The following is a 72,089-nucleotide window of genomic DNA, read 5'->3' as shown; positions in this document are numbered from 1 at the left end:
CTTTTTAAACATATTTTGGAGAATTGCTTATCCTGTAGAAACAATACTAAACTTCCTTGTTTAACAATGTCTTGTAAGAGACCAGCTTTTCTAACAGTGTGAATATCCTGTAACAGTGTCCTGATGTCCATGTAGAAAAACATATTTTTGAGGAAACACATTGCCCTGTATTCTATTTGAATCTGTGTATAGAAACATGTGTTCTTATGTCAATGCTGATAAGCATATCCTGTTTTTTATGAAGAAAAACATATTTTTGAGAAAACACATTGTCAGAGATCAGCTTTTCTGACAGTGTGAATATCCTGTATTTTATCTGGATCTTTGTATAAAAACATCTGTTATCCTGTTTTTCCATGCAGGTTAACATGTCATTGTTCTTTAAAAGCAGATTTTGCATTTTTGTTCTTGCATACATACATCATGCTTTGAGTCTGTAAGGGAAAAATGTCCATTCAGCAGATTCCTTTTCCAAGCCATGGTCATTTAGTATGACTGCTGATCACATTTTACTTAAACTTTGTTTCTGCATTTAAGCAAGCCTTTTCTTTCAGCATATTTACAACATAATTAATTTCAGATTTATATTCATAAAATCTAACAGTTGAATGCCTTGGTGAGATCAAGGTAGGCTGTGTGAACCACCTTTTCCTCATCTATGGCCTTGGTGACTGTCTCAAAGAAACCAACCAGGTTTAGTAGTCATGATCTGCCCTTAACAAAGCTGAACTGGGTCAGGTCAAGTGTTTGGAGGTTCCCAATCTCTTTGTTAACGAGTTCCATGATGATGCGCTCCACAGCCTTGCAGACCAGGCTAGTCAGGCTTATGGGGCGATAGTTACCAGGGTCAGCTGTGGCCCCTCCTTTGTGGAGCGGAATAACAGTTGCTGTGTGCCATTCTATGGGCACGTAGCCTGTGGAGAGGCTGAGGTTGAACAGCGTGTTTAGGTGGGGTGGTTGGTTAGTTCTGTAGTTGATACAAAACGCAGCCTGGGACACCATCTGGTCCCATTGATGCTGTGGTTTTGGCTTTTGAAAGGGCTGTTTTCACCTGTGCTTCTGTGATTTCCAGGACACTACACTTTTTCGGTATTGTGGGCCCTTTTGAAGGTGAGAGCGAGGTGAAGATTGCACTGAATCTGCCAGGATGTTGGCAATATCAGTAGGTTCAGTATATTTTGTGCTATTTTGCACCAACTCAGAGCATATCTGGAAGTTGTCACTTAGATTCTTGACATAGCCAAAGAAGGCTTTGTGGTTATCTTTCGAATCCTTGGCTATTTTTCTTTCAAAGTTAGCCTTGGATGATTTTATGAGGAACCTTAGTTACTTACTGATACTGATCAGGGATGTCTTTCCTTCTAGGGATTTGCTTTTTTTCTGAACTAGTTTCCTCCTCCTGTTGTATAACCTGTTTATGGCAGGGGTCCACCAGACTGGTTTCCTTCTCTTAGGGGAGTGAGTCTTCGTCTTGCTAGGGATAGCACGATCCATGCATCCTTGTAGGTGCTCATAGAGTGCAACTGTAAAGGATTCTGCATCTTGGGCAGTGTTATCCTTTAGCGTGGAGGCTGTGAAACTTACCACCTCTGCCTTAAGTAAGGTGAAGTTTGCTTTAGAAAAGTTTTTCACTGTGGTTTCCTTGGTTGGGGGTGGTGGGGGGTGTGGACATCCAGGGTGATTAGTTTATGGTCTGATCTAACCAGTGACGAGTTGACCTCCGGTACGGAACACCTGTCGCCCATGTTGGTGATTACCAGGTCCAACATGTTGTGGCCTCTGGTAGGGGAGTTTACCAGTTGATCCAGGGCATTTGAGTTGATAAATTCCAGGAAGCACTGAGCCTGGGAGTTTGTACTCAAGTAGTTTTCCCAGTTATTGGTAGGGTAATTGAAATCGCCCAATATCAGGGTGTTCGGTAGGACCTTCATGTTTTCCAGTGTCTCCAGAAAGGCGGAGTGGTGGTCCTGGGTCATGGAGGGTGATCTGTAGCAGGCCACAATTTGCATTGCAGATTTGCCCGATGTTAGTTGCACATGGATGATCTCAGAGGTATCATGCTGCGCCACTAACCTGGAGGTGTAAGTATCCTTGATGAATATGGATACACCCCCTCCTCTTGTGTTTCGGTCCATGTTCTGTGGCCGGAATGTGTGGTATGAGTTGTAGCCCAGTAGTGCTGGAGTGCTCTCTGGAGCCTTGAACCAGGTTTCAGTTACTGCACAGATGTCGACGTTCTCCATACTTATGAGTGCTTCGAACGCATGCATTTTGAGATTTAAACTCCTGGCGTTGAGTAGCATAACCCTAATTTTTTTACTTGTGCTGTTTACGGTGGTGGGTTTGAATTTTGAGCTTTGCCTAAAAAAAAGCACTATGGGGGCAAGGAGTGCCTTGACCAGTATTCGAAAGCCAAGGGGTGACAGGTGCAAGCCGTCTCTTGCGAAGCAACGCGGCCTGTCAAGCATGTCATCCCAGGCTGACAGACACTGGATCCCCTTTGAATGACACCAGAAGCTTAGCCAATTGTTAAAATTGATCATTTTTTCTTTATACTGAGCTATCATTCTTGGTGAGGGCAGGTTGCTACTCAGGGTCAGGGTCATACCCACCAGGACTACATGAACAGAGAGCTCTTCCATGTCTCTTTACATGTAGTCCAGGGAGGTACATTTCAGGTCATTCACACCAACATGAACAATGACAGTCATATTTGTACTTGTTCTGGAGTGATCTGAGTGCTTGTGTTATGTAGCGGATTCTGGCTCCCGATAGGCAGCTAACAGTAACCTTCTCCTTGTCCAGCCTAGTGAGTGGGGCATCAGTGTGCCTGACTATTGAGTCACCTATTACTAGTGTGTTAGGTATATTATTTTGCCTTAAGGGCTGTGATTGTGCAGCACATTGATTTTGTGTTTTATGTGTTGTCTGGCTTGTGACGGGAGGTGCAGGTTTTGTGGTTGTCTGCTTTGGAGACAGTTTACCATAGGGAGGAGTCTTACTACTCCATGCTTTGGAAGTGGGAGCCCCCCCACTCCTTAGTCCTGTAAGTACCTTGGGACTTAAGTCCGGGTGTTCTGCTGGTTCTGGGTTTGGACTGAAGGCCTGGAAGAGGCAGGAAAGGACAAATTCTTAGAGGGCCAATGCCTACTAAATCTGAGAGGCTGTAGGTGCAGGAAATCTAACAGTCTGCATAGATTTAGCTTTTTCCTCTTATCTTTTTAAGCAGTACTTCTGCTTTGTTGCCAAATGACAGTCTAGGTTTAAGGGAGCATCCAGCAATTTAGCTTTAACATGATCTGGCAAAGACTGCTCCTTAAGCCAAGCATGTCTTCTAAGTACAGACCCAGTGACAGCAGCCCTGCAAGATGCCTCTAATGAATCAAAACCACATTGCAAAGTAGGTTTTCCAACTTGTTCAGCAGAATGCATTAAATCCTGTAAATATTTATTTTCAGCACAGTCAGGAATCAACATAATTTTCTGTTTAAGCAATCCAATAATATGCTGCTGATACTTCAACATATGAAGCTGGCAGTTTAATGCCCTAATGTCCAAGGTTGCACAAGTGTATACCTTCTTGACCCCATCTATCCAGTGCCCTGGAATCTATCAGAGTGGGTAGGATCTTTGACAGTAGTAGCCTTAATGCTCTTGGGTCCCTGTTAAATGGTGTGAGGATCCGCAGTAGGATTTTTAAAAAGGAACTTGAGAGAGTCAAGAACCCTGTAACATCTAGCAGGTTTTCTGGGAGCAGGAGGCAAAGAGTCAGGGGCCAAGCTAAATTCCAAGAAGGCATCAACAATGTCCAGTACAGGGGTGATAGCTAAAGGCCTATGTTGGGGCAGGAGTAATAACCCTAGGCCTCTTTTTAGAGTCAGAGTAATCCTGGCTTTCCTAGCAAAAATGCTCTCTAAGAGTATGCAAGGTTTCACCAAAAGAGAAATCCTCTGGAGGGGAAGCAGAGGGAATGGAGTCCTCTGCATCAGAATCCTCATAGATAGATAAGGGTAAATCCTGGTCAGCAGAGGAAACAGAAATTTCAGAGTCTTGGTCGGAAAAATCATAAGGAAACTCAGTCCTAGGTCTCAAAGGGGGAAGGGTGGCTTCCCCTGATTAGAGTAATAAGGTCTTCAGCCATTCTTATTTGTTTTTTAGGCATAGAGGCCTGACCATGCAGTCTGGGCATCAGTTTTCTAGGCATGGATCGAGTTTTAGGCCTTGAAGAAGATGGCATTGGTTTAATAATGCAAGTCAATAGGCCTGAATACACTCTCAAAAGCTGTTGCCTGTACAGCGGCTCCGGACCCATCCAAGGTAGAGACATCCACAGGTTCCACAGTTGAAGAAGCATCTCGAGGCACACTGGACTCTGAATGGGTCTCAGTAGTGGCCTGCGAATCTGAAGTAGCGGGTACCTGGGGCTGCGAAACCGCCTCACTGAGCACCAGCGAACTGGCGACTAGCTTAGGAGAAGCGTCGTCGGCAGTTTTGTACCTATGCAGTCTATCTTTGCATTTTTTTGGAATGTCAGTAGTCGGGTGGCTTACTGAAGCCATTTCTGGATAATTGAACAGAGTACCAAAATATTTAGAAGTGTAAATAAACCGACGAATAGTTCATTGTTTAAATAAGGCACAAAACTGGCAGCGAAGTACGCTGTGGCCTGGGCCTACGCAAGGAATGCAGTACGAATGAAAATCTTTAGGAGGTATTTGCTTTCAACAAGAAATACAATTATTAACTTTTACTGACATCGGTTTACAGCAAGAAAAAGTTTCCCCAACGGGGTACTTAGCTTAGTTGAAGACTTCGGTTCTGAAACTCAAAAATGAAAATTTCAGGAGTCTGACGACCGGCACTTGTGAACTGCTTCTGCTTCGGGCACCACACGGCAAGAAAGACTGATGTAATGGCATCGGCTGCATGCTTTATACCCCTGACTACCTGACATCATGGAAGATGAGACAGCAACCGACGCAGGACCCAAAACTTTGATAATCAGGCCGAATGAGGGCTACTGCAAGCAGATAACTCAAATGTGATGACTGCAGCAGTGGAACACGAAGTACAGTTGTGTACACTTACCATAAATGTAGATCTTATTCACTGTTGCAGTCATTACATTTGGGTTATCTGCTTGCAGGTAGCCCTCAGTCGGCCTGATTAACAAAGTCTTGCGTCCTGCATCTGTTACTGTCCCTTCTTCCATGTCAGGCCGTCAGGGGTATAAAACATGCAGCCGGCGCCATTACATCAGTTTTTCTTGCCCCAGATGTCAGGTGCCCCCCCTAATGGGAAGCAATTACATATAAAAGCACAAAGATATACCTCCAACAAAAAAGCAAATACCCCCAAAAGGCTTTTAAGCATAGTAAAGGAAAGTAGAGATATAGCCAAAAGAAGTTAGGGGGCTGGTGGGCGGGTAACCAAGCCTGCAACAGTGAATACACTCGAACATCTACATTTATGGTAAGTGTACACAACTGTACTATGTTCTTCATGCTTCACTGTTGCAGTCATTACATTTGGGTAGATTCCCAAAGCTATGGTTGGGAGGAGGAATTTAGATAGCATTAGGGCCAGCTATAAGGCCCTGCAAGACTGCAGTGGCAAAGGCAGTTCTGGATTTAGGGAAAATTGGCAAATGATAATGCTTGGTGAAAGTATGTACAGAACTCCAGGAAGCAGCTTCTAGGATATCCCTGGTAGGGACGCCTCTGAGAAAGGCTGTAGAGATAGATGCAGCCCTGGTGGAGTGAGGTCTGATCCCCTGGGGTATAGGTTTTCCATGGTGCTTATAGCAGAAATGAATGCAATGTCTTATCCATTTAGAAATTGTTTGCTTTGAAATAGCTTTCCCCTCTGCCCTGCAGCAAATGCCACCAGCAGTTGTTCAGATTTCCTTTGAGGTTTAGTCCTGTCCAAGTAGAATCTAAGCGGTCTATGCACATCTAAGGAAGACAGTATCCATTCCCCTTTATTCTGTGGATTGGGAAAGAAGGTTGGCAAATGAATTGACTGATAAGAGCCACACTGGATACCACCTTGGGCATGAAGGATGGATTGGTTCTGAGGGACGCCCTGTCCGCATGAAAGATGATGAAAGGCTCCACTGCCATAAGGGCCTGTAATTCGGATACCCTTCTAGCTGAAGTGATTGCTAAAAGGAAAGTTGTTTTCCAAGAAAGAAATTTTAAGTCTGCAGTAGCAGCTGGCTCGAAAGGCGGTAGAGTGAGTTTCTCCAAGACAAAGTTAAGGTCCCAGGCTGGGGTTGGAGCTCTCCTGGGTGGTCTCAAATTTTTGGCCCCTCTGAGGAACTGCTTGAGCAGTGGATGAGAGAAGAGGGATGGTTGTGTGTTATATTGAGCTGAAATGGCTGAGGCATGGATTTTAATGGAGGAAACAGACAGGCCCCTGTGAAGCATCTCAGTTAAGTATCATAAAATCTGAGAAACTGGGCACTGCTGTGCTCATCCCTTGAGATTGGTTCCAGGCACAGAATCTTTTCCATTTTTCAACATAAGATTATCTAGTACTAGGCCTCCTTGCCTCAAACGATATCCATGACAGGTTTGGTGAAGGAGAGATTAAGTAATTAGCCAGGCTGCAAGATTTAGTGTTTAAAGCTGAGGGTGCAGAATCTGGTTCTCCTGCTGAGACAGCAGGGAAGGAGTCTGAGGCAGGTGCCATGGAGATAACCATGACACACTATGCAGGAGGGGGTACCAGTGTTGGCGTGGCCAGTCTGGAGCAATCAAAATCATCCTTGGTTTGTCCTGTTTGATTTTTAGTAGTACTTTGGAGAGCAGAGGCGGGGGGGGGCATAGACCGATAGGTTTTTCCAGCTGAAGGACAGAGCATCCACTTTCCAGGCTTGTTTGTGGGAGTCCTTGTGCAAAATTTGTCCAATTGGTAGTTCTGGGAGAGGTAAACAGGTCTAGATCTGGGCTCCCCCATTTGCCTGTCAACATGTTGAAAATCCTTGGTTTCAGTTTCCACTCGTGTGGGTCCATGAGGTTTCTGCTTAGTCTGTCTGCCAGTGTATTTAATTTTCCTGGCAGGAACTGAGCTTGTAGGTGCACTTGGTAGCTCAAGGCTGTGTTCCACAGTGTCATGGCTAGTCTGCAGAGGGGGTAAGAATGTGTACCCCCCTGGTTGTTTAGGTATCACATAACAGTGGTGTTGTCAGTCTTTACCATTAGTTGTCCTGGAAGAATGTGGTCCTTGAAGGCTGTCAGAGCATTCTGTACAGCTAACATTTCTTTTTGATTGATATGCAGGTGCATTTGACTTAGGGAAGTGCATTCAAGGCAAATGGAACCAGTCAGGTGAGCCCCCCATGCACAGTCTGATACGTCTGTTAGGGTATGGACAGCAGGGGGGTGGTGTGAAAGGTAGCCCCTTGTTTTGGTGGTAGGCCTCTTCCCATCAAAGGAACTCTAGCGTAGACAAGGTATGATAGGAATCATTGTTTCCAGGTCTTGAGAATGTTGACACCGTAGGCTTTTTAGATACCACTGTAGTTTCCTCAGATGCAGTCTTGCATATGGAATTAGAAGAATGCAGGAGATCATGAACCCAAAGGCTTGCAGTACTTGTCTTGCAGATAGGGTTTTTGTGGCCACTTGTTTGAAGTAGTTTGTCAAATGAACTTGCTTCTCTGGCATGAGGTAAGCCATCTGGGAAGATGTATTCAAGCTTGCTCCCATGAATATAATTTGTTGACAGGGTACCAGGTGTGATTTTTTTTCATTTATGGTGTAACCCAGACAAGTTAGAACCCTTTGTAAAGGCCAGATGATTCAAAAGTATGTCCTGGCTTTCTGCCTGAATTAGACAATCGTCCAGGTATGGGTATATTTGAATATTTCTTTGCCTGCAAAATACAATAACTGGAGCTAGGCACTTTGTGAATACCCTGGGCGCAGTAGATAAGCCAATGGGCAGTGCAGAGAACTGATAGCGTGTGTAGCCTCCTTTGAAGCATAGGTTTCTGCAAGATTCCCCGACTGGGATGTGCAGGTATGCTTTTTTTTAAATCTACTGTTGCCAACCAGGCATCTTTGCCTAGCATAGGAAGTAATTGGTGAAGAGTCAGCATCTTGAATTTTGGAATCTCCAAACAGGTGTTTAGAGTAGACAGGTCCAGGATAGGATGCCATGAATGGTCTTTTCTGGGTACCAGGAAAAGTCTTGAGTAGAAACCTTGTCCCTTTTCCTCTTCTGGTACCAGTTGAATAGCTTCCATGCTTGAGAAAGTACTTGTTTTTGGGCCTCTGCCCACTGATTTGGGGGTAGATCCGGCCACCCGCTTGGTGTTGGCAAAGTGTGGAAATGAAATCTGTATCCCTGGGACACTATATTTAAAACCCATTTGTCCTGGGTAACGAGTTCCCAATTCTTTGCATGAAGAGCAATCTTTCCCCCCAAAGGGGCAGTCAGTTAAGTGCTTGGAAATTTTAAAAGGAAGTCATTGAGACAGTTTACCAGAAGGGGGAGTCTTACTATTCCCAGATTTGGAAGTGGAGGCCCCCCACTGCTTAGTTCTGTGCGTCCCCTGGGACTGAAATCTGGGGGTTTTGCTGTGTCTGGGTTTGGCTTGAGAAGATCTGGAAGGGGCTGGAAAGGATCAATTCTTAGAGGGCCAGTGCCTATTAAATCTAGGAGGCTAAACTTGTAAAAAATATTTAACAGTTTGCATAGATTTAGCTTTATCTTCCATCTTTTTAAGAACTTCCTCAGCCTTGTTGCCAAACAGGCGGTCCTGATTTAAAGGAGCAACCAACAATTTAGCTTTAACATGATCAGGCAAAGATTGTTCTTTGAGCCAAGCATGCCTTCTGAGCACTGACCCAGTAGCAGCAGCCCTGCAAGAGGCCTCTAATGAATCAAAACCACATTGCAAAGTATGTTTTCCAACTTGTTCAGCAGAATGCATTAAATCCTGTAATTATTTTCCACACAGTCAGGAATCAACATAATTTTCTGTTTAAGCAGTCCAACAACATGTTGCTGATGCTTTAGCATATGAAACTGGCAGTTTAAAGCCCTAATGGCCAAGGTTGCAGAAGTGTAAACCTTCTTAACCCATCTAGTCAGCACCCTGGAGTCTGTTATCAGAAGGGGTAGGATTTTTAGCAGTAGAAGCCTTAATGCCATTGGGCCCCTGTGAAATAGTCTGTGGATCTGAAATAGGATTTTTAAAAAATAATTTGTGGTACTCGGGGACCCTGCAGTATCTGTCAGGTTTTCTGGGAGCAGGAAGCAGGGGAATTAGGAGACTAACTAGATTCCGAAAAAGCATCAACAATGTCTAGTACATGAGGAATAGCTAAAGGCCTATGCTGAGGTAGGAGAAGGAAATCCCTAAGCCTCTTTTTTGAATCAGAAAAATCCTGGCTTTCCCAGTGGAAATGCTCCCTTTGAGTATGTAAGGTTTCCCCAAAAGAAAAATCCTCAGGAGGGGAAGCAGACATTATGGAGTCCTCTGCATCAAAATCTTCAACCAGATCATCAGAAGACTCAGAAAAAAGCAGAATCCTGATCAGAAGATTCATAATCAACTTCAGTCCTAGACCTCTTAGAAGGTGGGGGGGGGGGTTGGCTACCCCTGATTAGAGTTATTAGATCTTCAGCCATTCTTATTTGATTTTTAGGCATGGAGGCCTGGGAGTCATTTTTTTAGGCATAGATCGAGATTTTGGCCTGAGAAGGAGGTGTCAGTTTAATATGCAAGTCCATAGGCCTGAATACACACACAGAAGCTGGTGCCTGCACAGCGGCTCCAGACCCATCCAAGGTAGAGACATCCGCGGGTTCCATAGTTGAAGCATCTCGCGGCATACCGGACTCCAAATGGGTCTCAGAAGAGGCCTGCGAATCAGAAGTAGTGGGTATCAGGGGCTGCAAAAGCACCTCATTGAGTAACAGCGAACTGGTGACTGGCTTAGAAGCATAGTCGGCAGTTTCAGACCTTGGCGGCCTGTCATTGTCTTTATCTTTGCTTTTTTTCGCAACCCTGTAGTCGGATGGCTAACAGATGACATTTCTGGATAAGTAAACAGAGAACCAAAATATTTACAGGCGAAAATATACCGACGACGGATGGTGTGCTGATTAAATAAAGCACAAAACTGACAACAAGGTACGTCGTGGTCAGGGCCTAAGCAAGGAATACAGTACGAATGAAAATCTTTATGAGGTATTTGCTTTCCAAAAGAAATGCAATTATTAACTGACATCGGTAAGGAGCAAGAAAAAGTTTCCCCAATGGGGTACTTAGCTTTAGTTGAAGACCTCGGTTCTGAAACTCAAAAATGAAAATTTCGGGAGTAGGCCGACTGGCACTTGCGAACTGCTTCTGCTTTGGGCACACCACACAGCAAGGAAGACTAATGTAATGGTGTCTGCTGCATGTTTTATACCCCTAACGACCTGACGTCATGGAAGAAGGGACAGCAACCGATGCGGGACCCAAGACTTGTTAATCAGGCCGACTGAGGGCTAACTGCAAGCAGATAACCCAAATGTAATGACTACAATAGTGAAACATGAAGATCATCATCCAAGACTTACTTGTAATACTTCTCAATCATGTTACTTTTAGATGGTAGCCCATATTATCTATGACATAACCACAGCAAGAAATACTTGGTAGATAATCAAGAGGAGAGGATTTCTGAAGCTGTGGACATTGGCCAACAAGCACATTAAAACACTAGAAAGGACATAGTTGTTTTTAGACACCGCCACATCATAGGGAAGTATGCTGTGCATAGAGTTCACAAATATAAAGGTTGCCATTTTATGCACAGCAAATTGTAGCTTACGACACTTTGAGCTTGCCATGGGACATATTACTCTTCCCTTGTATAGAAGAAGCAGAAATCATTTTATTACTCTACTTAAGTAATGAAGGGCATTTACCTGGTAGAAGGGACATGCCCCCCTCCCCTCAATCACATACAGAGTTGATGCTTTTAAGGCTCTTACCAATGATCCAAGAAATAGAAAAGTATATTTTGAACAGATGGTCAGCTGAAACAGTGGGAGTACCTGAAGAGAAGTCAGCCTCCACAGCACCAGTAACTGAAGGAGCAGGTTGTCCTATAACAAAGTTTTTAGAAAGTACTGCACTGCTACTATGTTTTGATTTCATTTTCAAAATTTTTACTCAAGAGACATGTACCTATTTTACTGACAAGATTTTTGCCTACCATAACACTGTAGACAGAATTATTATACACATTTAAGTGTGTATGAATCAGGACATGATGCAGTCCGTCAAGAATGGTGTTACTTTGGACCTATAGGTTTGCAAATGTCGGACCTTGATTGTTCCGATAAATGTGACATCATAGTACATTGGTACACAGGTGAGTCACTGTTGGGTTGCAAAAGTCTAACCTGCCAACTGTATTCTGCATAACATGCAGGTCATAGTACATTTCACTCAGGTGATGAAACTCTTGACACCATTTTGCTATAGTGTCAAGAATTGAATATTTAGAAATGTGTATGCCAAGTTGTGAACTGTGCATAAATCTATTCTTGTGTCCATGTTCCCATCAAGTGATGGAAAATAGCTTGAGCCAGATGCCCAATCTGTATCCTTTATACCATTATGAATATATGGTGGTGGTAGACCACTGTTTTTTCAGAGTAGCAGTCATCTGCTGTCCTATTGCACTGTGTACCACACAGTTTTCTTGTTTGCAGATAAGATGGTTTGAAATGTTATCCACAGACATGAAAGCATGCCTCTGAGCTAATGTTAGAGTAACTCTGCTTAATGTTTTGGAAATCTTGATCATTTTAGAAGGGTATTAATTCGATAATATGTTTGCTATCTTAACTACATTTGACTGCTGGTGCTTCTGTCGATATTTTCTGGACATGCATTCATTCATTCATTAATTAATTAATGAATAGACAGAATGAAAAGATGCTACACTCTACTGAATGCTGCTTAAAGATATTGCAGATACCCATGTCTGATTTTCACAATGTTTTGTCGATTTGCGGCACTGCAATATTTCTGCTTCAAACGTGGCAGAACAGATTGCTTCACTCGCCCCAGCCTGGGAAAGCAAAGATTGGCTACCCACTCTCACCTTCCAGGGTCAGTTCCTCCAAAACCCAGTCCACTAATCAAATGCAGGTTACCAGAGTTAGAATTGCGACTTCACTCCTCTATCTTACACAATGAACTTAGTATACCTTTAGAACATGAAATTATAAGAAAACTGCATTTGTAAAACTCTGTCATTACAGACAACAAAATGCTTCAAAACACTGAAATGGTGTGACAACTTCACAAAAGTTACCAAACTACCAACAACCAGAATGATTTCTCCTGTGGAAATACAGCATTTTAGTAAAGATAGCTAGTTCAGCATTCCAAGATCTGGAGGTGCTAGCATAGCTTTCTAAAGCAATGTATTTAAGAGCAATATAAGATTATATATAAACAAAAAAAAAACATGAAATTTCTTGCACCCCAAACATAAGTGCAGATCAGTTTAAACCATTAAGGTTTACAGTGGGATTTTGTAAGAGCTTCTGCGACTAAAAGATGACAATAGTACTACTACCAAAGCAGGACTGCTCTGACATGTTTTAATTCCATAAGAATCCAAAGCTACACGAGAGACAGTCTGATCTTTCTATAACTTAGTGACGCAGTACAGTAGTTTTACAAATGTAAAAGCAAGCCACAGTCCGGTATGACATTGTTCCATATTAAGTCATTTTTGTTGTCCAGCTCATGGGAAACAATGACTAAAGCAACATTAACTTTGAATGTCAAACACTGAACTTTATCTACTGAACCAAAAACAAAAAAATGATGTAAACCACAGAAATATTTCAACCCAATTTAATAAAAAAAGGTAGTGTTAAACGCTTTCATCCCAAAAGGGACTTCAGAACTAACAGCCAATCCACTCACTCAGTTAATATACCATCACAAATTACATGACTCCATTAATCAATTCATTAGTTAACTCAATAAACAATCCTTTAAGAAAAGAAGTTGTGTCTTATCATAACGTTCCATCTGTGTTGTTCTTTCTTTCATTATGTACGGGTTCAGTTCTGAGCCCTCGGAACAGAGTTGGCCTTGTAGCAAGCTCGCTCTAGCCAAAAAACTCAAGCCAAGTGTCTGCCCAGAATGCCCTTCTCCCTGTTACCTCAGATCGAGTTTGCTAGAAAAAAGTAAGTAAAGCACAGGCCACTTCTGCGCAGATACCCTAAGGCACCACATAGACCCAAAGCATCCCTCAGGAGCCTTTGGAGGGAGGAGAAGGGTGGGAAGTGATGAATGAAAGAGGATCAACACAGATGGAATGTTATAGTAAGACATAACTTCTTTATCTGATGCTGTTAATCTTCTTTCCCTTCATCACGTATGGGACAGAATCCCAAGCTACCTTCAGGAATCTGGGTGGCCCTTATGGAACAACATTCCTGAGTACCACTGAGCCAAAGGAAGCTCTCCCTCTGGAGACCAAATCCAATTTGTAATGATTAATAAAGGTATGAGGCTTAGCCCAAATAGCTGCTGTGCAGATGTCATCCATAGAAGCCCTGGAATGGAACACTACATATGTTGCCATAGACCACGTGGAATAAGCTTTAACCCTTGGCATAGGCCTACTGTTCACAGAATAGATGAAACATATGCATTCTCTTAGCCATTTTGACAATGTAACTCTGGAAAGGGCTTCTCCCATTCTAGGCCCAGAAAAGGAGATGAAAAAACTGTTAGACATATGAAAAGGCTTAGCCCTGTCTAGATAAAAACTCAATTGCCTGTGCACATCTAAGGTGTGAAGGCAATACTCTCCTCTACTGGAAAATTTTGGAAAGACCACCAAAAGGTCAATGGTCTGGTTAATGGAAGAAATCAGAAATGACTTTTGGGAAAAAGGATGGATTTGTCCAAAGTAATACTCTGTCTTTATGGAAAACTAAATAGTGATATTTTGCAGCCGGTTCAATAGGTTTTTGTGTCAAGGACTGAAGGACTAAAGTAAGGTTCCAGGGTTCTAGAGGTGGTCTCATAGGAGGTCTGATATGAAAAATTCCTTTAAGGAAGGCTTAACAGAGCCATCTACATCATTGTGGAAATTGGAAATCGCTACTAGATGTACTCATACTGTAGAGGCAGAGGCTCCACTATCAAAGAAATTAGCCAAATATTGGAGTACAACAGAAGCTGGAGCCGAAAAGGGTCTAGCCTGTTCTCTTTAGATTAAATGGAAAGCCTTTTCCATTTGTCCAAATATAGTTTTCTGGTGGATGGTTTATGAGAGGCCAGGATGAGGCCAGGATGGATGTGTAAGTGGAGAGGAGATATTAGCTTGCCTGGCAACTTATGGAAGTGGAGGAACCAAGCTGTCAGCTTGAGTGGACAGATCTGGGGGAGGGTCAGCCCTTGGGGATGAGTTATCAGATCCGGAAGGGGGTCTAGAATAGCTGCTGCACTTGTTTGAAGGAGAGGCAGAGATCACAGCAAGGCTGGCCCCAGTGGCTGAAAATGCCTATCGCCACCTCAGGGTTGAGGGACCACTCATGAGGCAGGCGAAAGCATCTGTTCAGCCTGTCCACAATTACGCTGGAACTCCCTGGGATGTGCATTGATATCCGAAAGAGGTTGGAAGCTATCGCCCATTGCCAGATTATCCTGGCCTCTTGAAACAGAGGATAGGACTTGGTTCCTCCTTGCTTGTTGATGTACGAGACCACTGACATATTGTCTGACTGAATTTCCATTGTCCCGGAAGGGAGAGCGGATGAAAAGTCTGCAACGCTAACAGCACTGCTCTTAGTTCCAAAACATTGATTTGCAGGTGGGCCTCTGTGCCTTGGACTGTCTTTCCCTGAAAATGCCCCCCCCCCACCCGATCAGGGAAGTATCCGTGGTCATAATGGCTGTGGGCTGAGGAGATTGGCAAAGGCGACTCCAAATCGCTGCATCTGGCCTCATCCACCAAAGGTGGTCCACCTTGCAAGAGTTGGTTATCCGAATCCGGTAATAGAGAGGACAATGGTTGGGGAACCATTGGCAAAGGAGCCATTGCAGGATCCGCATGTGTAGCTTTGCTAGAGGCACAATTGGTAATGAAGCTGCCATTGAACCCAGGGCCTGAAGTACTTCTCTGGCTGAGAATGTTGTTTGGCAGAGTATCACTCGGATCTGGAGCCTGAGATGCTGTAGTCTGTGATCTGGTAGCAATACTAGACAGGACTGGGTGTTGAAAACAGCTTCAATGAACTCTTATCTGTTGCGTAGGAGTTAGCTTCGACTTCTCCCAATGTATTATGATTCCCAATACTCTTGCTAGAGAAAGAGTATGATACAATGCTGTCACCAGAAGATGCTTGGTGGGGGTGGTGAGGAGCCAGTCGTCCAAATATGGAAACACCCAGAATCCTTGCAGTCTAAAGTGAGCTGCGACCACTGCTATGCATTTCTTTCGTGAACACTCTGGGGGCTGTAGAGAGACTAAACAGCAGGGCACAAAATTGGTAGTGACTGGCCCCTTGCCGAAAGCAAAGTAGACTCCTGGAGCATTTGCCCATCTTGATGGTAATACGCATCCCGGAGACCTATCGAGCATCCAATCATGTCTTCCCAAAAAGGGAAGAATGGACTGAACCGTAACTATCTGGAATTTAGTTTGGGTGACAAACTTGTTTAAACTATGGAGATCCAGAATGGGTCTCCAGTCCCATATTTATTTGGCACCAAAAGAATCTAGAGTAGAATCAGGATCCTCATTGGTCTGGTGGGACTGGTTGGAGGACTCTCTTTCCTAACAGCTTTACTATCTTTGAAGCTATTGCTTCCGCCCGACTGGGTGGAATGGCGGGAACTTTCCTGAAAGTTTTAGTTGAGAAGAAAGGGGAATGAAGTAACTTCTGGTGACTATTCTCTGCATCCAATGATCATTGGTAACAGAGCCAGGCAGCTTGGTGCAGAGAGAAAAACGACCCAGACTGCAATTGGGCAGCTCCTCAGGAGTGCTGATAAGGCTGTCCGGAGAATTGTCTTTCAGAATTATTACCCCCTCTGCCCCTGGGGGTATCATCGCTATGAGCAGCACGAAAAAGGACTCAGATTTTTTGTGCCACAATTCTCCACTCCTCTGATTCCTAAAGAATATATGTTGAGGGTTGGAGGATCATAGGCCTATGGCAGACCGGGTCTTTCAGTCTTGTTCGCACCTGGCTAATGTATCCTTTACTTTGGGGCCAAAAAGGGATGATGCTACAATGGGAGTATTCAAAATGGAAGACTTGAAGGGGTCCGCAAAGTCACAAATGCAAATCCAGGCATGGAGCCTCATGACAATGCTGAACCCACTGCTTTAGCCACCCCTTCGGTCACATGTGAGATCACCCCCATGGACTAGCTAGGTATAGATTCCAGGGTTGAAAGCTGCGAGGGCACTTTGTCCCTGACCTCATCAGAAAACTGTCCTGTGAGTGTTCCAGATAGTTCAGTGATCAAGTCCCTCTGGAGTCTCATAAAAAGTGCCAAATAGTTCAGGGATCGTACAGCAAAAGTCCCTGAAGCAAAAGCTCGCTTCCCTAGTCTGTCCACCGCTTGGGACTCCCTGTTGGGCAGATGAACAATGGGACTCTTCAGCCAAGTCCTTCTTAGTGGCCACTGCTGCCACCACCATAGCATCAACTGGTAACCCTTTGTACCAATGTGGGCTCTCCTTGGGGAGAAAAAATTTTGTCTGGTCTCTGGGGAATAGCCTCAATGGTATCAGGCTCTTTCATGAATGCTGCATGACGCACTGCATGATGAGCTGGACACGTTCATCGGCAGGAGGGGTCACCCAAGAGGTATGGGTGCGAAAAGCCTGCAGGAACTCTGACTCCTCAGACGAAGGGTTGCTGGACTTCCAATCACCTCTATGTTTCAGCATTTCCAGGATGTCTCCAAAGGAGACATCAGGAGGTGACAGAGGGGACCCTTCACCACCACCATAGTCCGTGTCTTCTGTCAAGGACTCCTTGGGCGAGTCCATGTGTCTCCTCTTACATGTCTTCTTCAGAGGAGGCACATCAGTGGGATTCTCTGAAGAGGACTCGGAAGAACGGGTTCCCTGCTTCTCCACCCAGGGTCCCGGGGAGGTGGTCTGTGACAGCTGAAGAATGGGGGAAGGAAAGTGTGGATACGACACCAGAGGAGTGTTCCCAGCAGCAAGAGCCCTCTCCATCACACGGAATGCAGTCCTGCCCGAAGAGGGATGGGAGCCCGGAACAGAGAAGGAAAACCTCGGAACCGGGGTCACACCCCACTCCGACAAACCTGCACCCATGGGTGGAACCTCAAGCAGGAACAATGCGGATGTGGATAACGGCACGAAGGAGGGCTGTTCCGTACCCTGGCCCGAAGAACCCATCCCCCAATCCTTAGATTGATGAAGGATCTGTTCTGCAGGCACCAAGGACTAAAAGGATGACGTAAAAGCCGAAGAGTGAAGTGGTATCGGCACCGAGGTAATGGGTTCTAAGAAGTGTGTCGGAGCAGAAGACTTCGGATCCAAAGGGGTTGAAGGAGGAGAATAAGATGGAGTCAGAGGAAAAAAGTTAACCCAGGTCCAGCAGGTGGATGGGTCTTGGAAGAAGTGGATAACCCCCTGGCTGTCCACAAAAACGCACCCCATTATGTTCGGAAGGGTTCCTGGTGGATCTAGTGGATACTGCGGAAGGGGAATCGGGAAGTTCAATAAAAGGACTGTACACTTGACCAAGTAATGGGTCTATATAAGGAGAGTAACGGGTCTGTGGTTCAATATTGCTGGACCCGAAGCCTCTAGTTTCAAGACTGGCATTAAAGGTGTCAATTCTTGTCTTGTGAATACAATACTTGGTGCCAAGGGGCCACTCAGAGCCAAGGTGGCAACCGGAACCAAAGTGGTAGTGAGATTGATGACTGGCGCAGTTGCCAGGCTCTGTACCGACACAGCCTTTGGAACCAAAGATGTTAACATGCTCGGTGCCGAGAAACCACTCTGAGCCGAGGCTATAGGAACAGACATGGTAGTGTCCAACATACTCTGAGCCAAGACAGACGGAGACAAGGAGGCTAGTCTTTGCTCAGAAGACAGCTTTGATATTTTTGGTTTCACTGGTTTGTCATCACCCGATGGTGAAGAGGGGAGAGGGGACTGAATGAGACCACTTTTTGCCTTTAAATCTGAGGGGTTGAGACCTCCATTGCAGAAATGGCCTCTGCAAAAGGAGACCTTAGTACTCCTTTCAGAAAATTTTTCTGCTCATTAAGAGTGCGCTGGCTGAAACTCAGACAAATGTCGCAGTGTACAGAAAGATGTGCTACACCCAAAACAGTACAAAGAATCATCATGCAAGTCACTATTATGTAATTTACATTTACAGGAGACACAACTTGAAACCTGAAGTTTCCTTCTTTTCTGACATCTTGACAGGAAAAGTACCATAAGAAAGAAACAGTCAAACCACAGTCACAAAAAATACAACACAAACCAAGAGGAAAAACGTCCAACTATCCCTTGGAATCCACTCTTATTATTCTTAACATACAAGATGAAACTGAAAGGAAAGAAAACAAATTAGATAAAGAAATATCACAAGGGGAAAGGGCTTTACCAATGATGGTACTTTTAAAAATTACCAACAGTAAAGATAGGCAGAGTAAACAAGGGTAGAGTAACTATTTATCAAAGAACAAAGGAGAATATCCAAAGATTATTGCTCTAAAGTCTTAATAAAATGTACTTGGCTGACAGCTCTTCTGAATCACACCTTTACGGCTATGCAGCAAACGAGTTCTGAGGTAACAGGGAGAAGGGCATTTGGGGTAGACACTTAGCTCGAGAGGTTTTTTGGCTAGCGCGAGTTTGTTACAAAGCTGACTCCTATACGTGATGAAGGGAAAGATTAACATCAGATACATTTTTAATGTATAAAAATAGTATATAAATATATGTGTTACGTAAAATCTATTAAATACTGAATAACTATTTAAAAACACTGGCATGAAGGCCTATTCTATTAAGCCAACAAACTTTTTAATTTTAATAAGGGCATAACAGAACAGGTCTCATTCAGACCTGGAGCCACTGCAGCATCCAGTCTTATCTGCCAGACCACGTCTTTCAACAATAAATGCTCCTCCATTACTAGTTCCCTCGGATCCTTTTTAACATGCTCCACTACAAATTTGAATTCATGCTTGGGTTTATCGTACACGTGTCTAAATAAGGAATTAGTTTTTTTAGCCTTCCTAATTTCCAAATCATGCTCATAAATCCTATATTTTAGCCTTCTTGATGTTTTTCCTACACAGAAGGCTGAACAAACTTCACAACATGCTGCATACACCACTCAACTGGATTCACAATTAAACTTCCTGTTTTTTTGAGGGTCAACTATTTAAGCAAACTAGCGGGGTGGCCATTGGAGCAAGTTGTGCCCAGAGTTTCATCAACCCTGTTATGGCCTATTGGGAATTTAAATGTGTTTAATTCTGAGTTTCAAAGTAGCTGGAACTTTTTAAAACAGTTTTTTTTTGGATGACATTTATTGTGTGGATTGGAGGTGAAAAAAAAAAAACTAATGGAATTTGTGCAGTATATAAATGTCTAAAGTTTTCTCTTATTTATGAGTTGAATAGTATAGCCCATTTGCATGTTTTGCAGTGGAAAGATTATATTATTAGAGGGTGTTTTATTTCTAGTATCTTTAGAAAGCCCACCTTTTCTAATAGCTACCTTCATTTTTAGAGTGGTCATCAGAGGTTCCAGAAAAAATCTGTGGAAGGGCCAGCTGGTTAGGGTATGCTTTCGGATGAGAACATGTTTATGGAGGAATGTGATAATTTGATGGATATGTTTTTTTAAAGAGGGGATACCCTTTGGATTTTTTGAAACAAATTAAAAATGAAGTGGTGGAAAAAAAATTAAATGAGTTTTATTACCCTCAATTATGTAATAATGAGGGGAAAAGTCAGAATATTGCCCCTATGGGGAGGAGAGAGCATATCTCGTGGACCAATAAACCCCTCATAATTACTTACTGAATGTCTATAAGAAGTAGTATTATTATTATTAGTATTACTAAATCTGCGAGCATTATATTAGATTAATGCCTCGCAGGATGCGCAGTAGTAAATCCCGCCCCAAACATGCCTCCATCCCAGCAGTTGCAGCAGCTACATGAATATTCGTGTGCTGAAAGCAATGTAATTAATATTGATGGCAACAACACGCACTGCAACAACAAGCATCCATTTATGTACGGACATAAAATCTCAGTACTATACTCGCACACAAAAAAAAACAAAAACACCCACATAACTTAAAGAAGCCACTTTTTACTTAAGGACACAAAGAAAGAAATATCACCAATTCATTTAAAATGTATAGTAAACATCATTCCATTCAGTAGCATACTCAAAATCATTAAAAGTGCATATTAAACAGCATTGCATTCACGTACACTTTATACTTGATGTGTAATTAGCTGCAAGTATTCCGGACACCCAGTTGCTACTGATGTGCATTCTGAAAAATCCTTAATATGTCCAAGCAGGCCCAGAAACAGATCTTCATCCAGTCTGCCATATTTTTCACGCCACATGAACTCATCCAAGTGACTTTCCACCATGTGCCTCATAGTCCCATTCATCACCCTGAACGGTTTCTTGTAGAGAGCCCACATGGCCTCAACAGCATTGTATGTGCTCCTGTCCCTGGGTGCACAAAATTCTGGCTCTGGTTCACACTTCTGTGGGTGTAATTCATGCTGGTCATTTCTGAGATGCACCTGTAAGCAGCCCATTTGTCTGACACAAATCACTGTCCCTGGTAACACATGAGCTTTGATAACAGGCAGTAAAGTCACTGCAACCCATTTCTCTATGACAAAAAGAGGTAGCCACTCTTCTGTGTGCAGTAGTATATGCCAAATATCCACATGTCCATTCTGGCCAAGGTTCACCCGTAGTTATACTTTCCTTTAACCAGTAGACATTCATCTATCTGCACCTCCTTTAACCAGTAGACATTCATCTATCTGCACCTCCTGACCTGAAACACCCAGCAGCATGGGGTCCTACAGAAGTTTCCAGCTGCAGACATCCCGTAGAAACTGATACCAGTCCACCACAGAGGTGGTGGACACTGACAAATGCTCTGCAAGCCTGCAGACCGGTAGCTTTTGTGACCACCAGTACAGGATCTTGACAAGGGTGTCGAGAGGCAGTCTGCTCTTATTAAAAAATGTGCCAGAAAGTATACCAGTCTTACTCCTACACTTTCTAGCAGCACATCTCCAAGCAAATGAAGACCAATGCCGAACCAGAAATGCCCTGGATCCACACAGCACGCAGCATTTCTCCTGATGCACAATGCTAAAAGACTGCAGAAAGGTGATGACAGCTGGCAAAGAAGATGTTATGCAAGACAGGTAGCTGTCATCGATTCTGCTCATTTCTCTGAAGTGTGGGAGGCCAAGAGTGTCTGTATCTGTAGCAACAAGTACCAAAGAAGTAAAGGTTTGGAAGTGGCATCACTCCTTAATATAGGCAATGCATTCACCTACACTGGAAAGGTGTGAATAGTATTTCAAAAAAGTAATTTGCAAGAAATAAAAGAATCCATTTGTACTGGCATCCTTGCCCAACATTTGAAAAGGTGTCAATATTCTTTAAACTAGCTAATTTGCAAGTAATAAATGAAGACATTTCAGTATCCCTACCCTGCATTTAACAGGTGTTAATATTCTTTGTGTTACTTTCACTAGTCAGAGAGGTCTCTGATTTAATGTAGAAGGATTTATTAAAGCAGTGTTTTGTTATTTGCAGATCTTTTCGGCTTTTATTTGAGATTTTTATGGTTAGTCCATTTACTGTTTTTGGAAAGCATTACTTCTATGTTTGAGGATTGATATTGCTGTAATTTTTTATTATTTCGCCTAAGTTAACATGTCGGTAATTGCTCCTATTTGTAGGCGTTTACATGGGGAATTGGGAGTGATATTGCTAACCTAGTGGTCCTAGAATGGGAGTTAAATCATGTATTCAAGCATAACATATTTAAACGGGTGAAATTGTACAAACGTTTTGTAGATGACATCATTATTATCTGGGAAGGTACACAATCCGACTGAGTCGTTTTGGTCAGAAATAGAATCAACTACAACTTTCTTAACATTCACACAGGAGTACTCCACTTCATCCATCCCCTTTCTAGATGTGACATTAAACATCAATGAGAATGGACAGGTCACTTCAACCCTTATAGAAAACCCGTCTGGAGAAACTCGATACTCAGATATGAAAGCATGCACCCTAGGCATGTTTTCTTTGGCGTTGTTAAAAGCCAATTCATCAGGTTGAGAAGGTTATGTAAAGATCCATTTGAATTGGAGAAGGAAGCTGATTTGATGGAGTCATTATTTAGAGACAGAGGGTATAAGTCCAGTATGGTCAGGGACATCAGGAATACTGTTCTGGGTTCTGACACTAATGTAGCCGCATGTACACCACATCATGTGAACAGGGACATGGTTAAAATACAAACATCTGACACTTAGGTATATTGCTAAATACACCAGTGATGTGAGATCTATTCAAGGGATAATCATACGCAATTGGAATATGTTAACATTGGATGTTGCCACCAGGGAGATCATAGGCAATAGACCACGGTTTCTGTTTAGAAACTGCAACAATTTGAAGATGATTTTATGCAACAATTCATTATCTGGGGTTAATGGTATTAGCAACAGCTTGGAACTGGGAACATACCCATGCAATAATTGCAACAGATGTCAGTATATCACTTCTGTCCAGGATTTTTTACATCCTTGCATGAGCTTTAGGTTTTCGCCCAAATTTCATGCCACCTGTGAGACTACCAATGTGATATACCTTGCTCACTGTTTAAGTTGCACAGCCTTCTATATAGGCCTTACTAAAAGGAGACTTAGTGACAGGATTTATAATCATTTATATGATATGAAGAAGGGCAATGAAAACAACGCCCTAGTTAAGCATTCAATAGAGTACCCTACGCATCGGTCTTTCCAGTTTCGGGTGTTAGAAATAGTGAAGGTAAGCCCCAGAGGTGGTGATTCAGCCAACATGTTAGCTAAGGCCGAATTGAATTGGATCCTGACAATGAGGGCACATCTATATCCAGACTTGAATAATTTCATTACCATCAAGCCTATATTATAAATATACCCGATTGTATGCCTTGTTGGTTTTTCATCACGCATGATGAGTCAGGGGTTGAGATTTCATTTTTTCATATATATTTTTTAGCATCTTTGATAATTGTCTTACATTTCTATCAATATTTAGATGGCATGGTGGACTTTGATTTGGTCACTTTGTAAATTTTGAGAGTTAGTTGCGTTGTGTCAGCATATCAGAACTCTTTGAATTGATAATTTTGACATTGTTCCTTGCTTTAGAGTGACTGTTGGACCTTTATTGCTCATCACTTGGTTGTGTTTTGGAGACTTTTAATGATGTATATAGGAGTCCATTACAACATAGTTTCCAATAGAGTTGATATAAGTCCACATATCTTATCCTGTTTTATGTTTACTAAGGAAATGTTGTTATGCACGTGGAGGTCTTGTGACAGCATAACTGTTGTCTATAATTTTGTATGATGGCGTTTACATTGATGTTGTCGACATATATATTTGTTTAGATGCTATTATGGGTCTTTATGGGTAGTCCACATTGGATATTTTATCATAGTCGATCTCGATGGTGACGTGAAGATTTGCTCACAAATATGCTTTGTTTCAGTGTCTACTCACTCGGTCATCTATAAGTACTTATGCATTTGATATTTTGGTTATGCCATAAGTTCAGTTTTATTTATCAGAGTTACGTATTACATATTGACTGGTATTCATGTGACAAATATTTAGCGTGTCTGACATTGTATGTTATATTCATCCGGTGGTTCCTCTTAGAAGCAGGAATTAAATCATTGATAAAGTTAATGTTTTAGTTGCCTGTTACTGGCAATAGTGCACATGCCTGCCAATACAGGCGTAACATATAAACTTTTAATATATATACACTCTTTAAACAAGATGGATGCAGTGAGAGCATGGTTTACTATCCAGAATGCTGCAGCTCGCTCTTGAGAGCTGTCCGATTTAACTTCAGGTATATGCAGGAGCATTCTTGGAACTTTTTGCTGTAGTTTAAATTTTGATGTTAATGTAAGTAGGGATTGGAGGAACGCCACCATCGTGGGCATGTGGTTTAGACGGGATGAATTACATGTTGCACGCCAGTAGGTGTACTGACGTTTCTTTTTGCACTAACTCTCTCCATGGTATGTTTCTATTTATATTTACGTATATCCCTCAGTGAGGAGTTTATTTTATAAAATGCTTGGGAATGTACACATTAACCACAGGGTTACGAAACAGTAAGTTTTAACACTGTTAGCTACAGCGATTGTACGCTCTACATTTCAACAACCGTCATGACAGTTTTGTATATTTTGTTTGTGATTGTGAGCGTTCCTGCTGAATATATGCTTATTTGATATAATATAGTTAGCGATTTCGCTTCAGAAGGTTTTTTATTATATGAAAAGAGTTGTTCAGTTAGTCATTTGTCTACAGCTATGTCAACTATTATGTATGCAAGATACAAATAGAATTGTTGTTGGCGTTTCTATTGTTGATGATCTTCTCTATATGGTTAGCATACACATTTTAACGTTCGTGAAAGATGCGATCTCTTGATTCATGAATGCTTTGGTTTTAATGTCCATTGAAAATGCTTTACTAGCATGATGATTATGTGTAGGAATTATGCAGCCAGATTGACATTTGTTATAATGTTTAAGTATGTTTTGTTTACATTCAGGAGGCTGTCTTTGCTGCAGTTGTTATTTCTTCTTTAAATTTTGAACAGCAGATGTCTCAGATTGAATGATTGTCTAGTTAATTGATGTACTTTTCCCGCCAGTTTGTGTTTAAAAGTGGGAGAGTTTTAGATAGTTTTTATGTCTGAGGAAGCGTAGGTGATCCTACGCGAAAGCGCTTACTTTTTTACGAATTAAATACGCTTTTATACTTTGGATACGCTGTAAGAGTGTTTTTTCTTCAACTGAACGTTGGTTAGCTGTGTTTTGAATTTTGGAGACGCTGCAAGTGCCTTGCCTGAATTCTTTTGATTTACTGGACATACTACGTGGTTAGACCACCGTATATTGCCATTATTTTATTTTTATTTTTATCTTTTTACGGTGTGTCTATTTAGTATTGGGGCTGTTTCCTGTACTTTTTGGATTCTTTAAACTAGCTAATTTGCAAGTAATAAATGAAGACATTTCAGTATCCCTACCCTGCATTTAACAGGTGTTAATATTCTTTGTGTTACTTTCACTAGTCAGAGAGGTCTCTGATTTAATGTAGAAGGATTTATTAAAGCAGTGTTTTGTTATTTGCAGATCTTTTTGGCTTTTATTTGAGATTTTTATGGTTAGTCCATTTACTGTTTTTGGAAAGCATTACTTCTATGTTTGAGGATTGATATTGCTGTAATTTTTTATTATTTCACCTAAGTTAACATGTCGGTAATTGCTCCTATTTGTAGGCGTTTACATGGGGAATTGGGAGTGATATTGCAGTGATTTTTAGGTATTGCTTCTAATATGTTTGAGGATTGATACTGCAGTCATTTTAACGCATTTCTCCTATGTTAACATGCTGGCATTTATATACAACGTGACACGCAAATTAGCATGCCTGCCACTTTTCTTAGCTTTCCACGCCCATTTCCCATGCCAATCACTACCGGCACACCCAAAGCTGTGCAGAACTAAGCACAAGGTAGTACGCTAATATTATGCCAATCTGTGTTTGACAGTTTGGTGGTACTGATGGCAGATGGACAACTGAGTAGGTTGGTAGGCAGTAAACCTAAAATAGTATACAAGAGAAACCAAAGTTTTAAACAGAATACGGAGAGTGGATTGACCAGTGAACAGAAATGTAAAAGGGGAATGTCCAAATGTTGACCTTGCAAACTGTGTAATTACATAAAGGTTGGGGAACATATTATTATTATTAAGGGCTGCACTTCATGTTCCAGGAAAGTTTAAAAGTGAATCCAGCTGGCTGGTGTATGCAGCATGTTGTGAAGTTTGTTCAGTCTTCTATGTAGGAAAAACCTCAAGAAGGCTAAAAGATGGGACTTAGGAGCATGATTTGGAAATTTGGAAGGCTAAAAAAAAAAAAAAAAAAAAAAAAAAAAAAAAAAAAAAAACTAATGCCTTATTTAGACACATGCATGATAAACCAGAGCATGGATTCAAAACTGTAGTGTTGAAGCATGATAAAAAAGATCTGAGGGGACTAGTAATGGAGGAGCATTTATTGTTGAAAGAACTGGTCTGGCAGATAAAGCTGGATGCTACAATGGCTCCAGGTCTGAATGAGACCTGTTCTATTATGCCCTTATTAAAATTAAAACTTTGTTGATTTAATAGAAAAGTCCTTCATACAGTGCAAGTATATACAGTTATTCAGTATTTAACAGATTTTATGTAACACACATTATATTTATATATACTTTTTTTATATATATTTTTAAAAATGCTTTTAAAGGATTGTATAATGAGTAAATTAACGGAGTCATGCAATGACTGAGTGGATTGGTTGGCAATTCTGAAGAAGTCCCTTTTGGGATGAAAGCGCTTAACACTACCTTGTTTTTTTTATTAAATTGGGTTGAAATATTGCTGTGGTTTCCATCGTTTTTTGTTTTTGAATGTACCGATGATGAGACACTGCTTCACCAAGAAATAAAAATCAATACGCTAATCCACAGTGTGAATGATCAGTCTCAAATTTTTTGATATATTAAAAAAGTACTGTGTAAAGTCACTGAACTGATTTTAGACTGCAATTTGCCAGTGTAGATAACAAAAACCCCTCACTAAGGTAAATTTCTTTTTAGGATAAACACATTCACATTTCTTACTACAGTATAGTTTGATTCACAAATGTAAGAATAAAACCCAGTGCTTAGTGCCATGTTTCTGTAATTCTGACAGGAAAGGACAGAAAATTATGGCAATTAAAAAATGGATAACTGTCCTTCAGTGGAAATTAAAGATGAACTAAAGATGCACAACTACTTTGATATTTATTATACTTCACTTCCCTGTCAGCAATCAGTGAATGCCTGGAAGGAATACAACCTTTTAGCCAAGTTTCTTTGTTAAAAGAAAGTGTAATCTAGCACAGGCCTACCTGGTGATTCACCTCCAATCACAAGTCTCACTGCAAATGAAAATCCATTTGGAGGGATTTACCTCATGCAAGCATAAAATGCATCTGGACAAGACATAACCACAAAAAACTTATTACCAATTCCTTAGAACAAAGGGCCACGGCTATGACTTCTGGCTACATGATCCAGTTTCAAAATCAGTGGCACATGTGCCAGACAGCAGCCAATCTAGGCTTAGCCATCATAAAACAAAAGTGTGTGTTGCTTTTTTGTGGAGTTTGTACAATCGCAGGAGAATTCCATGGAGAAAGGCCCACAACCCCACTCAAAACCATATGGGACTGAGATAAACAAGCACGTACATGGAACATGTCATTCCAACAAAATATATCAGAAGTGAGGTGGTGTGCACCCACAACAGACTTGGCACTACAAGACCTACATCTTAAGTTACCCTGCAAATAGAAGAGGGCCTGGAGAGCATTACCTGCATTTCCTATAATTTTCTGATGTGTGTGTGTGTGTGTGTGTGTGGGGGGGGGGGTAAATGCCTGAAGGTCTTGGGCAAAACAGGGGGCAAAAATGTTTTTAAATATAAAAGTGAAAGGCATTTTCTTTCTGATCATGGATGCTTGGAGAGCAAAGATCAGTTTTGCAAGTGATAGTGTCAAGAATTTGTCATGCTACAAGTAGCAATAAGCTGTCTGCTCAAGTAATGGTTGGCAAACTATGGAAGATGCAGAGGGAGAAAACCTGGCAGATCCCCAAAATAGTCCTTGAGGAACAAAAATATACATGCTACTCCATGAATAGGCAGGGATGTTACATGGCTTGGAAAATTCAAGCAGAAGCATGCACCAATACAAGATAAAAAAAAAAAAAAAAAAAAAAAAACGACTCTTACCTGCGCAAGAAAGTTGCTACATAAAAGCACAGTCTCATAAGAAATATCAACCTGTAATTAATGGCTTTTGCTATCCTGTGCAAAAACAAAACAATTACATTAACATGTATCAGCAATGTTCTATCCAATTTTTCTCAAAGTAGGGGCATTGCATGGTGGTAAGGCACAACACTGTGCTTTCCATTTAAGTAGGGCTTAAGCCCATTTAAAGGCGGAATGATGCAATGGCTGCACATCAGCAAGTCTACTATATCAGAAGGGTGCCTCGATTAGTACACAACTGTAACACTTAAGAGACTGTGGGAAGTGGGAGTGGCATTCCTTATCTTATGCAAACCTTTACCATAACGAATTCTTGGGACACGTCTAGGGTGGGCACTGCACCACAACAAAGGATATGAAGTCAGCAATTACCACTTTTCAAGCATTCACATCAGCCCACAGGATGACCATTATAATGCTTACTATTCCACCACTATTTGCTACAACACCACCGGCATTTAAAACAAATGAAATATTCAGACTGTATCCAGTGTAAAGTTTCTTGGCTCTTCCTTAATACAATGACACAAGCTACTAGAATAGAAATGCCCCGTTTAGGAACCCCTCCACAGAACTGATGAGAATAAGATTTAAAATATCCTGAACTAGCTCTCCATGAAATTGAGCAAACATGGGCAATACTGCTGGAAAAAAACATACCAACTTCCATGAAAGTACATATTTTGCACTGGAACACAGAAATCTCAAAAAGTACAACTCAATCTCGGTATGTACCATTACACACACTTTACAAGTATTTCATATTTAATACCACTGATTTCCCACCAAAGCTTGTTGCGCTTGCAATGCTTTTGAAGCAATTATATCTTGGACATTTTCAATGCATTGTGTTGGAGGTTTTCAATCTTGCCTCCAACAGATGTATTATATTTCTGTGCTTTATAAACTTACCAGGTTTTAGTACTTAAATTTCATTTTCTGCAGAAAAGTATTTACAAATTAAACCTGCACAGAATGATATTTTAATCCCAAAGCTATCCTAACTAAAAACAGTACCCACGTTGCAGTACACTTTACATTTTCTTAATGTATGGTCACATCTTGTACCCATGTTCCCCACCATCAGGGTTTCTTCTTTGCGTACTTAACTTGAGATATAGAAATAAAGCACTCGATGCATAACTAATCTAATGACAAATAAATGGTGATCACATTAAACACATTCTAGATGCAATTAAGTAACTAATGTTATACTAGTAACTATCAAATGGTGTTTTTACTCACTGAACAGTATACACAAATTCGTGCATATACAGCAAGAAAAGTTTAATAGTATTTAACCTTTTCAAATTTCTTTTTTTTTTTTGTTCGACTTGTTTATTGAATTAAATGGATAGACCACAAAACATTACATTTATACTTGGTCCAAGACACATCAGATAAGCCCTAACCAAGCGTTTAACCTTTTACTCTGTAGAAAATAATGGGCGAGTGTATCTTGGTAAAATGAAGCCAATAAACAGCATTTGTTAGCTAAAAGTTATTAATGTACGTGTCTTGATACACATTTACAACTCTCAGCACCAGAACTGTTCTACTTGAAAAATGGTTTGCAAGGCCACCATCTAGATTATAAAAAAGAAAGCCTGATAGCACTAACTTTACTCCAACTATAAAAAGTAACTGTGCCAGGAACATAAAAAGTAACTGTGCCAGGAACTTCTAGAGGTAAAGATGAAGTAAATGGGTCCATAACAAACTGATATTTAGTAGGTCTTCCAGTCACCTCTTCTCATGAAACAGACTTATGGCAGGCAGCACTTTAGGACCCAGGCACAAACCCTGAATCACATCACCTCCTATGCCAATTTCCTTAACAAAAAAGCAGAGTATAATTACTTTGAAGATAAGACTTAAAATATTTACACACAGTCCAAGTGAAGATCCTATATACAAGTGATTGAAAACCACATTGCGAAATAAACTGGGTTAAATTTGCCTCTTAGGTGATGTCAGGCATTTTTTGTAATGCAACACTGCATTAAAAATTCATAAACCAAGATGGTCTTTTCCTGCTTCTTTCAACAATCCTTTTGCCTTCGTCAGCCTCTGTTGGTTTCTCTCCTTCATACAAGACAACAGTTTCTACAGATGGTGCTTTGAATGGACCTCCTTCTTGAGCCCGAATTTGTCCTCTGATTATTGCAGTCTCACGACGAACTTTCTCATAGCAAAAGCCACACAAGACATGTTTAAGTTTTAAGTGTCCACAAACACTGCAAACATCGATGTTGTCCTGAAAAACAAAGCAGAAAGAATTAAAGAAAACCCCCCAAGTTAGAAATATTATGTGCCTTTACCTCTTTCTGCATTTCCACTGTTTAAAATGACTAGGAACTATGGCTCCAAGTTAACAGCAGCAAACTGAAAACATTAAGACTATAGCTGAATTATACCCCAAAAAATGTTAAAACACGTCATTTACAAAAGCAGAAGAAAACACTAGCATGAATACACACAGAATTTACAAGCATTCCCAATTAGTGCAGCTGTAATCCTACATAAACTGTAAGACTTCAAAAGATGGCTTCAGACTTCATTAGTTAAAAGGGAAAGACCATGTGCAATTGATTCTTCTGACCTAACAAATGATGCGGAAATAAAACTAATTACAGTCTCGGTTGTATATGGCTTAAAATGTATCAAAACTTTTGCCCAAAAAAAGACAGAGGTGTCAGAACTACACCCAATTCAATAACACATATGCTAAAAACTGTTGAAGTGCAGTGAATACTGCAAGTTAGGACATAAAAATCTATTTCAGATAAGACTTCGGAAACAATGCAATGCCCTCTGAAGAGCACAAAACACTTTGATAAACTCCCTACCTACCTACAATAAATTATGAAACTTCAATATGAAGATCACTGGGATACGCCACTGCTTGTACTACCAGACACATTTTGCCAATGACCATGAATCATGCAAGAAAGTTTCATCCAAGTAATCATATCAAGCTTCATATGTGCAAAAACACCAAAGCATTTACAGCAGAGCCATTCAATAATATTTTCCACTGAAAAGGGGTAAATTCTTACCCAGCTGGACCAACCCGGTTAACAAATGCAAAATAAATAAAATAAATAAATATACTAATCAAATGGAAGCCACAAAATGAATCTCTGAGAAATCGGATTTTGCTGCTCTGAAGGCATTAACCAGATATCAACTTTTATTTAAGAAGGCATAAGTATGGCTATGTCACCAAAGGAAAATGACATCCTACAGTAAAATCTCCTAGAAAGCGGAGATACTCCCTCTACATGCCCCCTTAAATCCATAAACTCTCTACTCACCCTTCTAAATGACCCACTCTATTAGTTAAGAGTTTGTTTACTAAACCACTTTCCCAATTCACTATCATTATCCGATACCAGGTTTTGCCTAATCAGTTAAGAGGGCAGCTGCTGCCTATTCTGGCAAGTAACACGTGAAAGGCAGAGACTTAAGCCTGGTTGAGAGAAGTCCCTAGGGTTCAAGACAACAGATAAACTTACCAGCATCTCTCCAGGATACAAGAGAGAAGCGAAGATCCCTGCAAAGCTCTGAGGCCTCAGTATCTGTATTTTGAGACCATTTATGAAGTGCCATATAAAAAACTACTGAATCCATCACCGAGTAACCTACAAAACAGGAAAATGGTTAGACCATAGCTCCTCCAAAATAGGGGATAGACAGGCCTCCCCCTCCAGCAAAAACAAACATTTCAGTACTGTACCATATAAACAGAATAATCACTAAAGTCAAACATTACACTTCATAGGAAAAATAAGCACTCCAGTACTATGCAGTGAAAATGAACATGTACATAGCTAACTTTATATTACTTCTACCTGACAAGACATGGCTATCTAGTCTTCACTTACTCCCTTTTCTACCCTGCTTATCACCTCCTCCCCAAGTATCCCATGCTCTTCTCATGCACTCAAATACCTCTATGGTATCAACTTCCACTGCATACCCAGATAGTCCATTCAAGGGTCCACAACCTTCTCCACAAAGGACTTCCTTGGATTAAAAAAAGTAGTTAGTTCCACAATCTGCTACTTGATCCTCACTTACCTCTTTCATTCATTTTCAGGACAACCCTTTTTGTGGCTCATGGAGATGAGATGCAAAAAATTGCATCTCATGGACATGATCCCGTGCATCCACATAATGCTACTCCTAGATCTTCTGGTCTCAAGGACAGCTTTAGTTCTAGTCCTTATATCATTTCCCCTCCATTCCATGCATATTTCTGATGGCTCTTCTTGGGAATCCTTCCAGTTGCCAGAGGTCCTCCAGCACTAGGTTTGGCTTGACCACAACCCAGTACAACAGCATTACCTCTGCTCTTAAAGATGTTTATCCACCTAAAAGATGCAGATCAGCATTCTATAAGCTGTCGTCACTCTCACCCTGCTCCTGGCTGTTTAGCCAAGATGTGATCAACATTCACAGATGGTTTTCCTGCTCTATTGCTTCACGGTCCACATCTTCCAGATCAAACATCTGTACCTGGTGTCAGCAACACTGGTGTGCAATTGTACCTGTCTGCATTAAAACTTCATCTAGCACCTTTTGGGTAAATAAGTCCGGCTTCCTTAGGTTCTCACCATCATCCACTACTACCCCTAGTTTTATGTCACAACAAAAAAATGACTCCGTTCTCTAAATCCTTTGAAAGAATTTATTGAAAATTACTTTACCCAGGAAAAAAATCCCTGTAATGCTCTACTAGTCACTTTTCTTACTCTATCGCACCACAGCTCTCTTTGCATGATGAAATGTAGGACATCAATCATCTAATTTCTTAGTCTTGGATCATGCCCCCCCCCCCACACACCCTCCCAGTTTTCCTTGCAGCCCCCTGTGCAGGATACAGACAAACACATTGCTTACGTCCTTGTAGATCAATATACAATGCTTGTGAACTTATAACAGTCAAAAAAATGGATCAGCTTTAGAGGACATCTGGCCACAAAACAATACTAGCTGTCATTCTCTAGGTAAGCAACCAGTCTTTACCTCAGGATCTTCTCCATGGGCCTCCATGTCACTTCAGATGGGGTGACAGGCCTGTAATGTTCTTACTCCACACCCTGTACAAAATACTACAGTTGCCATTTTCCAGTCTTCAGGTACTTCAACAGCAGCCAGTGATCTCTTTAAAACTTTGATCAGATGATATGTTAGCACACAGGTTAGATTCCCCAAGGACAGTGAAGGCAACTCACGTGGTCCCAGAGCTATATTATCCCTTATGGAAGTAAGTTATTTTCAATGTTCTCTACTCTTCGTGCCAGCCAAATGTTTTCTCCATTCCACCCCGCCTTCTATCCCAGCATGGCACTATCCCGTTACCTTCTGTTATAATGACAGAAGTGATCTGATTTAGCACTTTTTGTCAGGAGTCAACTTGTGGAAATAATGGGTCACCAAGAGTGAACATCTGAGGTTTTGCTAAAGGGAGCCATGCCTCCCCTATACCGCACCTTACTAAACTTCATGGTCCCACTTCATCTTGTAAAAGGAATCAAACTTGGCAAAATGTTTTTTTCCACAAATTGGTTCCCAGTGAAATTGGCCATTTCCAAGTATTTACTATGTACTTTTTTTTTTTTTTTTTTTTTTTTTTTTTAATTAGTCTTCCATACTTCCTTCCCATCTTTGCTCAACATGGCCAAGTCTGTTTCTTCTTTCTGCTACAGTCAAGGCTCCCCCTTTAGATGCTGGACTGAGTACATCAAACAGTGCCCTCACTAAAGACAGTACTGAGCTACATTGTCTCATGACGAAATGTACCAAAGCTGATAAACACGAGTTATAATGCTGAAAGTAAACCTTCACAACTCGAGCAAAGCAGAAGCATCAGTGTTAGGAAAGTCTGCTTATGTTGGGAGATAAACAGTTCACAGTTCTCTCAAAGATGAGCACTCAACACATACTACAGAAACCACAGCAGAAAAGAGCAAGACAAAAACCTTTTATTAATGTACTTCCTGGGTTGCTAACTTTACTGATACAGTGTCTGGGAAGTACTGCTATCACCAGTCTTGCCCTACACCTCAGTCTTCTGCTCCAATACAAAACTGTCCTTCATATGGTGGGTGCATATTAAGCTGAATGTTTCTTGTTTACTGATCAACAATTTACACAGGATGAGTGGATGGGAAATAGGAAATACACCCCGGTGATCACTTCTGCGTCTCTGCTCGACAGTAGCACAGGAAAATAACTTTCTTGGGTGGCGTAAGCCAGGGAACCTTGTTGGCTAGGCTTACGTAGGCCCTTGGGCTGATAGCCTAGTACCTACCTATGAACGTTTCAAGTTACAGTCACGTAACTACTTCTTTGTGCTGGCATTACATTTCAGACACAACCATCACAGTGATAACTTTGCTTCTTTGTGCCAGTGTTTACATTTCAAATACAACTTTAAATTCAGCAGATCACACTACCACAGTAACCCAACATAGAATATTGACAGTCGGTACAGTCAATGAAAAGAACAGTAACTGTCCTAGGACTGACACAATGCCCAAAAAGGCGAGTTGTGACAAGGTATAATGCACCAATATATAAAGAAACATAAAACTGGTTGATCCAGTTACAGTGTTTGGGCACTGCTGGGTGTAGGGGAAAGCAAGGTTAAAACTCAGCAATGTGAAAAGAACCATTAAGGTGTGAACTCCTAAAGTAATCAGAGTTTTATCTTTTGTTTTTTACTGCAAAACTCTGCAAGGGAAATGAACCCTAAATGATTTTAGCAATATTAAGTATATTTGTGGCACTGGCCATCACAGTTTGAACAGTGGGCCCTGTTCTAGAAGAATGGCAAAGTGGGAGGAGGACAAAGCAGCACATACTGGTCCTTCCTTGCTGGGAACAGGGTTTATTTTTGTCTGCGACTCCAACCCACACACACAAGTCACTAGAGAAGCACTAGCAGATTATCCACAAAAACTAAGTGGCAGGGTTAAGGGTAAAGACTAGATAAAAAAATTCTCCTTACTATCAGGACGTGAACTCTATTAGTATGCTAATTTCTGATCCACATTGCACCACAACACACTTCCTGATCAACAGGAAAACCGGCAGAAGTGGAAAAGTCAACTGACCACAAAGGATGGTAATGGCTATGGAGACTGAAGAGGAGAAATGGAACACAGCAGATGCCAGCTAGCACAAGGCACTACATGCCAACAAAACTAATCCAACTCAGTGAATGCCAACAAAACTAATCCAAATCAGTGAATACAAACATTTCAAAATTTTGTATTCCTTTTTAAATATCCACCTACTGCAATTTTAAATGAAGTCAGTGTGGTATTTCTTATCACGTTACATTCATAATGCTGAATGGCATTACATCAGCCAAAAAAGTTTGAAACTCAAAATGCCCAAGAGATCTTAGTAGGGACTGCTGTTATCCCCTTTATCCACTTTAGTGCAATCTTACAGCTTGTATATAAAATAAGCAGGGGGGCCTGCCCCCCCGACTGTTCAATGTTATGAATATATTCTATTTCTTATTGGACTAAGGATATTGGTATTCTGTTATAAAGTCTGAATCACAGAATCGTAGAATGTATAAAAGACAACTGGATCATGTAGCCATTTAAGCCTTGCCAGTACCTGCCCTTAGCCCTTACTCTCCTTTAAGGAGCGATAGGAAAGGCATACGGGAATTTAGGAATATCCATCTACTTGTCCAATTCCTTCTTAAAGGAAGACAGTGTGTTACAATATGGAGACCAAGTTATTTTTTTCTTCTTCCCCCAGAGAAAGGCTTTTTGTCTGCCTCTAACCTTACCTACCACAAAGTCTCTCTCTGCTCTAATGAATTTTTGTAATCACCACCCCTCAAATCACTTTCCACTACTTCTAACACTGAAAACAAAAATTTCTTATACTTTGTACATTCAACAGTATGTTTATAAAGCGTACTTATTTTGTTTTTAGCTTTAATATAATAAATATGTTCTCTCATGCATTCCATTAGAGTCCGAGTAGACATTCCTACATAGTAAGCATCACACCCACTGCACAAATTTTTTTTTACCAGTACAGTAACCAGGGACCTCAAAGGTTTGTGCTAAATGTGCTAACATAATATATGGACCTTCCAATATTAACCTGCATAAATTGCAGTGTCCACATTTATAAATACCTTTTTATTTGTATTATATCGAAGGCCCCTAGTATTCTTAGTGTCATCCCTCTCTAACAGTTTTTTTGCTATTACAGCTGTTGTGGTAAACAAAACTGGGCTTATACCCAATAGCCTCAAAAAGATCTTTATTACCTTCCAAAATTCTCCAATTATTAACCATGCCCCTAATAAGTGGACAATCTATAGTCATGTCCATGCTAAACCTAACATTAGTATTGATCTTACTGTCGTTTTGAAAAGTGGTTCGTTTTTTTACTAAAGATTTCCCAAGAATTGGGGGGGGGGGTAGGCACAATTCATTTTTGAGGGGTGGGGATTACAAAAATTCATTAGAGCAGACAGACTTTGTGGCAGGTAAGAGGCAGACCAAAAGCCGGGCCTTATAAAAGCATTAATATAAAGTGTTTTTTAAAGAACAGAAAATTAAAAGTTAAAAAGAATTGATTTAAATTGAGTTATTTCATCTTATTTTATTTACGTGTAAAGTCATAGACTTTACTCATGCAAATTGTTTATAGTTTTATACATTTGATATGCATATTTTATTGGTATTGACTATTTAACTGTTTAGGATACATACTGCCCAAATAAGATGGAATGTGTTTTTTCTGATGAAGTCTTCTTGATGAAAGCGTGTATTAAAGTTTTTGTGTGCTAAATTGATTCATTGACCATCGGGTATCCTTGCCTGGTTTGAGTACAGATGGGTATGGGCTTTTTGAATTTACAGTAAATACTCTTTGTGAACAACTGTGCCACACGGGACTTCCTTACCTCTGTTGTAATATGCTGATCTAAGGAAAGGGAGTATCTAACCATGTTCCAAGGTCTCTCACATCATTTTCTTTCTAAAGTGGGGTGTCCTTATATACTTTAAGCTGGATGGAGGGGGGGGGGGGTTGTTTGCAAATTGAACAACTACTGTATTTTTAGCATTCAGTTTCAGCCTGTTTTCAGAGCACCAGCTATTATCAAGTGCAAGTTCACGTTATACTTAAATCCCCTACTGATATACAAAAGCCACAAACAACAAATTTACAATACATCAACAAACTTGCTTAACCACAGTTAACAGTATTTTTTTTTTGTATTTGAAGAACAGAGAAGTATATGCCGAACAGCAGAGGTTGTGGCACTGATCCCTGTAGTACCGTACTGGTTACTTTCATGCTTTGAGAGGATACATCAGTGGCACTCAGTGTGGGCTCCTTCCCTCAGCCAATCAGCTATCCATCTAACCACACAGTGATGATTTGCAGGGCATAATAATGTTGGCATGTGGCATGATGGGGGTCATATTTTAACAGGCTTGTTTTGTCCCATTCCAGAACCTTACAGATAGATCTGTACTTCTTGGGGGTCTGTAGTGGGGCAACCCTTGGAGGTGGCATTACTGTGGGTCAAACCTTAGGGATAAAGCCATTGGCTTAGAGATCAGGTCCAATATCTGTAGAAGTGAGTCCACCCATCAGAGACAAAAATATCCAGCCTCTAAGGGACTTGAGCTCACAACCTTCCATTTAACATGACACACATCTTTCTACACAAATAGAATTGGCAAGAAACTGTAAAAGCGTACGCAACCCAATAATTAAAACTGTTAGATTTATTTTCACCAATTATCAGTGGTCATGGCGAGAGAACCAGTGTGGTTACTGAGCAACAGGCAACTTTGTACGCTCACTTGACCACTATTCTGAACCCAGAGGATAAACACTCTGTTATGACTCTACATTTTTATAAAAGCTAACCTCCCCAGCCGTGCTGCAATGGCATCAGTAAATATCCAAGAGCAGGGGGTTAGTTACGAACTGAGGCTGTAGAAGGGGGATTAATTGTGGCAGTCTCACAAAAGGTAAATTGAAATCCCCTCTCTTTGTGATACATTTTAGTTCCAACACTAAAGGCTGCAGAGTGGCAGTACAACAAGTTACACACCTCACCATATGATCTGACTTTTTAGAACTAGTCATTAAAAAAAAGTACTCTATGTACAGGAATGTTAGGCAATGGTCATACTGCCCAAGTAAACATGTGATTGTGTGAAAAAGACCCATTAAACCATCTTAGTTAGCCAGCTATCAATATAGCTTACAGCTTTAAACAAAGCTGGAACAGTAATGAAGATTACTATGAAGAACTGGGTGATATAGGGACTTTTGAAGTACAATCATGAAATTAAGCCTGGAGAGAATGAGGATGCCATTCAGTTAGTCAAAATTTAACTTGTAGAATTCTGTACACATGGAGTTATAGCTAGCATAATTCTGGTCATTATCCTGACAGTATGCTATAGCCTCTGAACTGGTTAGAAGTATGGGGGGAGTAAAGCCTCCCACATTGGCGAGAGCTGCATTTGTTCCCAGGTTTCTAATGTATTGTTTTCTGATACAGAAGTGGAACTAAAATTTGACAGACAAAGGTCTGAAAGTGTAAGACGACTAGTGAACGGGGTTTGCAGTATTTTTCTGTCATCTTTTATGCCCTTGTCTTTCAAGCACATCAGAATACATGGTTCTTTTCCATTATCAGGGCAACAGTTCTAACACGCTAGCATGCAATAACCGCACAGCAGTTAGCCCTGAAGCGGAAAACGGCGATATTGTAGTTGAGGGCCTCACCAGATGCGCAGCAGCAAGCCCCACCCAAAACCCACCCCCCTGACATGTCATTCATGAATATGCATTCCCTCCGAATGTACAACCGAAGAAAAAGTGCACTTGACATTGTAATATGACAGTAAATATAACAGTAAAATGTTTACCAACATCTGTAATTGACAAGTTTTATTGCACTAATAATATATACTAATAATCAGCAAAGAAACAAAACCGGCAAAACATATGTTGTCAGACTTTTTACCGTGTAGCATTCTAGTTCTCTTTGTCAGAGTCGGAATGCGATGGTTCACTGTCCCAATTAATGTCCAAACGGACTCTTTTTTTTTTTTTGGTGCAGGTGTCACAGCCGACAATTCCTCAGTATCATTGGCAGGACCTTTTACCAAGAATAGCTTTTTCCTGGGCGATACTGTAGTAACAGTTTGTCCACATTTAATATTTTCATATCATGTATGCACGAGCAAATTGAATATGCAGACCGGGTTGTCAAATTTGCGACACGCACACTTCTGCGAGAAACAAACTGGTGAGGCCCTAAACTACAATAAATCGCCCTCAAAAGTACCGATTTAACTACAAAAATCTAGACTTCAGCCAACACCCCCGATACCTTCAGCAAGTGCATTTGCCTTTTTGTGGAGTACAGATATTTCCATTTAGTTTTTAATCTTGGGGGGGGGGGGGGGACAATCACGTAAGCAATGGTAGTTTGAAAGACAGGCATTGTAAAAGTTGCAGTCAGCTTCAGCCTTATTTATAAAAAAACACATCTAATGTGGACAACAGTTATCCTGTCCAAATTATGACAGTTCTCACAAAATAATAGCTACAAGGACTGTACGCACACAACCGTTTAAGTGGCAGCAGTGTTTGGCCAACAGAAATGTTGCTGCGAGGTAAACACGGACAACAACCTGAAAAGTTAGGCCAAGTACATGTTCTTAAGTGATGTTCGTATTTTTCCAAATCCTCTCTCAGCAATCTCACTTCAGTATTTCAACAGATGGTTTGTCCCCATTGTATGTGTAGCAAGTACAGAATAAAAAAACTGGAACCCAAGTGCTGGACAAGGAAAGAAGGAAAACCAAACTGCTCGTGGATGTAAAAACAAACTCCTGGCTTTAATAGTATCTAGTATAACAGTGTGAGGCAAGAGGTTAATAGTATCTAGTATAACAGTGTGAGGCAAGAGGTTATCAGGACTTTTAAATCACTCACAGGGCAACCAAGGTCAGAAAGAGACATAGATAAACAACTACAGAATAAAAAGACCATAACAGGCGAATGTATAAAAGTATGTTACAGACTCCACCCTTATGTGCAGAGTTGTCTGGATACTGTTACATCTTGCCTTCCAACATTTCCTTTCAAGACTAAACTGCATAAAATGTGTAAAGTACCCCTTCAAGTAAGACATTTCCATTTCCTCTAGCATTTTACATTACTGCAGAATCTACCCAGGTCTTGTATTGGATTTTTTACCCAGTTTTACTACTATATAGCAAATCAGTTAATTACTTTCATTGACTTTTCCAAATCTCTCTCTCTCTCTTTTTAACATGTTGACATGGGACTAAATCTATAAACACACATATTTATAAAACTTCCAAATGCAACATGTTATCAGTCAAACAAGTAAAGTTTGGAGATGCTTGGCAGAGAGACAACAAAGGTACTTCGAACACTTTTTATTTTACCTTAATTTTTTCTAATTTTCTTGGATCCCTTCTCCTGGTACGATTCACTTCAATAGTGCGCCTCTTTTTGGGAGCTGCCATCCAAAAAATGGAGTCTAAAAAGCCAGTTCCGTCTCCCTCATGTGCACAATCTTCCGGATTGCAGGGGATGTCTAGATTCTGCACTGCTACTGCAGGTGCTTTAAAAATAAACAATGAAGCAAGCTATAAAAGGTCAGAATCACTAGGCAAAAATAATTCTTTGAAGTTTTACAGCAGTGTGTGTCATGGCCAATGATAAACGGTTATTTCAAAGTGTATTCACTGCAAATAAAATTGTTGAGTAACTGAGGTAGGCTACTGAAACGGTAAGCAAGCAAAAGCATAGTCAATCTGTTACTTCACATTACACCAACTTTATTTATTTTAATTTAATTTATTTATTTCACATCTGTTAACCGAGTTAGTCCAACTGAGTTTGCAAACAAGCCCATTTTCAGTGGAGACCCAGGGGAGGAAAGAGATCAAGCAAACATAACCAAAGATAAACATACAGGACAAAAACTATTAAAAATAACACTGCAAATACAAAATTAATTACAAAGGAGGAAAACAAAAGAAAAAAACATTATGAGCCTTAATGGTCGCACTGACAGCAGTGCTCTAAAAAATTATTACATATGAGAGTAAAGGGAGGGGGCTATAGTAGTAGAGCTGAGGGTTTAGGATGTTAGTTTAAGCACAGGTTAACACATTCTACAAGTCTGGAAAAAAAAATGCAACCCTACTTTTCCTTGGTTTGAGCACATGTTCTTATTACTGGCTTTCTGTACCTTTCCAATGTTTTCACTTCAAAGTCTTTGGTAAAGAAACTGTAGTATGTCTAGATCAATCAAGTTATTATAGCAATCAAAATTCCACCACCTTAACATGAAACTCTTTCCATGTGTTAACTTTCACTGACCATCCCCCTCAGCAGATCTCCATCTTTGCAGGGCATTTAATCACAGTCTGTTTCTCTGATGAATGACCTGCCTCATCCACAACAGCATCCTTTCAGAGGTGAACACAAGTCAGCAATGTGGGGTCTTGTTTAGACTGATGTACTGGCTATGTCCATAACTCCCAAGTAAATCTACCAAGCTTCCCCAGGGTCACTTCTTCACTAAATCTAAGACAGCATTTTTCCTTCTTCAGGAAGAATCTCTACCTTCAAAAGAAAATGTTGAGCATAGTGCAGATGCATTTTAGCCCAGACCTTTGGTAAAGAAACTGTAGTATGTCTAGATCAATCAAGTTATTATAGCAATCAAAATTCCACCACCTTAACATGAAACTCTTTCCTGATCAGTACTCTCTTATCAGGTGACATCCATCCCAACCCAGGCCCTGCCAATATAACCACCACAACTAAATCTTTACTATTCACTTCCTTAAACTCACAAAGTATCATTAAGAAAGTCCCCAACCTTCATGCCTGGCTTTTACACAACAAACCTGACTTTTTAACTATTTCTGAAACCTGGTTGAAACCACATATTAAGGACTCTGAAATAGTTCCTCCAAACTACTCAATCATAAGAAAAGACAGACCTCTCAAAAAAGGCGGAGGAGTAGCCCTTATATATTCCTCTTCCCTAGTAGTTTCCCCCTACAACAAACCTATCCCACACTTCAACAACGCTGAACTTCTCCTTACCATATCTCAAATCAATAACCACAAACAAATATGTATAGCTTCCATCTATATCCCTCCAGGTGAAAATATTCCTACACTTGAACTTATCCTTTCTTGGCTATCCAGTAACATTAGTAATGAAACCATAATCCTAGGAGACGTAAACATTAACTGGGCCCTTATCCAAGCTCCTTCGAACAACACTAATATTAACCTCTACCACTTTTCACAACTGATCAACTTGCCTACTTACCCAGCCAAAAACCCCTCTGATGGGAGTATACTGGACTGGATCCTAGTCTCCCACCCCCACTACTTCACCAAAAGTGGCATCCTTCCCGACCCACTAGGTGACCACTTACCCACCTTTACCCACCGACTTTCAACTACCCTTCAACGGACCCACAACTTCATTACTATCCGCAACCAGAAAAACTTTAACCCTATAACTGTTTCAAACTCTCTTAAAGCAGTAAACTGGGCTTGTCTAAAAACATTACCTCTAGACAATGCAGTCTCATACTTCAACTCGACATTCCTAAAATTACTTGACTCTCAAGCTCCCCTACAGACTAAGAGAATAAAAACTAAATCAGCCCCTTGGCTATCTAAAACTACTCTATCTCTCATGAGACAAAGAGACAAAGTGTGGGCACGCTACCAAAAACACAAGACAACCCCACTCCTCAACGAATACAAACTGCTCCGCAATAAAGCTAAAAAACTTATCTATTCTGATCGAAAAAACTATTTCTCCACACTCCAAAACCATAACAAAAGCAACCCTCAAAAATTCTGGAAAGGAATCTCCACTCTCCTCCACCCCAGCAAACCAGATACTCCTTCCCCTGATCCAAATGCTCCAGAACTAGATTTAGCCACACAATTTAACTCCTTCTTTATTGACTCTATTTCAAAACTAACCTCCTCATTCTCTACCTCCTCCCAACCCACTAATTCCTCTACCTCCTCTTCCACACAAATTCTATCCTCACCCATACAACCCCAAAATTCAACACCACCCGACTGCACTATCTTCACTTTAAATCCCATTCCTACAACTACTATTAAGAAACTCCTCCAGAAATTAAAACCATGTACCAATGCTCCTGATAATATCCCTTCCTACTTTCTTAACATTGCTGCCGAAAGTCTGGCCTACCCTATTAGCATCCTAATCAACCGCTCCCTACTAGAAGGCACAGTTCCCCAAATTTGGAAACAAGCCTTTATTATACCATTACACAAAGGAGGTAACAATAATAACACTACCAATTTTAGACCCATAGCCATCCTATCCCCATTTCAAAAATCCTTGAGAAATGTGTGCAAATCCAACTCCTTCCTCATCTCCTAGATAACAACCTCATAACCCCCACACAGCATGGCTTCAGACCTAATCATAGTACCGTGACTGCCCTTCTCTCTTTCCTTGAAATAGTAAATAAAGCGCGAGACTCTGGACAAATTGTTTCTACCTTACTCCTTGATCTTTCCAAAGCCTTCGATACTATCTCTCACAGCCTGCTCTTAACTAAACTCTCCAAACTCTACCTATCCTCCTCCTCTCTGAACTGGTTCTCTAGTTATCTATCAGACAGAAATCAAGCTGTAAAATGGAAAAAAGCAACTTCCTCCTTCCTAAGCACCCCCACCGGAGTCCCACAAGGCTCTATACTGGGCCCTCTTCTATTCAACATCTTTATTAATGACTTCCACAAATCTATCCCTTTCTCTAGCATTATCCAATATGCAGATGACTCCACTATCATCTGCTCCGCCTCTTCTATCTCCATCCTACAAAAACTTTCTCAAGACGCCTTCTCTTCCACTGAGCAATGGATGCTTTGCAATCATCTAGCTCTCAATGCCACTAAGACCAAATTAATGTTATTTACTCCCTCTAAACTCCCTCCCCCCAACATAAACTCACTCTTAGTTACCAGTCAAAATAACTCTCCTCTTGAAATAGTGTCAGAGACCAAACTTCTTGGGGTCCACATTGACAACCAACTAAAATTTAGTTCCCACCTACAAAAGAACATCAAAAACACACACCAAAAACTTGGTATGCTATACAGACAAAGCCTACCTCACACCTACCACTAAAATCACTCTAGCTTCTTCCTTCCTCATTCCCTCCCTCCTCTATGGTGCCCCACTTCTTACTAATATTCAGTGCTCCTTAAAAAAACAGCTCACCTCTTGCTATAACAAAATAGCTAGATTCGCTACCACCCATAAGTCTTCCACTCACCACTGTCTCTCCCTCCATAAACTAAAATGGTTAGAACTTCCCAACTATCTTGCTTATACTCAACTAACTCCTAGCCCACAAGCTTATTCTAAACCCCTCCAACTGTCCCTCCCTCTCCTCTGCCTTTAAAATGCACCATCCAAATAGAGTTCTAAGGTCTAATAATCAAAATCTTCTAGAGGTCCACAAACCAAATCATCCCCAGGCAAAACCTCCTTTCCTTCAGTCTTGCTCGCCTCTGGAATTCCCTACCTCCAAACATCCGCACTACCTCTAACCACTCCACCTTCAAGAAATCACTTTTCTTACACCTAGAATCTCAATGGGAATGCTCTTGTACCCACCCCACATAACCAACTCTACCTTTCCCTGTACTAACATTCTACTCTATTCATCTACTATGCTCATTCATTAAAATGCTTTTATGTTTTGCTTTTATTCCTTCGTTGCATGTACCAAGATTGTCACTGACAAATGTTAAGTACATTTATGTTTTTGCTTATGTTTTTGCTTATGTTCTCTTATAGTATGTACCTATATATTTACTGTCAATGTTTTTGTAAATTGATTTTCTTTTTTGGAGCTTTTCTCCCCAGGACTCCATTGAAAACGGGTTCTTTAATGGCCCAATGGACTATCCTGGTAAACCAACTGCAATAAATAAATAAATAAATAAAATAAATAAATGTGTTAACTTTCACTGACCATCCCCCTCAGCAGATCTCCATCTTTGCAGGGCATTTAATCACTGTCTGTTTCTCTGATGAATGACCTGCCTCATCCACAACAGCATCCTTTCAGAGGTGAACACAAGTCAGCAATGTGGGGTCTTGTTTAGACTGATGTACTGGCTATGTCCATAACTCCCAAGTAAATCTACCAAGCTTCCCCAGGGTCACTTCTTCACTAAATCTAAGACAGCATTTTTCCTTCTTCAGGAAGAATCACTACCTTCAAAGAAAATGTTGAGCATAGTGCAGATGCATTTTAGCCCAGACCACACGCATGCACACACACAATTTTTAAAGAGTAAAATGTATTTATTTGACATTTGTTAACTGGGTTGGTCCAACTGAGCCAGAGGCCCATTTTCAGTGGAGACCTGAGGAGAAAAGCATTTTACAGACACGCACAACAAATTTTAACATAGTCAATTAATAAAAGTACAGTTCAAATAGCAGTGGTAATGCAATTATTACAGGTAATTGAGATGCACAGAAAAAAATGTGAAGATAATACAAAGCGTAGAAAGATAATGGTTCCAGTATAAGCTGAAAACGTTTACACTAAAAGTAAAAACCCCACTCGGACAGAAAAGAGGTAACAGCCCAACAAAATTTAAATTCCTACAGTAAAACAGTTACACAAGAGGTATTGTTTTAGTCGTACAATAAATTGTGAAACCTTTTTTTTTTTAATCTTGCAGTGGAAAAATGCTAGCTAACTGTTGATCCTTGGTAACCTGCAAGAGAAGAGCTCTTTAGAGACAGGAAAGCTCTTAAGGCCTTTGCAAACAGACCACCGATTTCATCTGGTACTGCTCGAGCGCTTAACTGTATGGGTGCATGGGATGTGCCCTTAAGCTTTGGAAGCGGTCTGTCTGTCATGTCCTATGCAGGATAGAACCGTTACAGCTATACTACAGCAGCAGTGACCAAATGATCACCACCACAATATTCTGGGCTTTCTGTTACAATTAGGCAATTTTAAATTAATAAAACATGCACTTAAAAACACAGTGTAGAAAAAATACAAAATCAGATAGTGACAAAATGAAGTGTAAGATGAAAAGAATTTGATTGAAGGGAAAGAAGTGCAAGCTGTGTTTTCCTGTTAAGTTTGCATCTGACAATTTGGCTTGAAAGTCTTGCTTTCTGTTCAGTCTCGATCAGAGGTGTAATGCTGGCAATTAAGGCACATTTAAAATGCAAATGTTTAAGAGGAACTCTGTTTTCTTAATGGCAATCTATGTAGCTGGTATCAGTAACCTAGCCTAATTACTCTGCCACACTCTACCGTTGACAAAACTGCCAAACATTATGAGACCAAAACAAGCACGCATAGCTCTTAAGACTATAAATAAATCAACTCTCTTACATACAAAAACCGCTCAAAAGATGACGTTTAGCCTATCATTTTTCACTCACTGCTGCATAGCCCTTACGCAACAGTCAATCCAAAGGCTATTTTTCATCCTTAAGTTCCTATATCCTAAACTACTATTACCACCTCAGATGATTTAGCTCACCAAACTGCCTCAGGCCATATATTCCAGGCCCCTACTAATCACTTCATACAATATGTTCTCCCTTTCAAAAACACACTGCAGCCTTGCTGGTGTAGACAAAAAAATAATAGATGCATAACTGAGATGCAGGTCTACTAATCCATACAAATTTATAGTTTAGTGCTTTTGTCTTAAAATAAAAACTTCACCAGAAAATTACACGAAATATACTTATCAGAGGAAGTGAAAAGTACATTTTACATCTCAGTAAGTAACCAACTGTTGAAGATCAGTAAAACATCCTTACAATTCCAAATTATAAATTTTAATGCAAAAAAAAAACATTTTTTACTTTTCTGGCTGATAAAAGCACCACCACCAGACACAAGAAAGCCCTTCTTCATCAGAGAAGACTGGACCACAATGCATCACTAATGTATATTCTACTAACATTTCAGTATTTTTTTTTAACACTTCCTAGAAAACTTGTCAACCACTCCATGCAGGTAACCACATTACACTGACAACCAACATACATGCTACTGGACCATAACATGAGCAAGAATCTGCTTGTTTTTGGTTACCCAGAAGGCTTTAAAAATCATTGCCCAATACTAATCATGCCATTTTCTGGGTGTAGTCTTAGAAAATGAGCCTGCAGTTAAAAATACAAAACTGCACACTGGAAGTTAAACTAGCGTGACAAATGCACTTTAAAAATGCTTGTCATTACTTACAACATAATTATGCCAATTCAGCATTGGCACGCACTAGGAAAGCAACCATTTCCCCATCCACATTTTTGTTTTGTGAAGGAATATTACCATTTCCTTGATAGCTTTTTTTTTATTTGAGGTGACACACAAGATTTGAAATTTGTCTGGAGTTTTTTCTTTTGCGTTCTTCCACATATCAAAATGAAATGATTCATAAGGTATGAAAATTATGCTAAACTTAAAAATCGCCCTTGCTTAGTTATCTATTTCTTTAAATACAAAGTGCTTGGAAGGAGGTTATTCAGTGATGGTGTCCGATTTATGAACTTCAGCAGTCACTGGAGGAGAGAGATGATAAATATGCAAACATGGATGATCAGTTCTACACAGATGATTTGTTCTTACTAACAAACTGTTTAAAAACACAAACTACTATTATGAATGTCACTTCAACTGCAACATCTGAACTGCCAGCTCAGAATTTAAGAGGATTTTGGGTGACCCTCATGATTTCACTGTGATGTACCTCATTTCATTATCAAGAAATATTTCAATGTCAAACACATACTTGAAGGACAGAATAAAAATATTAAGAACCCTGAAAATCAAACTAGAGGGTCAGTCTCTTGTAATTCTTGCAGATAATGTAGGCTCATTTCTAATGCTCCCATTTTCTTGCACTAATACAGAGCATTTGAAGCTCTAGCTCAATTGTAAATGTAAACTGTTCAGTTTATATTGCTTTTGACTTGTGATGCATTTTATGCTGAACATGCTAAAATAAGCATGTGTAAGCAAAAAACCACTAAGCATTCTATTGTTAATTCGAATTTTAAGATATATTTTCTCAGTGGCCGTCCCGATGTTAAATCAAATGTGAGAATAAGCCTAATTCTATGGAGTAATCCTGGCAGGTACTCTTGAATGCCTGAATGACTATCAGTTTCCTGGTATTAATGGTCATATCAATTTGGTACAAATGAAAAATTGAAAGACCTTGAGTCATTGGCCTATTTGTTTTTTCAGTCAGATGGTTTGTGGGTCAAGTAATTTTAACTCATTTTATCCCTTGTATGAAGTCTCATGTGGTGTATGAAGATAGATGAAGGCTGCCAGCCTAGCCAGATAGAAATAATTTTGGAGATAATTCTGTCATCTGTAAATATTAATGTAAACCACAGACATGTGTCTTAAATGGTAAAAAGTGTTATATTTGAAACTGAAAAAAATGTAACAGTGCAGTCTACTGACCAAGAAAATCATATTGTGACTCTGATCTAAACACGGCTTCGGCTGGTCTAGATGAAAGAATTCTTGCTATTGTTGTAAGGCCAGAGTTAATGGCCAGAATTTGCATGCATAAATGTCCTTTATTGCTCTGGTTCCTGTCCAGATGAAGAATGTAAATGTAGTTTCTGTTAGCTTGGGAACCCAAGGAAGTGTGAAGAATGATGTAAGGTGAACCAGAAATGTGATTTTAAAAAGAGAGAGAATCAGACAGCATTAAGCATTTTTGTCTTGACCATCCAACTCACCAGCACCGTTTTGCTCTATATGCAAGTTAAATTTAGATAAGTGTTTTTCTGTGATGTCAGAACTGTACTACTGAATTATTTTAAGTACTTCTCTATGATCTCTGAACTCTTGACTAACACTGTGTAGTAAAACGTACTGTCTTGTGTTTTGACTATTTGTTATTAAATATTTTTAAACCCTTTCAACTGTGTCTGTTTTTGTAGAGATCATTTAAGCTCTTTAAAGTACTTGGATGCCTTTGGTAAAATTGTACAAAGCCACTCCAATAGCTTTAGGCTTGGGCTATACTACCAATTGGATAATATTGCACAGTAATAATTGGACACCCTTTTAAGGTCCTTTGAGTTTATGATAAATATTAGTGGGTGGTGGCAGCTGGTACTATTGTATAGTCTGGGAAAAGAGGGCACAGCTGGAGAACCTGTGCCAGCCTTCCCCAGGAGTGTCTGTGTGGTTATATACTCTTCTCAAAGTGGTGTATGTGTGTAATATTAGTGGGTGGTGGCAGCTGGTACTATTGTATAGTCTGGGAAAAGAGGGCACAGCTGGAGAACCTGTGCCAGCCTTCCCCAGGAGTGTCTGTGTGGTTATATACTCTTCTCAAAGTGGTGTATGTGTGTGTGTGTGTGTGTGTGTGTGTGTGTGTGTGTGTGTGTGTGTGTGTGTGTGTGTGTGTGTCTCAGCTACTTGGGCAGGGACATGAAGCACTGGTTGGTGCTGGAGGTTTTAGCTTGCCAACTAGGCTGAGATCCGGACCCTATAGCTGTGCCAGTGGGGAGTCTTATTGGGGACCTGGAAAGGTAAGGCAGCGACCAGCCCTGGACTGACTGTGATCTCTGTGTGCTCTTAAGGGAAATTGCACTTTACTGTGCGTATTTGTTATCCTTTCCTCCTATATGAGACGCCCCTCACTGGTGTTAGTGATGAGGATTGGGGCTCCTTGACTGTTGGGCCAGGGTGTCACATGGTGAAAAGCACTTTGAGGCTGGCTTGTACCACTAACTTACATTCTTGCTAAAATAATTTTAAACAGAAAGTCATTAATTTCAGGGTACATGATGGCATTTAATTCTAGTTGTCAAATTAACTAAATCAATTGTTAAAGCAGCATTTACTTTTTATGACAGTATATATATATATATATATATATATATATATATATATATATATATATATATATATATATAAAAAGACATTTTCTGTTTATTTTTGGTGGAGTAAAAATGCACTCTAATATTCTCACTTATTCCTTTGTCTTCTTCTGAGAGTAGGTGATGTACACAAGCCCAAAGATTAACCAGTATCAGTAGATACTCCAATAATTTCCCTGTAATTACTTACAGGTGTACAAGGTCCTTCTCTAGAGTACCTATGATATTGGCTGCTGCCAAACTTGGCAGTCTCCAGGCCTCATGGCTGACCTTTCACTTTCTATCAATGTTTTGGTGTTACTGTCTATTTATAACCACATGTCCATCCCTCATCACTTTAAATCAGGTGAATCTTTCCCTTCAAAATATTCTATCTTTCCCTTCAAAATATTCTAAATTCCCTTGTATAAAAAAGGAAATTATCTGAGCAATGTTCCAAAGACTAACAGTCTGCTGCTCTGCTTCTACCGGAGATAACCAGGCTGTAAAAGACTGAGGCATAATTGGTACTTTTCAAACCACTCGCTTCTTAAGATACCTTACAAAACCATCACACGCAAGGAGTAGTCCCCACCACTAAGATCGCCAAAAATTCTGGCTCACAGCTAAAAAGAATGCCAAACAAATAAAAAAGCCAAGAGCCCAACCGTTTAAAAGCACTGAAGGCATTATTTAACATTACAAAACACAGCAAAGCTTTCAAATCAAGATTCTTTATTCAGCATAGAACAAGAATCTTGAGTTGAAAGCTTGGCTGGTTTTTTTTTTGTCATATTAAACTTTACTTTTTTTGTCAGATTAAATAAGAACTTCAGTTTTTTTTTTTTTTTTTAAAGAGCTGGACTCTTTGGCTTTTTTTATTTTTTAGATTGTTTATATTTTGCTTCTTGATTCATTTAGCTGCTTACTGAAGTTACTTTTCATCATTTAAAAAAAACACCATCAGGAATAGATTTAAACAACCTTACAGCTTATTTCAGTATGTTCTGTTTAATGTAACACACACTTTTTGGAGGTGACAATATACTCTACATCTCCTTACACATTTTCTCTCTGCTTGCACCCCTTCTACTGTCATTTCCTCCTTGATAAAATCTGAAGGCTAAACTGAAATAGTCCCCCTCAAAGCTAGTACCATCCTGCTCAATAATTCTACCACATACATTATATATACATTCACTTCAAAGCCAATCTGCTATTCCAGCTCGAGGGCCTGAAGACATTCAAATGCACCCCACTCTTTGATGACCCAGTTAAGGCCACTGCATGACTTTTACATTCATATAAAACAAAATATGTAAAAGATGCTGTTCCACTATGGCATATCTACAATGGGAAATTCAAAAATAAGTCCCTATACCGGAATAAGCATATTCTGTAGTAAAAAAGGAAAGACCTATCCGCTTCACAAAAGAAACAAGCACACCATTAGAGTCAGGATATGAACTGAAAGTAACCTCCTACTCCAAGGTTAATCATATGGCCTTTTTAACTAGAAAGGGAGAGAGCGCGCGAAAAATTAAAGTTCAAAGCTAAACTGAGCTCCAATTGAAAAGTACACCCCCTTTTGAGCATGAAGGCATAGCCAACACCCTAGCCGAACTGAGTCTCTAATTTCATCCCTTCCACCCACCTTGTATTCCCCCCTCAACTCACTAGCTTGTATTCCCCCCTCAACTCACTAGAAGTCCCATCCCCTAAAATCAGTATGGAGCAGATCTGAGAAAAACACACACAACACTACTACAACAGCCAGTGTGGTCACACAACAGGCTGTTAGTTAGCATACAGTACAAAGCACAACATTGTTAAACCCATACTAAAAGCTTTTCAACCACAGTCACTGGACACATAGCTCTCAATTGTCCAGATTTTGACTCATTTTGTCCCATTTCTTAAGTGTAGTTTTCTGCCAAATCACTGGGAAATCATTGAGGAGTGAAGTCAGCAAACAATGGCAGACATTAATTTTCTTTCATACTACATACCCTTCAGAAAATTCATGCTAATGCAATACCTGTTTTCCATCAACTTTCTAAGTTTGTAAGAGCAATATTTAAAAAAGTGTCCCTATTTTTAGGCCTTTGCCCCCCATTGTTTGTAGCTTTGTCCAGATTTCTTGCTCTAAGAGGTTGAGAGGTATGACTGCACCTCTACAGAATGAGCGCCATGGTGCACTATACAAGGGTGGCTCCATCATAGACCCTGTCAACTATCATCATACCAGCCTTATCAGTATCACTTTTAAAATTACAGAATAAAACTGGTGAACTACATTTTCCCTACTAAAATCGGAATAATCTGCTACCAAAAGAGCTACGAGATTTCATCTGAAAAGGTAAAATACCTAGGGTGGATTGGGAAAAGTTAATTCTCCCGGTGGAACAGGAAGGTGGGGGAGGTTGGAACTCTCAGTCTTACAAGGCCACTAAAGGGAAACAAATGAGATCAGAACAATGCATTTCAAAATGGAAGCAAATGACGCTGACACAAGGCAATTATACCTAACCTTTTTGGTTGTATCACAAAATCGTACTAAAGAGAGAGAGACATATTATATACATAATTACACACGGACATGATGGGGGGGGGGTAATGCACTGGAGTAACATGACAAAGGTTTAAGTTACATCACCAAAAGGATAAAGGGACTCAAACATAGGTCATACGATGCCCGACTGAAGAAACTCCAGCTCTATTCAGTCACATACCATCTGCTCAGAGGTGATATGTGCCTGACATACAAGGCCATGTCCAACCCGGAATTAACAGACATGCTCCACCTCAAAAAATCCAAATCCACCAGAGCCACGAGAGCAAGAGACTTAAACCTCAACACGGATATAAATAGGACGTGCTGGAGGGACAGATTCATCACCCAGAGACTCCCTACACTATGGAACAGAATCCCAGTCTATGTGAGGCAGAGATCTTGACGAGTGGATGGGAGATTGTAGGTTTACCCCGGGAATCATCTCTGTGTCACTGCTGGACAGAGGCACAGCAAACTAATGGGTATAGTATTCTCATCCTAAGGGGTGGTGAAAGCCACACACACTAGGCTTATAAATGCCCTAGGGCAGATAGCCTAGTATGAACCTATGAACCTAAGAGGCAGACTTTACATCACACTAGGAGTTGGTACCTAAAATGAAGAGCATGGAAAGACAAAGGAATCTCTCAATGTTAGAGTCACAGCTGGTTCAGAGCTGGTAAAAGTACTAACATTATGACATCAAAGGCAAAATCCAACAGGTTAATAAGCAAGTTCTACACTGCTCCACAGTAATTCCAGACATCAAGATGAAAGGCTAAAGAAAGACTGGGAGAGAAAACTCAAACAATACACAAGTAAAACACTGGTGAGAGATTTGTCATGCTCCATGGTATGTTACGTCCAGAAATGTTCATAATTTTGCTTGGAGATGTTTTCTCAGATATTTTTATACCCCTGATAAAAAAAAACCACACTGGGTTTATCCTCAAGTAGATTAAAGTTGCTGTAGACGCAGCTCACACAAAGGACAACTGGAAGCGTATCTTTTGGAGATGCCTAAAATGATCACAATTTAAAACACATTTATAGGGTATGCCAAGAAAGCTAGCAGATGACACATATATTAACTCAGAAATATGCTATTTGTGTGTTGGGTGATCAATAAATGTGTTAAAAACACCTACTAACTTATCTTCTGAATCTAATTATTAATTCAGATACAAGCGATCTTACATTTATATAAAAGTAATCGAACCATATCAACAAGTTCACATTTACAAACATTAATGTATGTGATGTATAATGTTTGTAAATGTTAACTCGTTAATACGGTTTTATTACTTTTATATAAATGCAAGAATTGAGGTTCAACAGAAGGTAGGAACAAAATAAGTTACGTAATATTGCTTAAGTCGGTGATGTATATCCAATATTCTAGGCAACATCACATAAATTATTCAGTTCCTGCCAACACATTAGTCTTCCAAAACATTTTTCTGGATGTATTGTTTCCACAGCTTTCATTTTTCAATGCAATTTACTCTTTTCTAAAGATCGTGCTTCCTCTTCTTTTATATCTGTTACGATACAGTCACTACTTCAAGCATAGCTGGTTAGGTTTTGGATTCCCATTTCCTAGTAATTGCCTTATTTGGCAGCCACCAGAATTAAGTTAACAAAGCCTTACTATGTCTAACAATTCAGATCCTGTATCACAACTCAAAATAACTTCCATAGCTACACTCATTTGCTCACCCAGTATTCTTGTCAAGAGTACTCTACAGGGAATTTTTAAAGTCTGACAGTGCAATACACTCCCACGACATGTTCCCCAGTTGCATCTTTCTTTCCCATCATACCTCCAGCATGTGCCATTTACTGGAGGAAAAATTATTCGGTGTCTGCTTGGGGTATAAAAGTATCTATGCAAGTACTTCCAGACAAAAATTATAAATCTTCTAGATTTTGTTATGCATTTGAGAGCCATACATATGTCCTCCCATTGTTTCTTTGTGAACTACATATCCAGTCTCTCTTCCAAATCTGTTCTGACCTCCTCTGACCTTATTATGCCCCAATAACGATCCCTTTTTAACAGCAGCTTCTGTTTTAGATTTCTATACTACCATATCAACATCAGCAACTGGCATGGTAGACAACTAACCAAACATATACCCAGTTTCTAGAATAGGCTTTCTTACCCATCAGGTAGAGCACTTCCATAGCAACCTTTGAACTCACACAATGACTGAATGAATTATTTCAAGCATTCACCAGGGATATGTGGGGAAAGTCTGCTTAATGGGAGACACTACTGCTTTCCTACTGTACTGGGCAATGTAGGTGAGCATCTTGATAGTCTCCCTTGACTCTGCAAACTGAATACTGCACAGTAGGGTATGCACTATTTTCTAAATAAACTGTCATAACAGTGCAACTACAAAATACTGTAGCAACATAAAAAACTCAGCATTTCCAGTGACAAAAAAAGGAGAATGAGCAAGACAGGGTAATCAGCAACAGACTTTTTAAAACTTTTAGCACTTAAGTGAAGGCTGTAATGAGGATCTAAACAAATGTTTCAAGCTCATGAGACCACTATCCCAACACCTATGAAGTGTATAAAAGGTGTCCAAATAAGTCTAATTATTAAAAAATGGTGTCTTCCTGTGTAAATGGTCTTTGTAGAAATATTAGGCTCCATAAAAATAGAGAGAGACAATTCTATGCTCATTCAGCAAAATATGGTTCTTAGAAATATACCGAATAAAGAAAATTTCAGTCCTACTATTTCTAATGCTCAGAATATTAGCTTTATTTTCTTCCAGGATAACGATAGCCCAGTATACAATTTAAAATAAAAACTACATCTGACTGAATGTGTACTAGAATCCGCTTTCTCTGGACATTTAATTTTACTTCTATTTGCCATTTCCTTCAGCAGTTCTGCTCTAACTCAATTATCTGGAAAAAAAGAGCTGATAAACAAGTCATTTTAAGTCAACTCAAGTTGGTACTTGCTTATTACCCAGCACTTGTGTATTACCCGAATGAAAGCCTGCACAACCAACTTGGAAATCCTGCTACAGAAGCACCACTTAGCTGGCGCCGAACACAAGGAGTACATACTTCTCCAGCATCAACACGCTAGAATTTTGAAAAAATGACAAACTGGTTTAGATAGTCCTCTGTAGGCCTATATTTTTCATAATCCAACGACTTAGCAGAGAGGAAAAAAAAAGGCAAGTGAAGAAAGCGTGGGAGGTAATCTGAAAAAAAGACTGGAAGCCAATGATGAAACGTTTCATTCAAGAAGAGTAACAACTAGAGAAGACAGAGAAAACCTTTCATAATGAAAGGGTCATTGGAGGACACTGAAAAAGCCACAAAACTACCCACATGTCAAACAAATTATGGTAAAGCAAGAATCCAAACCAACTTAAAAGCAATAAATAAAGCAGGCAGGAACAGCAACAACTAAACACATACTGTACTTTTCTACTCAGTATTTCATCACCTAATTGTGATTTGTAAGTTGCACTTCCCTGTAAAAATGAAAAGCACATTAAATAAACCAAAAGTATGCAGTCATGTCAGAAAGATGGGTAAAAGTGACTTTTTTCCTGTACATATGCAGTAACTGGACTGAAAAAGTTGTCAAAGTGGTTTGTACATATAAAGTAACTTAAACAAGTTGAAGTGGCTTGTGTGAAGCCCACCACTGCTACCAATATGTGTCGTCCCCACGCTAGGCCAGTAATCGAGGAGCATGAATCCTCACCACTGACACTGGAGAGAGGGGCGTGCACTTGGAACACAAATGGATACACTCAGTATTTCCAGATGCAGACCTCTCTACATCAAGTACAATTTCCCTTATGAGCACACAGGGAGCACACTCAGGCCAGGGCCTGGATGTCGCTATATCTGCCTCCCTCTAGATCCCCGATAAGACTCCCCGCTGGTACAGCTGTAGGGTTAGGTCCTCAGCAGAGTGTCCAAGCAAAGCCTTCCAGCACCCTCTCTGTGAACCCAGTGCTTCATGTCTGCGCCCCAAGGTGCTGACACACACACTCTAAGATTTAATTTAGACACACACACACACACACACACCTGGGAAAGGTTGGCACAGATTACCCCCCTCTACCAACTTTGCCCATGCTATAAGGTAGTGATCACTGTCACCAGTTAGTTATTACAAGTCTCTTAAAAGGGTATCCAATTATACTGCACAAAATTAAACACTAAAACAAATGTTAGCAGTTCATCAGTAGGGCTTGGCCTTCTGGAGTGGCTACACAGTGTCACCAAACAAACACAAGCAGTTTCAAAGGTTAAGTACTTTCTACAAGGATCAGCCACAATAAAAATTTTAAATATATTTAATAATAAAAAAGCATAAAATAATTAATACGTATTCACAATAAACCCGAGTTCAGATCACAGGAAATATTGAAAAAACACTTATGGTCAGACTCTCACAAATAAAAACAATATCTAAATTAATCTTCCCTATATTCCTGACTAAGTTTAATAAAATTACTGTTCCCTAGTTAAGTTACTTACTACTCCAAGGCAAGACGCTGTGGGTGAAGGTCTTTCTAGTCAGGATTCCTAAACAGAATACTCAATATGGTTGAGATTTTAAATCTAATATATAATTTCCAAGAGGGATGGCAGAATGACCTCATCGGGTCACATGACTCTGGGTTCACACAGTATTACCCTATGAAGCTGAGACAGGAAGTTAGCAAAGGCAGCCACAATACACATCCAAATGTTTATGGTAATGCTTGGGGCCTCCCCACTTTTCACTGAGCTAATGGACAAAAGCTCTTCCCAGACCCAGCAACTTTGGTCCTATTCAGCACTATGGGATGCCTTTTAATGATTTAACAGCTCATTTACATTTCCCTTATTTTTCTTACAGTTAACCTCTGCTCTAACAGTATTCTCTATTACAACATACACATTTAATTCAGCTACAAAAATACATGTACATTTCTCTTCATTTCAGCAGGGTGCATTATTGACAGATTTCAACACAAGCAAATGTCACAAATACATTTTCAACACAAGCTTCTGTACAAAATCAGTTTGGTATACAAATGATGTACAGTTCTATTATATTTATAGCACAAACATCTTGTATAAATCAATTTGATATTCAAAGGACGTATCATTATTTACAAAACTCCAGCTAGCTATACTGGCACTTGCCCATATCATCACAGCTTGTAAAAGTGTTGCATAGCTTTTCAGTTTCCTGGGCTTTTTTTTCTTTTTCCCCTACCTATTAGAAGTACCTTAAGTCTTGATGCTGCGGCAAGCAATACATACACAGCCATACAAATAAATGCACACATTTTTGGAGTACACAAACAATATAACACAGCTTTATAACAAGGTTACTACCACTTGCAAAGAAAATATGAGAAGTTAGCATAGCTGTTCTTCAAACCAGGAAAATACAGTCCTGTGACCCAGGAGACCTAGGTTTGAGAAACATCAGTCTCCAGAAGAATCATTTGGGCATGTGAGGGAACACAGTGTGAACAAGCTTACAGCAAAGTGAACAGCTTGCCCAAATCAGAAGGAAGATATGCTTCCTGCCCACATAGATATGGTGACCACGAGTGGAAGCCAAAAGGCTCAAACTCAGACAGATGAAAGTGTGTGCATGGGGGTGGCAGCAAAGCATGTGCAACAGAGGGGGTGCAGACAGAAGCAGCTGCACACCACACAAGCCACAATGCATCTCACGTGCAGCAGAAATAAATGTTTGCCCTATTTCCAAAATTGCAATGTACCAAAAACAGCCTCAAATCCTCATTTCCTTGTTATGGAGATGCTGATAGGGAACAGAACTAAAAAGATAAGCGGTACTGGAAAACATATGAAATAAAATGAACTTCACATAAGGTCAAATACCAATTATGCACGCCATAAAAATATTAATAACGGAAAATGATAATTACAGGTACCCATTTTCCAAGTACTAGTTGGTGATTCCACTCTCTAACCCTTCAAACGAGAGGATCTGTGACATTTGACTCCAAATTTAAGTTTATATCCCAAGTGACCCAAGTATGCATTTCTTAAATCTGGTCGATTACCTCTTAAAAATTCTGAACAGTTTACAGTTAGCAACCATTCATGCAAAAGGCATGTCCTCTTGCTGTTAAGTGCATCATCTATTTACAACATCAATGCACAATATGAATAAAATACAATCCGTTCACCTACCCCAGTACCTTGGAACCCCCAAAGCCGAGAGCATCCACGACTCAAAATTAACTAAAGACGTCCTTAATCCATGTAACAACTGTAAAGTTCCTCTTAGCCACATTTTTCTCCGTTTACCCTTGCAGCATATCCACGCGGATGACTTCTTCCGGTGTTACATAAAAGCACCGACTACTGACTCCCTTAAAACCTTTTAGTTTTCATTTAAAACATTACACCGTACTCATTACAAATACAAGAAAACAAACTGCTTGTTAAACACTTAATAGGTTTGGAAAAAACAACATTTGGTTCAAATAATTTAGGTATACTACAAATCCCAACATGCAGTATAATATGTCGCCCTTCTACCCCGTTAACAATGCACAATACGGGTTGACCAGTGACTACACTTACCCAGAAGCACATTTTTAACCAATCAGACCATTAGGAAATTGGTTCTTAAGAAAGTGACTGGTTGCTTTCCATACCGAACGTAAGACAGCGAATTGGTTATTGTGAACCCTTGTATCCCACCCCCACGCGTACAGCAGCAAACCCCGCCCATAACTATACAGTTGTTGACGTCTATGAATACTAACAATGTTTCATGCGAATTTCTTCTTTAACCTTAACGAGTTAACGTTAACATTCAAATAAAGGCGGTGAAACCACAAGCGGTTACTAAGTAACAATATAAACTGCAAAAAAATACTTGATAATTGAGATGAGAAAAGTTAATATACAGTGGGTACAGTTAAATGCATACAATAATAGCCGTAAACTTTTTGAGATGCTAAAATGTGATTGGAGAATTATTATAAGCCTTGTACAACAGCGATATGTGAGGCATTTAAGGGTTTCCTTTCTTTGTTAAGCTTATGTTATATTCGTATTAGAGGATAGTGTAGTAGCTTTGCTTATAAAGTAAGTCATTGCATAGACCGGTGTTTGCTGCGGCTACAAAAAGGACACTGTATCTTGGGTGTAACTGTATCTACATATTTGAAGTTTATAATTGCAGCTCCAAAATATTCTTTTCATTTCCATGTAAATTGCCTGATCTTATTGCATACCATAGATCTTAAACAATTTGGGACAGTTCTCAACGAAATCGGGGACAAATCCAGAAGTAATTAGGACAACCATGGACATTTTTTTAAATATTAGTACTATTAACACGAAACACCGACAGAAAAAGAGCATGTGAATTAATATACATTTTCTGAAGTAAAAGAAGTCTGTAACTCAAGTTATTGTCATTATGTATTAATTGCAGTGGCGGCTGGTGACTTAAAATCAAAGGAGGGGCTGCAGGAGACAGCTGAATGGATGGGGTCAATGGGAAGGGGTGCGGCCAACTAGAAAGGGGAGGAGCTATGCTCAAATCCACAAAAACTAACTTTAATAAGCTGCCCTGGGTGCCAAACTGTCATTATGAGAGTCCAATCAAGACAACATGAAGTGTAGAAGAATAAAAATATTTCAATGCATTGGCTGCATGACAGCTTACTTAATATCTAGATGGAAACAAAAAGGTTGTGAGGCATGAAAAAATAAATTACTTTTTAAATACATTACTGGAATGCCAGTCAAAATCAAGTATAAGAAAAACAAGCAGCACTCAACTCAAACCACTTCTCTTTGCACTGTAGTTCTAATTATAATTTATATTCAGCTTTATTAAAGTACCAACTACCAAGTAACACACTGAAAGTAGAAATCTCTGTGATGCCCCCACTTGTAATAATGTTTCTTATCCAAAAAAGGACCTGCTGCCTGACAACTATCTTCTTGTTTCATGGGGAAAACATGATCAAAGTAAAAAATGAAAAGCAAACAAGAAGCAAGCTCAAGATACATTGCTTAAAGGATCACTGTACAGGTTATGGACCACACGATTGGCATTCTGTTTAGTTTACGGGTAAAGCCTGCAGAGATGACTGGACGTCTCCAACGAGTGTAATGAGCTTCTTAAAGTAATGTAATCCTGTCCTTTATTATAAACACTGTCATATGCATTTCAATACCCAAGGCTTATACATTATCCAGTTAAGTATTCTCTGCATGGCAACAACAGAAAGGCTTTCAATGTTGGCAATTCTTTAACAGTATGCTTATTAAAGCTTACTTGCATCTTACAATCTCAGACAAGCTTACCTGATGGTCATTAAAGCATTGCTACTTAAACGCAGAGCAATAGGCACTTTTTTTTTTTCAAAACAGCAACAGGCACTTTGAGTAATAAGCATAAATCAACAGTACAAAAATATGACAAACCAGACCATTCTGCAAAATCAAGAACAGATGAAAAGCCACTGTAGTACTCGTGTCTACCTTGGATGGGGGGATACTCTGCACATTTATACTGCATAACTATTCCTTGCCTTGCTTGGACACATCCAGAGTCACTACATGGGGGAGTGGGGTGCAACAAGTATGTCACAATTTGAAATGTCTCTGGCTGACTGTGATAGCCCTGACACATTTGTCATACCTCTATCTGGACAAAGCCATACATAGAAGTGGGACAAAGGCCCAAAAATAAGGACAATTTTTAAATATTCCTCTTATAAACTTAGAAAGATAATAGGGGTGTCCATGCATCACAAGATGTGTGTGCGCACACACACACACACACACACACACACACACACACACACACACACACACACAAACACTTGCTGCATGCATACCTATGGGCAATTTGAGGGACTTGTAACTTAATAGAGCACATCACTGAGCTATGAAAAGAAAACAGAGCATTCTGCAAAAACCCACACATAAACATACAGGATGTGGTACATTTCACAATGACAGCACCCCAGATGAGGGCCAAACTAGCACTCCAGATACTGTGTCATAGCAATTCTAACCACTGTGACATCCAGGATACAATCAGGTGTGTGTTAACCTGTTATGTTAATCCAGTAAGAGAGCAAAAAAGACCTGTACTGCGGTGGTGGTGCTGCGGTAGCATTGTCGACTCACAGCCAGACATTGTCCTGTTCAATTCTCAGCTAAAGTGTCTTCTCTGTGAAGACATGCGTAAAGGGGTGTTGAAGGTTGTACGTCAGGGCTGGCAACTCGGCCTGTAAAAATCTTCTGCCAATCATTAGCGGACCGGAGTTCCGCTGTGGCAACTCCTAACCGGGAAAAGCCGAAAGACACAACAACAACCCAGGATAATAAAATCAATAAAAGTACTTCTTCTAGAAGACAAGTCCCCTTCTATAGCCACATACACTTACTGCCTTCACTTAAAACACAGACAAAGAAAGCTGTAAGTTTCAGTGTCAACGTTTTGCCACCAACACATACACAAACACACAAACTGACAAAGCCAAATTAAACTTTTTTGTTCATGGAATTTCCTGTCTGCAGTATGAAATGAAGTCTCTTAATATGTTCTGTTTCTAGACAAAGTATATTGCTTGACACAATTCAGGTTGCTTTGTATGAGAATCATGATGTGAGGAATAATACACTCTGTACACAACAGTACAATACCACTTCTCTACAACAAGTTAACAAGTGGGGTGAGTAAGATACAATGTGATTGACTCTCTTCTTGGTTATTGTGACTTCCTAAAAAAATAATAAAAATTAAAGTAGAGAAGAGAAGAGCACTTATATATGTTAAAAAGTGTTAGTCCTCTCATATTACTGATGTCAAAGATGCCCAGAATCTAATCAGGATATAAATATATTCTGGCTGAGAACAGCTGACTTAGAACAGCTAACTTAAATCTTTGCCTGTGAAACAAACAAACAAAAAAAATTTAATTGTATTTAAAACAACATCACATGCAGGGCACAGAATTCTAAGCTCAACTACATTTCAAGCACGCAGCCAAATTTAATTCTTCTCTCAGGTACAACAAGTTATCATTGCTTAAGGCTCTGTACTTGTTACCTAGCAACCTGTGTAGAGCACAGCAGCTCCCAAGAATGCACCATGCAGAAATGTAACACAATGAGAACAGTATGTAAACCTGCTACCCAAAGGCACAATGTACTCATCACACAGCAAATAGTTAAATATCATACAGACCATAAAATGAATGGATATGCAAAACAAAAAAGACCACTGAGGTCCAACAGTAAGACAAGAAAACTCAGCGGTGGTGGTGCTTCAAGTTGTGGACTTTATACATTTCTAAATCACTGTGCTGTATTGTTTTTCTTCATTTGCATACACACACACACACACACACACACACACACACACACACACACACACACCCTCATTTTAATAATTTTGCTCATTACCACGTCATTATAAATCAATAATCATACAGTGCAGGCAGCTATGCTGCTCGGCCTCCAGTACTCATGCCAAGCCCATCACTGAATCGCACACACCCTGTGCGTGGCTAGTTGTCGTAATTATTTTTCTACTGCAATGAATTGAATGTTTCTCAATCCGAGGGTACCATTATTAGCATTATGAGCTGATTGCGCTTAATGCATTTTATCTGCCACTGATATTATAACTGTAAATAAAGCTCTGCCCTTGTACATAAAATTGGCTTGGTTATTTCTAGAGGAAGCAGGCAATGGGACAAGCTTTGTTTGTAAGTAACCATTGTTTTAGGCCTACATGACCACTATCTGAGCTTTATAAGCTGGAACTAATGCACTATGAAAATAGTCTTGAGGCATTTAATTTAGTCTAAAATTTCCATAGTGATAGGATTTTTAACAGCTGTGGAATGAGTCGACATTTATAAATAAAAGTAAACTGGACAATAGTTAGACTTACCAAAACTCCAGACATTTACGTAAGTTATACCACTTTAGGCCGCCAAGAATTAGAAATCACTCAGTGCACTCCTCAAGTTCCACAACCGAAACTGGCTATAACTGTTTGCTTCTCGCTCTTTTCCCAGCACATAAAGCCCGGGAAGAGAGCGACAACCAATCAGCAGCCATTTAGCCCAAGCACGTCATGTACGTGCCTGCGGACGTGGCAGTCCGAACCCCTTCCAATTCTATGTGGTTCCCAACTGCACAGACTGCTGGGCATCACACTGATGCCTTAATTGCCTCTCCGGACTGCAGCAGAAAAAAAAAAAAAAAAAAAAACGCCGCAACCCGAACTGGTCAAAGTACGCATGAGCATACTCGCTGAGTCAGTCGGCAGCAGAGAAACAAAAAAGACGAGGAGTAAGTCAAGTCAGAGTCAGACAGTAAAAAAAAAAAAATAATTAAACTAAAAAATACTTTTTCTTGCTGAGGGGTGAGGGGGCTGCAGTCCGGCAGTCCGATGCCACAAGCAGCCCCTGATTAATTGTTCACTTTTTCTCCAAAACCAACAGTTTTAGAAGCAACGAAGATGGACAGACGTGGTTCTCAATCTTTCTGTAGAATGTGGAACACTCTGCCTCTTATAATGAGGAAATCTGAAATCCATTCAAACCTTCTACATAAAATTAAAGGGATAAACCCATGTAAAATGCAGTATACACTAAAAAAATAGATGCAATATCTTAACCCAAAATATACATTTCCCATAAATAAAAATTCCTTTTATATTACAATACTTTATCTAAAAAATATAATGGGCAAAATGTGGAACATATACTAATAATAAACTCATAGGATAGCAAAACTGTGATTTTTTATATTTATTAAATATTCTTTTGATGAATGAATGTTCTTTTGGCTTTTCCCGGTTAGGGGTCGCCACAGCAGAACTCCGGTCCGCTAATGATTGGCAGTAGATTTTTATGGTGCCAAGGTGCCAGCTCGACGTCCAACCTTCAATGAAGGCACGCCCATTTCACACATGTCTTTCGAATGCCACTCGACCGCGGAGAGGACATGCAGACTCCACACACAAGGCGCTGCAGCTAGGGTTGCCACCTTTTCACATGCCCAAAGTGGGACATATTTGGTACAAAAGTCAGATTTCCAGGCCAAAACATACCCACAGCCAGTACAAAGGGCAGAACTTCACTTTTTTGCCTAAATAAAAGTTTATTCTTGTAGCATTTTAGTTGCTTATTGTGCTTCTTATAACATTTAGGTGTTTCAGATAAGAATAACTGTTTTATGCAACTATTACATAAAATATAGGAAATAATTTTGCCCTAAAATCTCAGGACATTTGCCATTTCTACATTTTTTTTGCAGGACACAACTGCCCAAAGAGGGACTGTTCCTCGCAAAGTGGGACAGGTGGTAACCCTAGCTCCAGCTGAAAATCGAATGGAAGAATTTTTTGCTGTGAGGCGACAACACTACCGCTGCACCACTGCGGCTTACCTTTTGAGGAGTGAATATGGTTCCATATTATTTACAATGGATATCATTTAAAATACTCAACACCCAGTATGTGATAGGCCTTTTCAATGTGGGACAAAAAGGAAGATGGGCTTTTTAAGACAGAATGAGGAATGTTCCTCATAATCAGGTACACCTGAGAGGTATAGGAACAGAGCTAAAATATGAGACAAAATCAGGGACTTCTCTGAAAATCAGAGACAGTTGAGAGTTTTTTAGCACACACCAGTTATTTTTAAGCAAGCTGGCACACTTCCTAGTAGATTGTGCAACTGTCTTTATAGTCATTAGTTTAAGCAGGTCTGCAGGTATCTTGTCTTTTCAAAGATATTTTTGTAACACGCCCAGTCAAACCACATGTTCAGTGCAGTACGCCAGCACCATATCACCTAATCTAACCACAAAGCCAAGCCTGAAGAAAGAGTTGTTGACTGTATTGATAGAGATGTGGCTGAAGGAAGACCATCAGGAGAGTACATTTACAGTGGAAAGCATTGTTGGCACAGAGGGAGGGTTGCTCTCATCCATCCACATGTGGTCTGCAAGGGCTTTGAGGACGTTCTGCACACCATAGGCTGGCCTGTGTGCTAGCAGGCAGTACAGGACAATATGGCAATGCTCCAGTGATGTTGCTTAGAGTAGCAACCCAATATACATGGTTTTGCTTACAAACATTAAAGTGAGAAGCTTGAAATATGTTACAGGTGCCACACATGGAGAATAACTGTCTGTGCTACTCTTCCTCACTGTTCTATATGTGTGGAAGGGATCCAGTAGGCAGCTCCTCCTCAGAAAAGACTAGGTAGGAATGATGGTGGTGCCTTCTGCACATAGAGGAAATGTATGTCATACCTTTGAGGACAGCCAAAGATGTAATTATCACTAGGTCACTCCAAGAGTGGTACAGGTTCCTGCAGTGTATCATAGGCTGATGAAATCTCTGCTGCTGGTAGAAAAGCCATTACCTGGGCTCCTTTGACCTCCATTTGCAGGGACCCCAGCATAACACAGCCTGAGATCCATCTGCTATACCTGGAGCCAAGTTATCTCATCCAGGTAAAACAGATAACCATGTGGATGGGCATCAGGCTGTCATCTCTACATGTATCCACATGACCAAAGAATGCTGTGCACATTTCCAAAATGCTAACTTGTATTGTGTGTGTCCACACCAGCCTGTTTTTTAACCGGTCAGAACATCAAAGAAATGGGACTGAAGAATGTGATAGTTTGCTTTTCTACTGAGTGTAAGACAGTGAAGTTAGCAGAGATGAATTTAAGCATAACGTGTTCAGTTACAGTTTTGTGTGGTGAATGTGACTTGGCATCAGATGTTTTAAAGGAATATATGTTGTAACTATACAATTTTTATTCTGCTGTTGAGAGCTTTGTCTTCTGTTTGGGCTGAGTAGTTCCAATCACCATCCAATGAGTAGAAAAGCAAAAATACCCGCTTTCTTTGTGCTCTTCACTTTTATCTGTTCTGGCAGGATGAATAACAAATTTGAGGTGGATAACAATAACATGTAGCATGCACAGTGGCAAACATCACCCTAAGGCTACTTCATTTTTTCTGCAAGGCTTATGGATGCCGCAAGTAGCATTGTCACCTCACTGCAAGAGATTTTCAGCTGGTGTGCTTTCTGTGCAAAGTTTACATGTCATCTATGTGTTCACTTGGGTTTTCTACAAGTGCTTCCTATTCCTTCTATATTCCAAAGGCATGCAGTAAGTGGACTGATTACTCTAAATTGGCCATAGATTTGCATGTGTGTGTGTGTGTGTGTGTGTGTGTGTGTGTGTGTGTGTGTGTGTGTGTGTGTGTGTGTGTGTAAGAATGACCACTGCAGGGCTAGCCATTTGGCAGTGTGAACAGTGGTTCTAGATGATGGTCACTGTTGATGTGATAACCCAAACCCATATACAAAATGTGAAAAAAAGGTGTGATGCCAATGACTACAATAGAAAATCTGATGTATAATGACCAATTCCAGCCAATTTTTAATTGCTAATTCCCAATATATTAATGTTTATTCTTGTTGTTTCATTCTTAACCATTTCCAATTTACCTTGATTCATAATACTTACATCCCAAGTTGCAGTGATGTATAGTTCTTTGCAGCATCGGACTTTCCTTTTATCTCTTGAGCATCCCAGCAGATGGGCATCCTTCCAGTTTTACTCTGTCTGCTTCATAAACTGTAACACTGTTCATAATTGTCCTTTGAGCTTCTCCAGTAGGATGCCTTTAGACTTGAAGATCTAATTTTCTGGTGTCATTTTGACATGTCTCTGTTTCTTATGTCCATAGGATTTTCTTGACAAAAGTACTGGAATGGCTTGCCATTAGCGTCTTTAGTGGATCATGTTTAGTTGGGTCCCTTTGCCATGACTTACCCATTTTGGGTGGCTGTACATGATATAGCTAATACCTTCACTGAAATACGTCTGTTCACTACAAGAAAGTGTAACAAATAAAAATGTTTGAACGAATAATAAAAAATAGCAGCACTGAGTGCTGTGATGTTATAACCCTTGTATTTACAAAGCTTCAGACATTTTCTTTGTAACCTCTTATTGAAAGCCCAGATTATGCTAAAGATGATCTTGTATATGCACACACACACACACACACACACACACACACACACACACACACACACACACACACACACACACACACACACACACACACACACACACACACACACACACACACACACACACACTGATACAGGCATTATACTATCTGAGGCAGTTATAAAACTAGAGTAGGACAGAGAAATATTGGCTGAAAGAAACCAGAATGAATTTATTATAATGTGCAAGCTTTTGCCCAAAATGTGCTTCTTCAAGTGAATCTGAAAGTTCATGAAAACATAGATGCTTAAATAGCAAATCAACTAGACATATGACTTGCATGTATTATTCCTTAAAGCTGTGGCATTTTGAAATAGATTTCAAGCTGATACTCTCATTCATGCCTGGTAGATGATACACTGTCGACCTGGTTATCTGATTGTATTCATTACTTTTTGTCATATCACATATATCACCACCTCTAGCATTTGCATATATTTTCTCAAGTACGTTGAAAAAAATCATGATCTTTATTTTTATCTCATATGCTGATATTGAGCATTTGACAAAACCCTTCTCTTAATTTCTGTGAGGTGTTCAAAGATCATTTATTTCAGTTTCATTTACATTTGCCTGCTTAAAATGCACTGAATTTCTTACACTGTGCTAAATATATCATAATCTGAGTTCTACAAGCTGCAAAAACTCCAAATTTATAAACTATACTGTAATAAAATGAGTGAATTGTCTCCCTTCGGTAAAGTATTTACATTGTACACAATTCAAGCATGTTAATGTACTTAAACAGTAACTCTACACCTGCTTTTATTGTATGACCTTATGATGTAAATTCTCTTTCATATTTCTCACTCTTTAATAGGTAAGCTGTTCCTCTATAATGTGCTTAAGTTCCTCAAAAGATCTTCATATGCCCTAAGCATGCTGTATAACACTTTCTAATCCATTTGTGTGTCTGTTACGATTGATCATATATTTTAATATATTAGAATGATTTTTCTCATTGATTTCCTTCATTTATTTCAGTATTTCTAAAAAATGCAGGCCATACTCTTGTATATTACTCATCCAACATTTTCATTCTAAAATTATGTAGCATATTTTCATCATATCATTATCAATTAACTCTTCAGAGATATATTCTGTCTGTTCCAAATATTCACTATTCTTTGTTGTCCATCTTGCAGTTCTAAGCATTTGCTCATATATAATATTTTAAAAATAATTGGTTAGTGTGCATACTGTTATTATGAAAAGTATTCATCCTAGCGAGTTTTCTATATATAGAGGCAGTGATATCATTGTTTGCTTTATTAATTCTCAAATTCATAAATTATATTTCATAATCTGAAAAGCATGGTTACAACTTAAAAAGTAAAAGAAATCCATCCACCCATCCATCATCAACCCTTTTACCCATTTTTGCACATGGGGTGGGGTGTCACTTCAACAGTGACACTCATCTAAAGCCAATATATTCTACAAATTAAATCAAACTCATGTCTGACTGTTTCTCAAATAAAACATAAAAAAAAGCAGTTGTGAAAAATAATTTTTCATTAAATACTTTATTGCTGTCTAAAATAAACTGATTTTCCTAAACTGATAAAACAGTAGTTACATATGTGTTCACAATGTGAATGCCCATAGCTACTCATAAAAGTTGTCTATAGTATTTACCTTGGAAACTGAAAACATTGACTGGGATTCAGAAAGCATATTACTGTCAGCACTATATGGGCAATGCTACATTGCTTAATGGCATGGCATTGACGTAATGTGTTTCAGGGACATTATAACACTGCATGAAGCAACAGCTTATTATCAGCTTATTATTATAAAATAGATAGCCTGGAGTGCCTGGGAGCTGCTTTTTTGGAATCAGCTTGAGGTTTGTACTTCTGTTATGCTCTTGGTGAAAGAAAGAGCAGAGGGATATTGTTTTCAACCCTTCCTGGTGATTACCAATCACTGGAAAGCCTAAACATTGCTTTTTAGGATCCAGCATGTTATTACTGCTACTACTTTGCTCTTGATGAGAGAAAGAGTGGAGGGGCACTGATTTCCTGCTGGTCTCTGATTGGGCAGTGTGTTCTGGACTTCTCTGAGTGGTCTGGTTGCAGTTTTGGTAAGGAAACTTTTCAGGGCCTTTGTGCAGCTTGGCTTTCTGTTGCGTTCAGCTGTTGGTTCCATCCATGGTGACTTCCAACAGAAGATTATAGCAAGTGTACTAATCATATCAACTCCTGCGTTAATACTACTTCTTAGGAAACAGCTTGGGATTAGTGCTACTTGTTACTTATGGTGACAGAAGGAGCAAAAGTTCATTGATTCCTAGCCGTGTGTGGCTTTGTTGAGACCAGCACTACTCCCAGTACCAGACAGCATCTCAATTTGCCAACTGTAAACCTCATATGTTCTTCCTCCCTTCAGATTGCATTAATAAGTACCTGGAACCATGGACTTGCACTTCCCAAGTGTCACTGTAGTCAGCTTGGTTGAACTACAATGTAGCAATTATCTCATTTTTACTAAGTACCTACTACTTATACAGACACAGGATATGAGAAATGTAGTTATGTTTATTTATTTACATTTAATTTTACTGCATTTATTTACCAAGATAGTCTGTAGCAGAAAGCTACACCTTTTAGTGGAAGTCTGGGGAGAAAAAGCTCCAGTAAAATTCCAACATTATATAAAGAACACAGTAAACAGCGATATAAAAGTAACAACAAATGCACAAAATTTAAAGAAAGAATCATTAAGTACTAGCAGCATCGTGTAATGAGCTAGGAAACTCTTTCTGGAGAGAAAAGCTCCAGAAAAGAAACATTACATAAAGAGCATAATAAACAGAAGTATACAGGGAATCAACACACGTATACAAGTAATCGATAAACATATATTTAAAAATATCATTAATTAATATTATCAGCATCTAATTATCTATGAAACATATTTGAAAATATACTTGGTAGAAGGAGAGAAAAGGAGGAATTTGAGGATTAATGTCTCACTAAAAATCAGATCAAAGCTGATAAAAAAATATATATTCTGTTGTGTATTCTGAGGCTTAGTATTAAGAGTTGAGAAAGAATGTTTTATGATAGGTAGTAGAAAGAAAATACAAAGACTGAGGACAAGGAGGTGGTTTTGGAGCAGTAACTATGAGGGCAGTACTTGGAAAGAATAGAAGAAAGTAAGGAGCATGAGAATTATCATCCAGAAGTTGTGCGTGCACAGAGCCAGGTATCTACCAGTCATTCTCTTGTTTGTGCCATAAATGAGTCGGTGTTTACCGTGTTTCTTATAGCAAGAGGAAGGGAGTTCCAAATGTTGACCAAAGAAGAGGAGTGCAAAGAGATATCAGCTGAGTTGTCAGCTTTTGTAATAGTTAATAGTATTAGCTGTTTAGTTGGGTTATACATTTGGAGAATAGTTTTTAGACTAGGACATTTGTCTAGGTAATAGATTATTTATGGGAAACGACTATTTGGGGAATTGTAAGGTATTGCCTTAGCTCTAACAAGTGAATTTTTTTTATGGCCAGAAAGTGACGTGTCCTATAATGATGATGATTAATGGCAAATTTTGCCACCTTATTACAGCACTGTTCCAAGAGTAAGAGTTGAGTGGATTGTAGGTTAATCAAGATGGGAACAGTATATAGTAGTGTAGGGATTATAAGGTATTGATCAGTGCTTTTTCTGATATAATCTGTGTGATATTGTTTGACTGTACAGAGTGCACTTAGCTTTTGGTGGGTGTTTTGTACGGATTGTTTAATTTGATGATCAAATTTTAAGCTTTTTTTCAAGGGTAAATAGGTTCAGTTTTGTTTTTTAAGGTTAAGGAGCAACTGTGTGTCAGATAGCCAGGCCTCTTTGGGGGAGAAAGACTCCTGGATGAGTTGTTTAATTTATCTACGTTTTTAGCAGAACAGATGATTATTGAATCATCTGCATACTGTATGATAGCAGCTTGTTTAGAAGCTTGGTGAGACCATTAATAAATGGGTCTATATTAGAACATCGAAGTTTCAAAACTTCGAATGTTCTAATATCGACCCCTATTCAGCGAAAGCTGAAAACATTGAACATAAAGAACAGCGACACACAACACAAGCACACCAAACAAACAGCAATTCACACACATACACCTAAAATCTTACACCTAACCCTACACTAAACTATACACACACC

The 72,089-nt window shown here is 39.7% G+C and overlaps 1 protein-coding gene across 1 annotated transcript; it reads right to left on the bottom strand.

Moving 5' to 3' along the window:
• Positions 1-29,497: 29,497 nt before the first annotated feature.
• Positions 29,498-59,393, bottom strand: MRPL32 (mitochondrial ribosomal protein L32). Its single transcript, XM_044064817.1, has 3 exons — positions 59,020-59,393; positions 40,733-40,911; positions 29,498-30,492 (listed from the first exon to the last, which is right to left on the bottom strand). The coding sequence occupies exons 1-3, from the start codon at positions 59,120-59,122 to the stop codon at positions 30,238-30,240; spliced, it is 537 nt and encodes a 178-aa protein (XP_043920752.1). The 5' UTR covers positions 59,123-59,393; the 3' UTR covers positions 29,498-30,237.
• Positions 59,394-72,089: the final 12,696 nt, after the last annotated feature.

The sequence above is a fragment of the Protopterus annectens genome, chromosome 3.part0 (genome assembly GCF_019279795.1).
Source record: "Protopterus annectens isolate FY-2018-M chromosome 3.part0, PAN1.0, whole genome shotgun sequence".
In the NCBI taxonomy this organism is placed as follows: Eukaryota; Metazoa; Chordata; order Ceratodontiformes; family Protopteridae; genus Protopterus; species Protopterus annectens.
This window is presented reverse-complemented; position numbering and strand designations above follow the sequence as displayed.

What these genes read in the sequence shown, in the direction of transcription:
- MRPL32 (XM_044064817.1), bottom strand. Translation starts at nt 59,122, where the DNA reads ATGTGGCTAAGAGGAACTTTACAGTTGTTACATGGATTAAGGACGTCT. An exon ending in GGGGGTTCCAAGGTACTGGG is followed by an intron (nt 40,912 to 59,019) that starts GTAGGTGAACGG and finishes TTATTTTTAAAG; the next exon opens with CACCTGCAGTAGCAGTGCAG. An exon ending in GAAAATTAGAAAAAATTAAG is followed by an intron (nt 30,493 to 40,732) that starts GTAAAATAAAAA and finishes TTTGTTTTTCAG; the next exon opens with GACAACATCGATGTTTGCAG.